General features: G+C 39.2%; 8 protein-coding genes and 2 long non-coding RNA genes across 34 annotated transcripts; 5 read left to right on the forward strand and 5 right to left on the reverse strand.

Annotated features, from left to right (window-relative positions):
- Positions 1–4,512: 4,512 nt before the first annotated feature.
- LOC112277602 (uncharacterized) lies at positions 4,513–14,621 on the forward strand. Of its 6 annotated transcripts, none has more exons than XR_016500863.1 (18): positions 4,513–5,112; positions 5,399–5,883; positions 6,082–6,420; positions 6,632–6,760; positions 6,949–7,032; positions 7,734–7,883; positions 8,135–8,209; positions 8,632–8,980; positions 9,430–10,111; positions 10,363–10,470; positions 10,597–10,696; positions 11,194–11,406; positions 11,815–12,102; positions 12,289–12,375; positions 12,775–12,843; positions 13,059–13,325; positions 13,450–14,218; positions 14,342–14,621. XR_016500863.1 is itself a non-coding variant. In XM_073531436.2 (18 exons), the coding sequence occupies exons 1-17, from the start codon at positions 4,662–4,664 to the stop codon at positions 14,213–14,215; spliced, it is 4,152 nt and encodes a 1,383-aa protein (XP_073387537.1). In that variant the 5' UTR covers positions 4,513–4,661; the 3' UTR covers positions 14,216–14,218; positions 14,342–14,621. The 6 variants fall into 6 exon arrangements, 2 of the variants coding, with proteins under 2 accessions (XP_073387537.1, XP_073387538.1); XR_016500864.1 differs by having other exon boundaries at positions 13,450–13,555; positions 13,940–14,621; XR_016500865.1 differs by having other exon boundaries at positions 13,453–14,218; positions 14,342–14,406.
- Positions 14,622–18,564: 3,943 nt separating this feature from the next.
- Positions 18,565–21,492, reverse strand: LOC112277258 (uncharacterized). 2 transcript variants are annotated; one of them, XM_024509386.3, is made up of 6 exons: positions 20,914–21,492; positions 20,260–20,468; positions 19,690–19,880; positions 19,373–19,421; positions 19,017–19,211; positions 18,565–18,918 (listed from the first exon to the last, which is right to left on the reverse strand). In XM_024509386.3, exons 2-6 carry the CDS (start codon positions 20,420–20,422, stop codon positions 18,896–18,898), a joined length of 621 nt encoding a protein of 206 aa, XP_024365154.1. In that variant the 5' UTR covers positions 20,423–20,468; positions 20,914–21,492; the 3' UTR covers positions 18,565–18,895. The 2 variants fall into 2 exon arrangements, with proteins under 2 accessions (XP_024365154.1, XP_024365153.1); XM_024509385.3 differs by having other exon boundaries at positions 20,613–21,488.
- Positions 19,211–19,800, forward strand: LOC149986285 (uncharacterized). Its single transcript, XR_016501053.1, has 2 exons — positions 19,211–19,380; positions 19,518–19,800. It is a non-coding gene; the product is annotated as an uncharacterized LOC149986285 (long non-coding RNA).
- A 1,565-nt stretch (positions 21,493–23,057) lies between the features above and the next one.
- Positions 23,058–27,864, forward strand: LOC112277158 (uncharacterized). Of its 4 annotated transcripts, none has more exons than XM_073531314.2 (2): positions 23,058–24,323; positions 25,442–27,864. In XM_073531314.2, exons 1-2 carry the CDS (start codon positions 23,598–23,600, stop codon positions 25,565–25,567), a joined length of 852 nt encoding a protein of 283 aa, XP_073387415.1. In that variant the 5' UTR covers positions 23,058–23,597; the 3' UTR covers positions 25,568–27,864. The 4 variants fall into 4 exon arrangements, with proteins under 4 accessions (XP_073387415.1, XP_024364968.1, XP_024364969.1 ...); XM_024509200.3 differs by having other exon boundaries at positions 25,475–27,864; XM_024509201.3 differs by lacking the exon at positions 25,442–27,864 and adding an exon at positions 24,496–24,872.
- Positions 26,178–31,675, reverse strand: LOC112277157 (uncharacterized). Of its 12 annotated transcripts, none has more exons than XM_024509193.3 (7): positions 31,475–31,675; positions 29,843–30,548; positions 29,208–29,610; positions 28,429–28,971; positions 27,635–28,279; positions 27,270–27,416; positions 26,178–27,037 (listed from the first exon to the last, which is right to left on the reverse strand). In XM_024509193.3, exons 2-7 carry the CDS (start codon positions 29,894–29,896, stop codon positions 26,388–26,390), a joined length of 2,442 nt encoding a protein of 813 aa, XP_024364961.1. In that variant the 5' UTR covers positions 29,897–30,548; positions 31,475–31,675; the 3' UTR covers positions 26,178–26,387. The 12 variants fall into 12 exon arrangements, with proteins under 12 accessions (XP_024364961.1, XP_024364966.1, XP_024364967.1 ...); XM_024509198.3 differs by having other exon boundaries at positions 29,208–29,294; positions 31,475–31,674; XM_024509199.3 differs by having other exon boundaries at positions 29,056–29,294; positions 31,475–31,674.
- Positions 31,676–31,935: 260 nt separating this feature from the next.
- Positions 31,936–36,257, forward strand: LOC112277290 (mediator of RNA polymerase II transcription subunit 25). Of its 2 annotated transcripts, none has more exons than XM_090247340.1 (10): positions 31,936–32,315; positions 32,923–32,950; positions 33,100–33,163; positions 33,270–33,400; positions 33,655–33,852; positions 34,107–34,172; positions 34,362–34,515; positions 34,908–34,976; positions 35,151–35,235; positions 35,629–36,257. In XM_090247340.1, exons 1-7 carry the CDS (start codon positions 32,218–32,220, stop codon positions 34,500–34,502), a joined length of 726 nt encoding a protein of 241 aa, XP_090103466.1. In that variant the 5' UTR covers positions 31,936–32,217; the 3' UTR covers positions 34,503–34,515; positions 34,908–34,976; positions 35,151–35,235; positions 35,629–36,257. The 2 variants fall into 2 exon arrangements, with proteins under 2 accessions (XP_090103466.1, XP_090103467.1); XM_090247341.1 differs by having other exon boundaries at positions 34,939–34,976.
- A 2,383-nt stretch (positions 36,258–38,640) lies between these two features.
- On the reverse strand, positions 38,641–42,241 carry LOC112277620 (eukaryotic translation initiation factor 3 subunit H). Its single transcript, XM_024510174.3, has 12 exons — positions 42,153–42,241; positions 41,923–42,002; positions 41,683–41,799; positions 41,057–41,166; positions 40,563–40,629; positions 40,330–40,463; positions 40,135–40,183; positions 39,965–40,036; positions 39,743–39,844; positions 39,406–39,473; positions 39,070–39,222; positions 38,641–38,884 (listed from the first exon to the last, which is right to left on the reverse strand). The coding sequence occupies exons 1-12, from the start codon at positions 42,169–42,171 to the stop codon at positions 38,827–38,829; spliced, it is 1,029 nt and encodes a 342-aa protein (XP_024365942.1). The 5' UTR covers positions 42,172–42,241; the 3' UTR covers positions 38,641–38,826.
- A 175-nt stretch (positions 42,242–42,416) lies between these two features.
- LOC141044948 (uncharacterized) lies at positions 42,417–45,191 on the forward strand. Its single transcript, XR_016500822.1, has 2 exons — positions 42,417–43,017; positions 43,454–45,191. It is a non-coding gene; the product is annotated as an uncharacterized LOC141044948 (long non-coding RNA).
- Positions 43,697–47,518, reverse strand: LOC112277421 (mitochondrial phosphate carrier protein 3, mitochondrial). 4 transcript variants are annotated; one of them, XM_024509675.3, is made up of 7 exons: positions 46,405–47,419; positions 45,878–46,239; positions 45,643–45,686; positions 45,295–45,509; positions 44,858–44,982; positions 44,626–44,717; positions 43,697–44,213 (listed from the first exon to the last, which is right to left on the reverse strand). In XM_024509675.3, exons 1-6 carry the CDS (start codon positions 46,792–46,794, stop codon positions 44,663–44,665), a joined length of 1,191 nt encoding a protein of 396 aa, XP_024365443.1. In that variant the 5' UTR covers positions 46,795–47,419; the 3' UTR covers positions 43,697–44,213; positions 44,626–44,662. The 4 variants fall into 4 exon arrangements, with proteins under 4 accessions (XP_024365443.1, XP_024365444.1, XP_024365445.1 ...); XM_024509676.3 differs by lacking the exon at positions 43,697–44,213 and having other exon boundaries at positions 44,399–44,717; positions 46,405–46,909; positions 47,105–47,518; XM_024509677.3 differs by lacking the exon at positions 43,697–44,213 and having other exon boundaries at positions 44,399–44,717; positions 46,405–46,902; positions 47,105–47,517.
- Positions 47,519–47,559: 41 nt separating this feature from the next.
- Positions 47,560–52,628, reverse strand: LOC112277420 (histidinol dehydrogenase, chloroplastic). Its single transcript, XM_024509672.3, has 14 exons — positions 52,316–52,628; positions 51,552–51,712; positions 51,306–51,358; positions 51,035–51,107; positions 50,759–50,863; positions 50,461–50,562; positions 50,095–50,166; positions 49,881–49,943; positions 49,538–49,579; positions 49,198–49,257; positions 48,895–49,005; positions 48,452–48,622; positions 48,205–48,295; positions 47,560–48,022 (listed from the first exon to the last, which is right to left on the reverse strand). The coding sequence occupies exons 1-14, from the start codon at positions 52,494–52,496 to the stop codon at positions 47,751–47,753; spliced, it is 1,557 nt and encodes a 518-aa protein (XP_024365440.1). The 5' UTR covers positions 52,497–52,628; the 3' UTR covers positions 47,560–47,750.
- Positions 52,629–68,017: the final 15,389 nt, after the last annotated feature.

Consider the following 68,017-nt stretch of genomic DNA (forward strand, 5'->3'; position numbering starts at 1 on the left):
AGTATAAAGCCTTGAGAGGAGATTAGAGCCTAAAGAAGAAATTTTTAACTAGTAGGAGGCTTATTGGGAGGAATGAAAGCAATGCATGGAATGAAGGGATGAAGGAGTTATAGGGCATTGAAGATAGTACATGTAAATCAAAGGCAGTAAGTGAGTCATTTTGTTGATAGTAATGGTTAGAGCCATATCTTGAATTTTTGGACAAATTTCTGGCTCAAAATTTCCATAAATATGTTTTATTAAGTTAAAAAGCTAAAAATCAAAGTTTCATAGTATTTAAGTAATTATTTTGTGAGATATGAAGAAAATAGCACTCAAGTGTATGTAAGCTAGGGTTTAAAGCTACTGTTAGGATTTTGGTGATATCTCACATTCTGTAACAAATTTGTACTTGAAATTTTTTGTGGTAGTTTTTGAAAGTATATCAATACTTTATGTTAAATTAAGAGTTGTTTGGATAGTCGGATTGTGAGATATGAGCTATTGAAGTTCAGAAAACATTTCTCATAAGGATATATAAGGTTTTAAGATACTTTATCATACATTTAGGTATTTTCTTGGCACTTGGGCTTTGTATATTGATGTAATTATCCAAAAATAAAAAATATTATATATATAAATTTGGTATTTTTATATCTTAGACTTGATTGAGTATTTAGTGGCAGCCAGAAGTCTAGCACTTTCTTCAAGCAAACTCTCTCTACCCCGACAATGGTGACTGGATTCAAGGTGCCTTCTAAATAATGACGCCATTCTTAAAATGAATCCATAATTGCAAGAAGCTCTTTGTCGTGGATCTCATAATTAAACTCCGCAATTGAAAGTTTTTAAGTATAGAAAATTGTTGGATGGAGTTTGTTATTTCTTCTTATTTGTGATAATATTGCATCTAAGACAAAATTTGATGCATTTTTTTCCATAAAAAATACCTTTTAGAAGTCAAAATGATATAAGATTGGTATTTTTTTTTTTTTTTTTTTAAACAATAAACAGTGCTTTGGCTTCTTTATTCTACTCAAGTTTGTTTTTATAAGTCATAAATATAAATGGCACAACAACTTGAAAAAATTCTTGATGAAGATCCGATAGTAATTGGTAAATTTCAAAAAGCATATCACATTGTTATAATAAGAGTCTAGTATGGGTAGATGAAAGATCCTTCTTTGCATTTAAGTTGGGTCCAATATATACAATGCCTTCTTAAATTCTCCTTTGAGTATTTACAAAACTATATTTGTAATAAATCAACAAACTTGAAGCTTGAAAATTCATATCCTAAGATCTAGCTATTCAAATAAGCTTAAAATTTAGGATTACAAAATTTACATTTTTGATCACTATCAAGCAAATTTTTAGCTACAAATTTGTTACCAATCGTCTGATATCACCAAAACTTTAGAAGGTATTTTTGAAAGTCAAAACCAAATCAAACTTGAAAATTTATATCCCAAGATCTAACTATTCAAATAAGCTCAAAATTTAGGAGTACAAAACTTATAGCTTTGATCATCATTACACAAATTTTTAGGTACAAATTTGTTACCGATCATCTGATATCACTAAAATTGTAGCAGGTACCTTTAAAAGTCAAAATCTTAGATACTTGAGAACAAATTTCACCATTTCTCCCAAGTTAGAGTCTCAATTGACATGAGATTTTAAACATAGGTTCTTTCTATTATAGTAACATGTACACAAAAAATGAGCTTCAAATTCGACTTGAAGCTCAAGTTCTAGCTTAAAAGCAAAATCTTCTATTTTTCTAATTTCTTCAAAACCCTAGTTTTAATTTGTTGGTTTTAACCAGCCATATCTCACTCATTCTAGACTCAATACTATCAATTCTTGGACATAAAATATTCAAATTAAAGTCTAGTTTCTAAACCAATTCCTTGATTTTTTGCTAGTATCTTAAAACTCCTAATATATATAGAAAAGAGAAAATAGGTATCAAATTAGTAGCTTAAGTTTACATAAGCATAATTCTCTCATCCAAACTTCAATTATTGCAAAAATCTTCAAAATTTTAATCTTGTTCTATCAAATTTCTTAGACATACTAATCTTTATCTCTTTCATACTTGTAAGAGTAAGATTTCTTGACTATGATTATGAGATTTATCTACTTGTTTCACTTAACTGCACAACTTCTTAGTATAGATTCTAGACTTCTTCTATAGATGTAGGAATAATGCTTCTATGGTTGGCATTGGTGATATATGAAATTTCCATCTTAAGAGTATTCACAAGCTTGTAAAGACCTATAATAGTTGTAAATCTATTTTTACTTTTGTCAAGTGTAACATCTATGATTTTTTCTTTTATTTCAAATAACTTAATAAATCCACAAGCCAAATTAGAAGAAAATAATTTACAAATTCTAATATCAAATAAAAACTTCTATAAAGAGATGTGATTTTTTATTTTTTAAAAAATATTAATGTTATAAAATTAAATTATTTTTTCAAAGGTGGATAGTCCACCACCTTCAAAATACAATAATAGAAGTAGGATAATGCATTCACTTCTAAAACAAGAAAAGAACAATGAATTAATACTCTTGTGAAACTAGTAAGGATATGAATTTCAAAGAAAGAAAACTCAATACAATCTTGTGTCACTTGAAAAGATTAGAAAAGTATTGACAAGAGTGAAAAAGGCTTCATTCTTGCCTCCATATATACTATCTAACTAAGAACTACATAATGATATTCTATAAAACCTCCAATACATGTTGACTTTGCAAGACACTTATCTTAACTTGCAAGGCAAGTTTTCTATATGTATGCTACATAGTTAGCTTGTTCCATAAGCTATCAACATGTATGATTCATGGTGAACTTGTTGACTAAGTTTCTAACTTATCAATCAATTACAAATACATATAAAATCAAAATCACATCTATAAAGCTTCTAAGAAGCATCTTTAAAAGATATTATAAAATTAATCTATTTTTAATTATTTCTACTTAATCATATAATTATTAAATCAAATACGTATGTTCATGACACTTGTTTTTTTATAAAATATTTATTATCTCCTTCTCAACTACCATTCTTTCTTAAAACAAAGAAAGAAAAAAATACATAAATATATATATATATATATATATATATATTATTAGTTAGTTGTATACAAAGAGGTCATATAAGGTGTAGTAATATCAATTGAGGATGTAGCATTAATGTTGTCATCCATGTTCCCCAGTTCAGCCAATGAAAAGACTTCTTTGTCTCTTTATCTTATATCCAAACTGTTTTATATAATGGATAAAGTACCCAAATCAGATGCAAGTCAATGGCATTTCATTGTACATTAATTGTCAAAAATATACGTATTCATAATCGGTGCCAAACGGCAGATGCTTGGAAGGGTTCTACTCTTCATGAGGGCGACCAGTCTGCATGGCTTGCCATAGGTCCCAAGCATGATGATTCAGCTGAAATTGAAGGACAATCTACTGGTTTTGCTGCAACTAACTTGCCACTCTCTGGTGTGCTTTTTGCTCACGAGCCCAGTGTGTACATTTTACAGTCTCGGAGCTTATTTCGTGGTTGATCAGTACTAGTGGTGACGTGCACACTGGAATTCATGCTGGGAATGGCTCAAAGGCACAGGTTTGTACCCCATATGCGAACCTGACGTTGGGATCTACATTCGTTTGCAAAATGATGATGTATCTGTCCAGAAGTCGTAGAGAAAATCATCAGATGGTGCTTCGTACATTCATGTCCTGAAGTGGGATACTCAGGTTGATGTGGGCTACTACATTGATGCCGCACAGGTATAATTGTAGGGTATATAATTAGTCGGTGATTGTAGTTTTGCAAGTTGGATCGATGTAGCACGGAACTGGTAAACGAGGTTTGGAACGACGGTTAGAAAGGTGAGCAACGACGGCAGGGGAAATGGCTCTTCACGTGGTTTGACATCAAGCGCAAACTGCAATTGGAGTGGTTCTTCGAAAATCTTGATCTGTAGTGGGCAAGTCGACCAAGACGTAGTTTTTTTGGTTGTTTTTCGTTCTTAGGCCATTTTGAAAGTTACCAGGGCATTGAATGAGATTTTTCGATCATGTGTAGTTGGAAGACTAAAAACATTTTGACTCCAGCTCTGAAACTGTTTAAGTATGCAAGTGGACACAAATCTTCAGGGCAGCGATAACACGTGTGTTGCGAGATTGTTGTTGGATTTGATTTGCGCAGAGATGTATGTGGTTAGGGGAGTACGGGTTGCATTCATATTTAGAAACAAGATAGACTCCATTTCGGGGTGACGAAATTAGTAGAGGTTGCATTTGTTGTAGAAACATACTTGCATCACAGCAACAGTGACCACGATCAGCAGCAGGACACCGTGTTCAGTCACAGTAGCAGATGTCCACATGTCTTCTTGAAGTTTTCAGAACTTAGGTCCTTCAAAATTTCTTGAAATTGACCCTTCAGAGAAAAACGTAAACGATGAAGCAGTTGATAGTTTCAACGTAAGTCGGGAGATTTGCCGCACGCTTAAGCCAATGTGCATGTCTGCCAAGTCGCAGTAGCTCTGAATGCTGCCAGTTACCTTGCTACTCTGACAGACGGTCTATGTAGCCATCTCTTTCTGACGCAGCAGCAGGGGAAGTACACATTGCAACCATATCGACTCAATCTAAGGAAAACATGGCTAAAAAGGATAAGAAGCCAGTACCTGACAAAGTTTTCAAAAGAGAGGGAGGGACTGAAAGAAGACAATCGGATGTAAGACCCCAAAGTACCACACCCACTTCAGGGTTGCGAAATTTGGACAGGAGGGGAAGCATGTCGCCCCCAAAATCGAGGCAGCGAGAGATCAGCTGGGTGGATTATGAGGACCTCATCAAAGCGAGGCAAGAAGAGAAGCAGGTAGTTTCAACATCGCCTCGATCCCGCACTCCCTCTCCTGTCAGCAGGGCATCGTCCAGAGGAAGATCTTCGATTCAAAGCCGATCCAAGAAGAAACGACTAGAATTAGACGATAGGGATGATATGCCTAGTAAAGGCAAGGTGCGATTCTCCGCCTCTCTGCCCGTGCGTCCAAAAGAATCTCTGCCATTTCCATTCCTCAGAAGAACCTCCCAAGTCTCTCTCCCAGGTGCGGTTTTTCATGGACTACGTCTCATCCCGTCTTCGATTTTTACTTTGGATCCGTGCAATGTATGTTATGCACCGATTTGAGTAGGTTGTCCTGTGAATACTCATGAGAAGATTATAAGTATGCTTAAGCTTCATTTAGTGTATCAGATTTTGTCAGTAAGGGCTTGTATTCATTTGAACGAGCAAGTGAGATATGGTAAACACTCTCAAGACCCGAAGATGGCAACTTATGTGTGGGATAGAGAGGAATATGTATCCACGATTTTGTGCTTTCGTGACGGCAGGTGACAGACGCCGGATCTCTTTGCGCGATTTTTCCTTGGAGCCTGGTAAAAATTATCAAGGGGAGTTGGATATTGAAGAGGGACGTTCTATTGTTTTTACGCCACGGGTCCCAGGAGATAAAGAGTGGCGAGATGCTTCCAGAGAACCGCCATCAATCATTCAGAAACTTGATGTGGAGGGCTTGGCCATGCACGAGCCTCCATTCCTCAAAGACATAAGGGGCGAATCTCGCAGATCAAGTCTTCGGGCTCTGAGCAAGTTTGGTAAACTTTTGCCCAGCCATCGCCGGAGCGCATTCGTTAGATCCGTTATGGCGTCTGCTAATATAGATGGGACCCAAGTTGTCCCTCGGTTGAGCAGCAAGTATATTACCGTGGCACCTAAGACACGGTTGAGCACAGTTATTGTGCCTGTCAATGCTAAGCAGTGGCTATTGGAGGTCATGTGCCAGAAAGATTTACAGCTCCGTGAGCTTTTTGACCAGGTAATGTGTGAAAAATTAAAAATATGAATTTAATCCAGCCGAAGTTAACCGACAGCAAGGTTTAATGCAAAAACATAGCCTGCACGGTTCCTATATATTTCTGGTCAACAGCATACTGCTGCTTTCAGTCTTCCTCTGCTCAAATCACTTTCTTGGGTGCATGATGGGGTTCGCATGGTTTCTCCACACCTATCGCAGATGGATTTGGTGCCACAGTTTGCTGGTGATCATGTACGGGAGGTGAGGGCAGAGTGGGATGCTCTAGAATCTTTACAAATGCTATTACCACCGGAGGCCGAAACATTAATCAAGGACAAAACTTTACTTGAAAGGGTGAAGGGCCTTTTGGTTCACTTCAATGAGCCCGTCCACAGCAAGTCTCCTGAGTTGGTCTTAATAGAAGAAGAAAACAGAATCACCAGGATGACAGAAACTGTTGAAGGTGACGAATCACATGAAGAACAGCCAGAGAAGGGAGAAGTGTCCAAACCGGAGAAAAGACAATCTCGCAGCCGGAGTCCTTCAAGGATGTTCCAGGTACTTCAATCTTGTAAGCTGTCTTGTCAACAGTGCAAGTGCTTACTGCTGATATCCACGTGAGGAATTATAGTTTCAGTTTTAGGTAAAAAAAAATGTTAATTGTGGTATGTTAATATTTAGGGTCAACTTTGTTTCTCCATGTGGTCATTGGTCGTCACTTCTAGTCGTGGTTGGATGATCTTTTTTCTTTAGGTCGCTCTGGTTCCAGGGATTTGAACGAGATCGCGAAGGCAGTTTATCACCCGTGTTTGGATTAAGTGTTAGTTTATGCCCATTGTGCGGGCAAAACAGAACCTTCACCAAAGATGGTCAACCTCCTCCCTCGAATACTCTAAAGGTTCGCGCACATCCGATATGTTTATCCTATAGCAATCCGACAGGTTATTGATATTTTGGCTGATCTCCTTGTCTAATCCCTCGTTATCTCAAATCTCTTATTGCAACATTGATCTTTATTAAATATTCTTCAATTATGATGATTTTCCTGATTTCAAATATGCTATGGATATGCAAGAGTTCATGCAGCTGCTGGGATCGGATGGCGAAACAAGAACTCACCTTTCTTTCAACGATAAGCGATGGTTCGTAGTGCTGTTTCCTGCCCTCCAGGTAAGACTTCCATCCAACTTAATCATAATGATTGAAGATTGTTGTCGGACTCTCATTCTACATTTGTCGCTACAGTATTCTGCCTTGAAATAAGCTTCATGAAAAGCTTTATCAAATTAAGTTGGATGTTGCAAAATACATGTTCTAAATTACAGACGTGATGATTTCTTTGGAAAGGACTTATCTAAAGCCTTACAGAAAATTCATACATGCTTTTCTGTTCTTATCTTTTTTCCCAACATGCTAGTGCTGCAGTCATATCTTTGCAATTTTTAGGGTTTGTTTCTACTTGTTCTTGTTATTCTTTCTTTTCTTTTCTTTTTTTCTTCTGTTTCCTCTCTTCTTCTCCGCCTGCTGCTGCTGCTCCTCCTCCTGGCTCCTCTCCCTCTTTATTTACTTATTTATTTACTTATTTATTTATTTATTTTCCCTCCCTCTTCTCCCTCTTTTTTCGATAGAAATTTTTGTTTTTTGAGGTGTGGCGCTTGCAAAATACCAGCTTTCGTTGAATGTAAGTAATTGGTTCTTGGTGTAACCTGTACGTAGCTTATCAAGACCCCAGTTTGGTTCAACTTCTTAGCATCAAAATGTTCATTCATGCGCTGTTTTATACCTAAAAACCTTGATTGCGGACGGTTTTTGTTTGACTTCGAACAAGGCATGTCTTCCTGAATCATTGTTGTGATTTGATGATGATGCAGCCAGCGAACAAAGATAAAATTGAACTTCTAGGAGAATGGCTCAGATATTCAATGCGTCAAAATAATTGCGAGCATTACGATGGCCGATTTGCTGATATATGCTCTGCCTTCATTTTGCATGCAATTGCATTTTTGGAAGTTGTACGCCAGGTATGCAAGAAAATTCCTGTCAGGCCATTGTTCAACCCTCAGTATTTGTTTGTTGCGCATTCTATAATTGTTTTTTGATTGCTTTCTTTGTAGCTATTACGATTTAGATTGGCATATGAAAATCAACAGTGCTCACTGAATCGATTGCAAAAACCTTTTAGTTTTAGAAATGTATGCAGATGTTAATGAGGGGCAATTGTACACAAAATCCACGAAAGGCCTGTGAACTGATACCCATGTCTTTGGTAAAGGTGCGCCTCCAATGTGAAGAGAGAGGAGATATGTTGCTACATGTGTGGCGGCAGATTTTGCGCGTTTTCACTCAGGTCTATCTCCCTTTCAGTCTTTGACCTATTACATATTTCTTGCTGCTTAGGTGAAGGTATGAGTAGGTTTGAGAGTTCAAGTGCTAATCTCACATGCATCGATAAGCCAATTCAATTAGTCACCTTTCGTTTGTTTGAGGTACTGGGTTTATGAGGTTAGTCATTCAATATTATAACGTAATAATGTTCTGAGTGGTTGCAACATATGTGGGTGTTCTAGCTTTCGTAGCAAGCCCACTTAGGTGGTAGACTGTCACAAATGTCGTTGCTATTGGATATATGATCTCAGAAACTACACACTTGTGAAGTTCTCTATAGTCCTTCATATCAATAAGTTCACAATATTTTTTTCATTTAAGTAATGGAACGTGAAGATACTCATACATACAGCCCTCTCACAAGCAGTTAAATCGCTTCCACAGGTTATAATTCGAGTTGAACCAAAGCTACTGGCAGCTCTTGAGGAAACTTCTCATCTGAAAGAAATCATTCAATCTGATAGAAAAAAAATAAATCAAATATCTGATGAGCTAGCATTGACCACCCATAATCTAGAGGTTACTCAGGCGCAGCTTAGGGAAAAGGAGGTCCAATGGACTCAGTTAAAACGATGCCGTTTCTGTGCTGGAGGAGACGACCAGGGTCGAGATTCTCGTGGTCGAAAAGGAAAACATGGATCCGGAATTGAAGGGAAGCATGGAGTTGGTGCTAGTGGAGAGTCTGCGGTGGGAGACGATGGAAGCTTTGGCTTTGAGAAATCTCATCAAAGGGGTAAATTATCTGCTGCTCGGCTAATGTGCCAATTCAACAGTTTTAATTTGCATTACGTACTACAAACTCAACTCCACTTGCCGTATTAATTTCCTTCTCTGTTTGATGTTGTGAACAATATGGCCTTGTCTGTTTGTTTTGATTTGACTCACTTTTTGAGATGCGTCATCTGTGTGACTGTCCGTCACTTTGAATGATGCATCCTAGTTGTTGAAGATTGTAGATTTATGCTTACATTAACAAGCACAATAATAGGCGAGGCTCTGAACTTTTGGTCTTACAAAAAAGTAAATATGCACAATGGAGAAGTCTTGGAATTTATTTCTTCAAAATACAGCGATCGACTTTAGAGTTTTATGATGCAGATGGGGTCGTAGCAATTACTAAGTCAACCATTTTGTGAAAACCCTCACTAGTTCATTTTAGTAATGCAATCAATTTAAATATAGGAGATGAGGACGCCGAAGGTAGCGGTCCTGGAGGAGGGGCAGAAACTGGGGATGCCAAACCTAGAGGAGAGCATGGTGGGACTGTTTCTGCCGGTCCTGGTGATCAAGGCAATGCTGGGGGCTCTATTGAAGGTGTAGGTAAACGAGAAGACCTGAATGCAAACAAACACGGTAAGATATCGGAAGGTTACCTTCACCCTGATGGACTGCGTGCGAATGTGGGAGTACAAACAGATCCAGAAAAGACAGGAAGGAGCCTCTTCTTCAACATTCTGAAAAGACCAGTGTCAGCTCCGGCAAAGATGGTGACGGCTATCATGGAAGAGTTTGCATTGGCAGGCGGGATGGTAAAGAGGGATCGAGCTGATGGAGAAGAAGAGCAAGATAAGAAGGAGCCTGAGGTGATAGGTTTGTCAGCTGCAGACATGGCTATGTTAGAAGCTACTGACGACATGGCTGAAGAAGTCGAGGTTCAGACCATTGACAAGAAAGCTCTTAAGAGTCTAGCAATGGACAGCATTAACGTACTAGAGCACGTTCCTGATGATCAATTGGAAGAAAAGATGACTCAGACGCTCTTTAACTTGCTTGGAAGATTTCGCAATTTGAAACTCAGTACTGGGCCTGATGAGGTGGATGACGAAGACGAAGGTGAAGGTGGAAGTGGGACGAAGAAGTCTAGGTAACAATTATTAGTCCCAGATCGTCTTTAGGAAGTATTGGCATTGGATTTCGCATTAATTTATGTCGAAAATTGTAATATGAAAATTGCTATGGTGGTTGACAGTTAAGAGTTTCATTAATGATATAGAAGAATAAAAACCACACATCATTCTAATATTTCTACGATCTTTATAAAGGCTTGTAGCGTTCCACAATCGTTGTACTTGCTGATGACCTTTTTTTTCCTTTTGTTTGTTTGATTTCCATCAGGTGGGGAAAGCTACAGCGTGGGTTTGAAGAAAAGAAAAAAAATACTAAAAATTTTGTAGCTGTTGTTCAAGAGCTGCTAGCACGGCAAAAGAAGCCACCAGCCAAAATGTGTGAAACTTATACATTTCAAACTAATCTTATTCCTCGTTAAATATCTTAATTTGTCATTCACATGCCTACTGCTTTTCAATCTCAGGATTCGTGTTCTCACTGATCGTTTTATCTTGTGTTTAGGACGAAGCCAAAGGACTTACCTAACATACCACTTGCGTTTTCCAAGATGATGAAAGTCAATCCACCTCCAAAAATTGTCAAGCTGTTCAATGAACATCAGGTCTGTTATCAAAACTTTTGTAATGACCATAGCTAGGGTGAAACGATTTAAGTCCGACTTTCTTATGAAGTCATTCATAGTTGGATTGCTGTTTCCGTGAGTGTTTGAGAAACGTGTCGATGGTGACTGTGCATCTACATCACGACATCATTATCACCTTTAATGTGTCTCATTCGACCTACGAAGTCCCCTTTAACTTTTTGACCTCATACTTTCCCAGTATCAACTTCCTATTTTTCAGTTGATGAAATCCCTCCATTTTATGAGAGTTAATTTTGTGTTGCCTATGCTGATGTGCTCTTTTCCCTAATAACTATTATCGAAGTACTAGCGACAAATAGCCTATGCGGAAGGTGATGTGTCATCTAAGTGTCTAATGAAATGCTGCATTTTGGACCAACAAAAGTCTCACATGCTGGAGATAAAGGATTCCTATAAATTTCCATTGCCTCATGACATACTTTACGGATTGGGTATTACGGCATCTTTGTTTGCAGGTGGTCAAGCTTGTGGATGCAGTTTATCAAAAGAAGATTGAAGCTGATGCTGTTGATGACCTTCAAGGAAATGAACGGCAGACAGCTTGCGAATTTCTATACGACTTCATGCTCAATTCTTACGGTCTTAAAGGACTAGCAGAATCAGCTGTGCACGGAGTCTTCAGGAGGATCAAGCAGATGATGGTCAAAGGCATAGACAAGTGCCACAAGGTGAAAACTTGATGATGTGCGCTTTCGTTCTCCTCTTCTGGTTTGACTCCAGGTCATGATTATCAATCCATGTATTATTTCTCTCTACCAACATGTTGTGAAGTGTAGTTTCTCCACATAGTTGAAATCATGGGTTCCTAACAAGTGCTATTCTAGCACTTTTGGATGTACGTAAAACTTCTCTATTCACGGTTTATATATTTTACATTGATTTGCGTGGGTTGCTAACAGGTTTTTAGGTCACATGAATGTCAGATTTGATTTTTTACTTCTCTGCTATTAGGGTGTTTTTAGGGGAGTGTTATCTTTTGATGCCAAAGCAATTGATGGTTTGAAGTTGGAACAAATTTAATATCCTTGGATCATTTTTTGTTCTCTATTACTCAATGATCGATGCGTGCCTTACAGTTGCGACTCTTCCAACAATTTTGTGGCTTTGATCCACTTCGAGGGTATGGGGAACCTGACTTTTATCTCTACCTCAGGTGCCTAGCCAGGGCACAAAGCAAAGTGGGTGTTCTTTTCCCAAGTGACAATGAACAAGACACTGTCATGAACACCAATCCTAATCAGGCGGATATTCTATTAGAAGAACCCGCACTGCTTGCACAATTTAAAGATGATAAGGATGTCGCATTAGATTTTATTGAGCAATTCTCGGCAGCTAATGGATCCGTTGAAAAAGTTTCAAATGAGGTAAACCACGTTCTTCAATGGTCAATTTCTAAGTTTCGTTTCGTTTCTTTTTTTCTTTTTCTCGGATGTTGTTACTGGCTGCCATTGTTTATTTCTTTATGTTCATAAGCACTCAGTAATTTTTAGTTGTTAATGATTGATGACAGTGAGTGTTGCCATAAAGCTTTAGTTGGGGTGCTACTGCAGGTGCAAAAGTTGGTGAAAGCACCCACTGTTAGAAAAGTTGACTTTGATTTGCTGATGGAGGCCATCATCGAAGTAGCACCACACAAAGTGGTTATCCTTTCCTTAGGCTAAATGTTTTAGTTCTTGAAAAAGAAATTTTTTCTAGCTTTCTGTAGATCAATAGTTCATAGAGTGTTGAGTAATGCTTAAGTAATGTTACTAGTTTAAATTCTGCACATCAATGGCTTTTGAGATTTGTGTAAGATAGTGTTATTTAAGTCTCTTATGTTGGAAGAGGAAAAAAAGGAAGGGGGGGGGGGGGGGGGGGGTGGGGGGTCATTTTGATTTATGCCATAGTTTTCTCTTGATGCTTTCTTTTAGATCACTTTTTGTTACCTTATATTAATCACGGGTCTGAGTAAGTCTACGTTGTGTAGCCTAGAGTTGAAAGGTATCTAGAAACGGCAAAGCGAGTTGTAATGTTGAAGGTTTTGATTTGGATTACAGGCTGATTTCAAGATGCCACCCAAAAAGAAAGCTGCTACAAAGGCTGCACCAGCGATAACCAAAGAAGAAGTGAGGGATTCGTAACGAATGCTTACGATTGCGTTTCTTCAATGTTTTGTCTTGTCTTCCTTTTATGATATAGTTTCTAATTCTTGATTATGGTCACGATTGATACCATATGATCTCCTTCAAACTGAAACTACTTAAGACCACCATCTTTTTAGGTTTAAGAATTTTAAAATGTTCTTAATAATCACGTTCAAATTTTTGTGAACTGCCAACAGAGCACCTCACTCGAGACACTTTTCAAAGCTGGTGATGCAAACCAAGATGGTGTTTTGACTTTCAACGAGTTTCGCGAGATTATTGAGTCCGCTGATTCATCGGTCTCGGAGAAACAGGCTTTGCGTATGTTCAGAGAGACATTGCAGGTCATGTCTGGTGAGGGAGACAGTATTTCTCCGGCTGCATTTGCAACTGTTGCTTATTCGAATGGCATACGAGCAACACCTGCTGTGATCTTTGAACTTCTCAAGAAAACCTGGTTACAAGTAAGTCTTTTCTACTACACCAATCGTTGGTCAATGGTCTCCATGTTCTGTTATTGGTCATTACCTCTACGTTTTGAACTTGTATTGCTAGTTTCTGATGGAAATATTGATTGTTTCTATGAAGAAGGTACACATGAGCCCTGAGCATTTAAATTGGTAATTTTACTCTTCACCTTGAAAATAAAATAGGACCCCCAAGGTCATCGCTTGAATATTATACAGCCCATCAGGTGAGGACCCCAAAACTTGTCGATATGTGCAGCTTCAGCTCGACACCCTTGCTTGACTGCGATGCTTGTACCTCAGGCCCAATGCTCAAATGAGCTAAGCAGTCGCCTTTTGCTAGAATGGGATTTCACGTAGATCATTGGATTTCTGGTTGTGTTTTAAAATGAGTCAGATCAAATATAAAGCTTAGATTGAACTAGTTTGAGGATATCCGATCAGGGATAACACCTAGCGATTGTTTTTCTGACTAATTTCATAATCTGTTGTGAGTTTGACCTTGATCGCATTGGAAATGGTCTAATCGACTGGCAAGCTTTAAAAGCAGTAGGAGTGCCAGCTGTATACGACTTTATTTGATCACTTTCTGTGTCAAACTCAATGTACAGATCCAAGATGATGTGAATGAGGAAAAGTTTGCCGATGATGTCAAAGAGAAGGATTATGAGGACATGCGAACAGAATTAGAAGCCATGCTGAAAGAGAAGGATCCGGGTGAAGTCTTCAAAACTGTGCAGATATTCTCAGACTTCGTGATCAGGTTCTGTGGCCCCATGCACGCGGCTGCAGCCACAGAAGAACCTGCGGCTACAGAAGAAGCTGCAGCCGCAGAAGAACGGGCCGATTCGGATGAAGTTAAGGAAGAGAGGGAAATCACCGATTGACAGGTGCAGGTCTCAGGCTTGATCAGTAGTTTCATTTGAGACCTATTATGAGAGTTCTTTGTCTTGCTCTCCCCGGTTTCTGATCTCATAGCGAGTTAATGATTTATTTCTGCCCTATTTCTTCAGGAACGTAATCGCACCTTCAAGAAATTAATCTCCCCAGATCTGCTTCACTCGTTCTGTTCAGATAACTGTCTTGCACCTATCAACACCTCATGTGTTACTGCGACGCGGTCAGAAAATAGACCACAGTTGAGCTTTATGAATAAGGAACTCTAGTTTAGTATTTGAAACACAATCTGGGTCCCAAAACAGCTCATACATCAGTTTTGTTTTATGTTCTTCACCGTTGCTGAATAATTTGTATACGAAGTACGAGTATACTATAGTGCGCAACTTAACTGAACATTGTGTCCTCCTGGCACAATATCTCACTCCTATCAGTCAAACACATATAACGTCGGAATACCTTAAACCAACAATTTAAGGTTTTTCACTTATCGCGGGGGGGGGGGGGGGGTTTATTTGGAAATATATATATATATATATATATATATATATATATAATAATGATGGAGAAATAAGGTTCTGATGTGCTCCAAAAGAAAAAACTGCAAAAGCCGTAGTGGTTTAATTGATATTAAATTCCAAAGGGTTTTACACCTTTGAGCCACTGAACCAACATATAGACTTAGCCAAAACCGTCCATAAAAACACACATTAAACCACCATCTCTCCATCACACTAAACCACCAACATTAATCAGATTGGAATTAATGGGATTGGAGTGGACTTGGAATCTTCCTACAAGAAGAATGGTTGTTTTTGGGTTTGTGCAAGGATTGCTTCTAACCACTTCTACAGGTTGGTTCAAGAGCGTGACACAATTAAAGGTATTTCAACTTTACAGGTGAGCAACAGGGCCAAAACAGCACCAAGTACCTAAAAACCAAAACTGTTCTGCTGGCACACGCATTCTACTCAATTCTTGTAAGCAAATCCCCATTTAAGGCCTCTGTACTCGTGACGGCCACGCAGAGACCCACAGCTGTTTCATGTAGTTTACTAGCCCTTGTAAAGCTTGATGTTGGTGAGATGTTTGAGCCCTTGTCAGCTATGTAACTTGCGCCCCTCCGCTCTGGGCACATTGATTAGTCTGCATCCTTACAGGGTTCACTTCGAAGGTAACAATTCGGGCTGCTGCTGCTGTTTTTTTTTTTTCTTCTTTCAAATCACGGACATGCAGCTGTGCAACGCTGTGGTATGGTGCGAAGATCAGCTCCAGTTTCAAATTTTTTGCCAAAAGACTGCGGTCGAATGGTGGCAGGCAACTTCTCTTCCCACGGCAAGAACTCGTTGGGCACTCCTGGCACTTCAGACTCCTTCCACCGCTGCACAACAAACACATTTCGGCCAATATGGAAATCCACTGCAACTTGCAGCAGAATGTGGACCATGCATGTGTCCAGGCCTGACTAACCATGAGACCTGGCTCTGTGCATGACCCAGCTCCGTTGCCACTTCACCTTAACATCAAGCTCTGAGTTTCTGGCAACAGTGACCCACATTCAAACTCAGCTTGACGTCCTTGGTTATTCGCATCTAGAATTGAAGTCACTTCACCATAGTGGCTCTCTGTAGATTTTTTGTTCTTATTCGAGGGAGGCCAGTGTCGCTTGTGTACCCTTCTCAAGGTTTGGTATCCCTCTTCACCTTCGCTTCTTGTTTGTCCGCCATCGTGGCCTCCTTATACGTTGGCAACCCTCATGGTCACCCTTTCCATAGGTGCATACCATATCTTAGTTAATAGTTATTAATCTCTGAATTGAGCATTTGGAAAAATAATTTCTTGAAATGAATTGGAGGTGTCAAATTTGGAGAAAATTTTGGGAGAAAAAAGTTTTGATAATAAAGTAGCTATTTGAAGTAAGCTATTGGGTAATACAACAAAGAATATGACCTAGTATGAAGAGAAGAAATATTAGCTAGATTTTAAATTAAAATAAAATAAAAATAAATAAAAAGAAGAACAAGAAGAAAGTATGAACTTGCATCATAGATGGGTAGAAAACATATAGGCTCCACCTCCTCCTCTTCTATTTAGTATATGAAAGAAATAGATGTTGATTAAAGTTGGCAAAAATTGTCTTGCTCCTATTTGATACCCTAGTAGATATTGTGATGTTTGGATTAGGAAAGTTAAAATTAAAACAATTCATAATATTGTGATTGATACATTACACCATCTTTAGAATAATTTTCTTTGATTCTTTATTTTGTTTACTGCCCACATATATTTATCAAGTTTTTAAGTTAGAATAAGTTTAAAATCTTTTAGTTTTTATTTTTATTTTTTTTATTTTTTATTGTCTTTGATTTATGAGCAATAAATATAGTTGAAAGGTCCAAAAAAAGATATGTTAAAATAACATAAATGATAACAAAGGATAATCCACCTCTATGCTACCATTGCCAAATTATGTAAATTATAGCATGAGAATGTACTAGACATTTGACTCTAAAAAAACTTTATTGAAAGCCATAAATTCTTCTTATTATCTATAAAACATAAGATATTTTGAAATGAACTTCTTGACAACCTTGATTCTTCTAAAAATCCTAAATCCAATCAATTCAAAGTCCTATCAAATCCAAATCTCATTTTCTACTAATCCTAAACAACTTTTTTAAAAAATCTAAGCAATTCTTAAAGTAATCCTAAACAAATCTTAATAAATTAAAATAAATATATATAAAATAATTTTAAAAATCTTTTAAATGACTCATTTTTTAAAAAAAAAAATCCTTAAAAAATCATGTCAACTCCTATTAAATTATTATAAAAATCTAAACAAATCATAAAATTCAAGCAACAACTTCAATAATCTATGATTCTTAATTGCATTATTGGATCAATTTTAAACTTTTATGATATAAGGTAGAATAGGTTTGATAAAAATCCAACTTATAAATTAGAAGAAAAAAATTATATGTAGTTTCAATATTGTATATTTTATTAATATTTCAATAATCTACTTCATCTAATATTTTAATCTTTAGATATTTTGAAAAAATATATGTAACCTCAAATTGTTTTTTTTCCAACATCTCCTTGTATATATATATATATATATACTAATATCTTTCAATTAATTGATAAAATCACATCATAATTAGAATTAAGTTCCTTGCTTGTACACAAGTGTGCTTACAAAGATTCAACCATAGAATAATTTTAGATTTTCATTATTTTAGCTTGAAATTGTACTAAAATTTATTGCCTATCAAATTTTAATATTTGCAAACCTTTTTTTTTTCTTTCTTTCTTTATAGAAGAACATTCCTATATCAAAAATTTAATATTCTTACACAAGGAAAAATTGTTCAAAACCTTTGCCTTCATCTTATTCTTTGATTTCCAAAAAAACCTATCTTTTTGTAGTAAATTCTTGTTTTTGTGCCACAAATTCTGATTTTGACTATATCTCATAAATGGTCCTTTCTAAGTATCAATCTAATCTTTCTATTATGAATATTTTTGCAAAAAAACACTCATAACTTTAACCTAAAGGTGATTGCATTGATTCTATATCTATTCTTCTTTATCTTATTCTATTTATAGCCCTATAAGGTAAGTAGAAGTATTTTTTATAAAAATAAAATAAAATAATAAATTTTAAAAACTATCTCTAATTTATTAACTATGGTTTTCTAAAATAATCTCTAATAATATTTCAATTAATTTCTTTGATATGTATATTGGTCTTCATTTACTCTTTCACCAAATCATTGTATTACAATATAACACCACCATTGGCTAATTTTAAAATGACAACCTTTAGATAAAAGAGGCTCTCAATTACTATGCAAAGCATTTCTAATACATGGCTTTCTTTTTTTTAATTAGTATCATTTATTAGAAGATAAACTCAATTTTTTGATTTAGAATAAAAGATTATTTTAAAAAATAGTCTTTATCATTTTATTTCTATTTGTAATATATTTGCTAATGCCAATTTGGTAGGCATATTTTTTTTAGTATTTAATTAAATAATTATTATTCACACCAATTATATTACAAAAAAATAAAAATAAAAATAAATCAAAGTTTGAAATCACATCATGTATTATGGATATGCTCTTTTAATCCATAAAAATGATAGCTAATTATTTTAAATTATAATAAGAAAGAATAAAAGAATATTTTAATTAAAACTTCATTCTTATTGTGACCAAAATGCAACTGAAAAATGTAAAGAAAAAACAATAAAAAATTAAGGTATAACAAAGAATTCATTCTTAATTTTGAAATTTAGAATTTAAAATTTTAAAATGGTAACAGTGCAAAATGAACAAGACAATTGCATCCAAAATTAAGCATAGAAAACAACAGAAGTTGATAAACCTCATACGAAAAACCACTCAAGGAACTCTAATATATCCAATATTAAAAAGCTCCCCAGTAAAAAAGCATCGCAAAGTTTTTCACTAAGCTTTTTGAAAAAGAAAATTAAGGGGGAAAAGCTCAAAAGTTTCAAAAAGTAGTCTTTCACAACAGAAGGCGCGAAAAAGTTAAGGATCCGTGGGTTCACGGACGTCCTGCTCCGGGACAACGCCGCCATCGCCGTGGACTACGCGCGGAGCTCCACCATACACAGAGCTTCGTCTGTAACGAGGATCTCAGGCTGATTCCGATGCCACATCTGCCGCGGATGTGTAAAGACAGATCAATCGATAGATATATTGAGAGATAAATAGCACGCAGAGCTTGCTTAGGTCGACGAAGCCGAGCATGACTTACGTTTAGCTGGTGAAGGATGTCGTTTTGGTTTCCTGCGGAGCGGTGCTGGGGGCCCTGGATCCTCCACACAGGCCGGACCCAGACGCAACACCTGTCGCAAAACGGCTTGGTGCTCTCGCTTGTCGCGCAGGTCGTGCTGCGGGATCCGCTCCAAGATGGACTTAAACACGACTCTCGGTTCCAACCCCTCCACGTCTGCATCCACAGCCAGGCTTGTTCCGTTCAGCATGACATTAGGGTTGAGCGAGAGAGACGCTGCATTTGCTCGCCTGGAGGTGAGGTGACAACTATTACTTCGCAGTCGGATTGACGGCAGTAGAATATTGAACAAGCTCAGGATGACGCGGGAACCGCACCTTCTAAAGTGAGAGTCTCGTATGGCTCACGTCCTCGCTCTTTCACTGCCTGCACACATGCATTCACTTCACAGAATGTGCGTAGTTACACTTGGCGCTGCAGGAAATTCGACGCGTAATTTGACCTGTTGATTGGATGATGCAGATGCTGCAGCACTAGCGATTCGTATCGTTCCGTGTCAACGAACTACACTTTCGCTGAGAGGCGCTTAAATGGAGAAGAGTGGGACTCTCAGTAGCGAGAATTGACGCTTATTCATTGGAATTTGATGAAAGGTTGTGGTAGAGGATGAAGGGATGGGCCAGAATTTTTGCACCTTTAGTGTAGGATGTCGAAACGGCAAGTCGGTGTTACGATGTGGGAAAACGAGCGTTTTCTTAATGGGCTTTCTTTCTGTTTCACCTAAGGTCATTCCTTTCAACGCATACGTTCCGATCGCAAAATTTTCCTTCAAGGGCGCAACTGGTGGCGTCAATCTCTTCGGCGCCGCTATGTGAACTGGCCATGCTGAAACCCATCCCCACCTTTTCACACATTTTTCACGGCGCAACTTATTTGAAATTTAGAGAGCTCCAATGACATTATCCTCTCAAATTAGCACGATTCGAGTGAGCATGGCTTGAGGTTGTGTGACCAGGGATCGAAAAAGAGTCTGGATTTTAAATATCATAATCCTAACTTTGAACCTTATCGTGTGCCTCAATTAGTGCCACTGAAGTTCGGTTATTACGAATGGTTCAAAGAATAATTTCAAGGGGGTACTGTTTCCGGGACTGAGTTGCGAACAAGAATAATGTGTATTTTCTACACCATTGCCCAATGTGAGGGTTCATATGTGAGTGATAATCTGCAATTGCTCAAAGTGATCTGTTGGAATGCATCGAACCTGGATCAAAGATAACAGGGTAATGCAGTCCTCGACCCCGGGGAAAAGTGAAAGGATGGCGAGGAGGCTCTGTGGTAGAATCCCAAACAAGATGTTGAGTTTCGCTATCCCGAAATGATGTCTGCGCTGCTTCTGAAACCCACTCTTTCGGTTCTACGGCCATGGCCAAGTGTGCGGTGCTACTGCTCACTCATTCGGTCTTGAATCAACTGTGGCACAGAACAGTACCAGTTGTGGATTCCCATTAACAACCACTAAACACCACGCTACCACCAAAATAACAAGTCAAAAGAAGACAGAATTTGATGAGACAACCACATGTATAAAACACCCAAACATAAAATTATACTCACCATCTCGAATTCTGAAAATTTTATAAAAGTGGAGAACGATATAAACGTCAGTATTCAATCCACTCTAAGATGATCTTGTATGGATGACGATGGTCTAATACCCTAAATGGATCATGCTATCTGAGGCCCATTGCATTAACAGTTGCTTTGCACACAATTGGTTTCCCTCATCATTTTCTTTTTTCTACTATGTTTCTTTTGCGGACAGTGTATTGGATAATCTCGCGAAAGGGCATCAATTTTGAAGGGTTTCACCACTCGGAAAACTTTTCAGGTCTAAATTACACGCAGCGTGGTTTACCACGTCTACGATTGACCTCATCATTCGTTTCCTAGCTTCGCCTCGGAATGAAACCAGGACTTCTGAAATTTGCTCCGCTCTCAGCACAAATCTCACCAACTTCAATCCCTCCACTACATAGCAATTTGCAACCCAGCGATGTCGTCCATTGCCGTATATTACAATAATGCAGCAGCCAATTTGTACAGGGATATCCTTAAGTCTCATGCATTACGTCCACACTTAATATGTGACCGTGCTCAGCAATCAGCCTGCTCATTCATCTGCTGCATTTATTGGAATGGACCGAGGTCATCAAAAGGATCACAGTTCAGCGATGTTGCACGCGCAACTCTTGGCAAACTGATCTTCTGTGTCTGGACGCAAAGCTTGACCAGCTCGGCGGTGGTCCGAATCAAAGGGTGGTTACGGTGGTTTCTCAGAATGCTATTTGAGGGTGTCATTCACCGAAATTAAGCGTGATTTTAGGGTTTGACAAAGGTGACACTTTTAGTCGGTGAGATATGCACTGTTCCAAATACCCACTTCCAATCTTACATGCTCTATGTATTTTAAGGTTGAGGAGGGAAAGGAGGGGCGATTTGCTTTCTTCCTTTTTCCGTTTCTTTTCTTTTAACCTAAACAGATGAGCTTGCTTTTAACTTATTTTTTTGTGTTTGTTTAAAACATAACTGAGCCAGGGTTGTGTTGCAAGGGGAGCTGATTGTGTTCTATTTGGGTGAATACTCTAGGAATTTAGACAGTCAACATAAGAATCTTTGAAATCCTCAAATGAATTAAGTTTATAGATACTGGAGATAACACACACACACACATATATATATATATATATATATATTAAACATATACAATATGTATATGTGTACATATGTTATACAGATATAACATATAACTTGTAACATAGTTATAACAGATATATATATATATATATATATATATGAAATTTAAATGTTATACTTATACACCATAAAGGCTTATTTAAAGAGTTGTTCATTTAAAAAAACACATTGTGAATTTATATAATCTTTCAAATGTGACTATAATCATAAAACTACGATGTCTATTTTAAGAATTTTAAAATGTTGACACTAGAAGGAAAGTAGTCAATTACAAGCAAACATCCCTTGAGAGCTAAATTCATATTAATTTCAGTGTCTTCTACATGGAGCATGTAGATTTTGTTAGGAGATGTATTTATCATGTTTGTCACCCCCTACTACCCAACTAATATCTGGAGACAAAAGCACAAAGAGATCACTTTATAAAAACTTCTTTAAATAGTGTTTCTTTGCCTTTTACATTCGCAGCACCCAATTCACAAATTAGTCTTCAGTCAAAAATTAACAAAAGAAATTGTCTTGTAATATAAAACTTCCACGTTTGTAACCAAGGACACAAAAGGACTTAACAATACACCGACTCCACCTCTGCCAAAACCATTTAGTTTGAACCAACACCCAAGGACAGTCTCAACAATGATTCAAAAGAATACCAATCAAAGTTGGATAAACCCTAATCTGTGTTCTCAAACAAAGAGTATGTCGCAACGTACGAAGGATAAATTTAAAAACTCTATCAAAGTATGGATTTTAGTTGGATGAGTATGATCTGACCAAGCAAGAGTATGTTGAGTTTTATGAAGGTGGGTGAAGGGTATCAGTCTCGGTGAAGGAAGGTCCACAGACTGAGAAAGAAAGAGTGATGGTAGTCTCTAGGCCTGGGGTTCAAGTTTAGAAATAGCCGAAGCAATTCATGGGGTCTTCCATGTGGTTTCTGACCTGGGTCTTACCGGAAATAGATGGAATAACCACACATACTTGTTTCATGTGGTTGCGTCACAGGGCTGTGGACCGCACTTCAAAAGGAACACGAGGATTTGTAGGGCTGCGTGCTCTACTTTTGGCAGATCCCGACTATTATGGTGCAACACATGTAGCGTTTCGAAAAAGTGGAAAGAGATCGCATCGATCTCCTGTCCTGAACACCATTCTTAGCTTGTGTTTCAGAAAGGCGTGTGCTGCAGCGAGGCAGCGAGAGTTACGGCGGGAGGCCTCAACCGTTAGCCTGGAACGTCGCCGCAGTCACTGGACGCGCTTGAGCTCGTTCATCACACCTCCCTAGCTCCTGCGTATCATCCGCCCCAGCCATCTCCCCCCCCCCCTACATTTCCTCGATGTGTTTCCTCGTGCGCTTCTGTGTTCTGTCGGGTTCTGGATCTCTCGACTAGTTTCTGAATCTTTATGTTGCACCTCGTTACTTCAGTGCGCTGTAATCTCGAACACACCTCAGTCTATCAAATTGTAGCGGAAGAGGGTCGTGACTTCTTCACGCATCAGTGTGCAGAGCCGATCTCAGTGCTTTTGTTCTCCTCTCTTGAATCAGTGTCTCTTCGACACTCTCACACACGAAGGCCAGTAGTTTTGCTACACTCAAGTTTGATTCGAAACACGCGCGCGCATCCTAGTTGCTACTATCAACTTCGGATCTGCTTGAATGAAATCTGGATTTGGCCTCGAGTATTATCGGATTTCCTTTTGTTAGCAGAAGTGGTATTAGGAGTGTCCACTCACCATCAGGATCTTCCAGAATCGTGAAGTTGTACGACTTTCACAAACGCAAATTCGTTGCATTGCTGCATTGTTTACTTTAAGCTTATGCATCATTAGAGTGATCAAAGGTGATCGATGGAGGAAGAGAGTGACTTAGGGAGCTGTAGTTCCTCAGTTGCGATACCGTACAAGTGGGAAGCAGTTCCTGGAAGGCCCATTATAGAGCCCTCGCCGGTAGTTGAACCATGGATGAGCCCGCTCCGCCCGCCTCCATGCATTCGAAGCTCTCCTAAACCACAGTCTTTCACTTTTGAAGGTTTTGAACCAGATCTACCTGCATTGCCTGAGACGCAACTTGCCGTGAAGGTTTTGAAGAAGTTGAGTAGACTACGACGGAAATCCGTCAATGCCACGTCGTGCTTCACGTCCGATGCTGCCCGAGTTATAGAGAATAGTGGCCAGTTGTTTCCCTTAGAAGATCTCGACAGTTCTTATGATTCCGATGTTGTGAGCGATCAATCCGGCACACCATGCTCTTTGGCCTCCAGTGAGTCTTCTTTCTTTGGCTCTAATAACAGTACACCATATGTTAATATCGCTACTCCCTCTTCTCCCTCCACGGTCAGTGCACGGCCATCCTCATGCCGCGTGGAAGACGCCGATTCTCAGGGCGAAGAGGATGGATCTGACAACGAGAAGACTCTTTGTGGACCCCACGAATCGGCTTGGCACCAGCCTCTCGACGAAGTCCCAGCATGCGAAATCCCTCATAAATGGCAATTGCGAAGATCTTACTCCACTCTTGTCCCTGCACTTCTGCGGAACTCCACATCCTCCCGCAGCTTCAAGCGCCTCTCCCTTGTACGCACACTCCGAAACTTGGCTTAGAAATTGGGTAGTTACTTGTACTTATACTACAATCCCTTACATCTGTGCGGCCAGTGTAGTTGACCCCCGCCATTGAATATTTCCCCGCTGCGGTTTTCAATCGGGAGGATTAATACATTAGTGCTGTTTACTTGAACGCATCCAGGGTAGACGAACCGATCCTCCAGTGAGAATGTCGCCCCGGTAGACTGAGAGTTGGAGCCGGATCAACACGTTAATGCTGTTAATTTTGTCTCATCGGCCATTGTGGTAGAATCTTCTCTTCACGCATGATCACTGTCGATACGAGGTGATAGTGACAGATAGTGGAGGTAGATCACTGACCAAATAGTGCTGTCATAAAACACCCAAACATCATGCGTCCTACAGTCATTTACAACTATCCCGTGTAGCTGCAGAGGCTAGACTGCCCGCCTCACGGGAGATGTCCATGTAAATTCAGTGCGGAGTATTTCCATCTGTGATGCCAACGTCTAAGACGATGTAACCGGCTCCTTTTTAACTTCACCACATTAGCTGAAATCTGTGTTCATTGCAATCTGTCGAACTATGTCGGGCAGGCATTTTTCGTGAGAGTCCTTGTGGTGTGCACATCACCTGGCTCGTTTCGGTGCTGCACTGCACTTGCACGGTGACTCCTTCAGACACATGTTTGTTGTGGATTCGCTATTACACTTGATGCATCGATGCTGATGTGTACATCTTGTACGAACCTAGTGTTTTCATTTCTGTTTGCAGTGTCTGAACAGCGTTGCGTGGTGTGACTTGAGTGTTGAAGTAGAGATTAAATTCTACGTGACGACGGAATTATAAATTCAATTTTCTGTGCTCTGATGTCTTCAAGTTGTTATGTAATAAATTTGGTATTCCGCTGAATTGCCTTGTTTATTTTTTAGAAGATGAAATGCTATCAAACATAATGTTTCTATTCAAATTAGACGGCTCTCATGCACATCTGTGTCTGACCGGGAAGAGATACGTATTTTAGCATCCAAAAATTGGTAACTAATATGAGCAAATTCATGCGAATAAAGTTATGAATTTCTTCATGACTCTTGAATCTGTGTTCATGCCATCAATTTTTCAATCAGAACGATTTGAAAAATAATATACCCTTTTTTCAGGAACGTAATAAAAAAGTAAACAACTTTAACTTAAAAAACATGAAGGAATTTTTATCAAGTGGTCAAAAGAACAAGAAAAAGAAGCTAGTATAAAGTATTCATGACTTAAACAAAATACAAAAAACTGAGTATTGAGCACAACAACAAAAATTGATTATTATATGTCAAAATTACACATGAAAAATATTTATGATAATTTGTTGTGTATAATAATGTAAGTGATTGAAGTTGAAAGGTGATTTTGAAGGTTCGAGTATAACTACTCTATTCAATGAAGATCTTTACATATACAGCTTTATCAATCCAAAACTCTTAAATGCCGTTCTCCGTAAGCATTCACAGAAAAAGACAAGTTTTACCATGTGGGAAATACTAGAGTTGTTCCCACATTCGAAATGATGTGAAAAAAGACAGTTGCTAGAGGTTCAGCAATGACTTCATTTGATTATCTGAAAGAGTAAATGAGACTACAATTTCATAGAGAGAAAATTCAAATCCTTCAGATCAAAAAGTTAAATAGGTTGGCAAGACAAAAAGTCCCTCAAGTCTAAATCATAAGGACTGGTGTAAAGAACCCAATCATGCCACTATTATGCTCATGTCACTATTATAATAATAAAAATAATCATAGTAGTATTAGTTTTTCTGAAGAAACAAAAATTCTCATGCCAGAGAATCTCATCAATTAATTAAGGCAGCAATATTAAAATGAAAATGCCCACAGGGTATTCATTATGGCATGAACATATCAAACTTTTAGAGCACTAACATACCGTACACTGAAACAGAAATGACCAGGTTGCTAACACAACTCTGCAGATATTGTGAACACCAAACCAAACGGACAAACTTGCTAAACTTCCTTCCTCTAGTCTTGTCTCCGACTGCAACAATATTGCAAACGTCAGGTCAATTAAACCTTTTCCTCGGCTCTGATAAAATTCTGGACTGGTGGAGGCATTGGAAGATGGGCTGAACGAGGGTGATCCTTAGTGACCCCAGAGCCATGAACAAGCCGGCTGTGAGAATATCGATGTCGAGGAGGCAGCTCAGAGGGCGTTCTACTCTTCAGTGCATTGGTACGACCTGCTGCAGACTTCTCGCCAGTCCGTTTGTCCCGGTGACGGGGGCTGGAAGCAGTGGATGAGGCAGGCGCACCGCTTCGCCGAAGGGATTTGCTTTGTGAAGAGGTCTTTCCTCGTTGGTGAGTGTGGTGACTAGGATTTGCCAAAGCAGCTCTGGCCACGCTATCCACTGAAGCATCTCGTGCAGATACGGCCTTCGTAGCTTGTTTGTTAAGGTACACTACATGCGGAGTAAGTCCAACGATCAATTTCCGTAATGGCTCCTCACCAAGGTTGCTGTGTAATGGATTTCCCAAAAGGTTGATTGCCTGGAGGGAATTGTAGTTGGCGGCTAGCTGCCCAATAGATTTAGCTGAGGCGATTTTGTTGAAACTCAAATCAATGAAGCTAAGTTTCAGTAGTCGATGTAGTCCCTCAATCTCGCTAATCTTGTTACCAGCCAAATAGATTTCCCTCAAAGAAGTACAGTTCGCCAAACCTGTGGAAGTTATGATAATCCTTTAGTACCAACAAAAGCAAATGCTTGCCAACCTGAAAATTATGACGAGTGATTGACATAAAATCAATTAATCATTCGTTACACGATAATTTGTGGAACCTAACTATACATCAAGATTTATTAGAATCAGAAATGCCAGTGGTTGCAGTACATAATATAAAATCTAATTGCAACATACTTCACATAATATTGAATGTTATGTGACACTCACCATGTCCAATTCGAATAATTCGATTATGTGATAGGTTCAGCACACGGAGTCGAGAGAGTTCACGGAGCCCTTCTATCACAACTATCTTATTTCGTGACAAATCCAATGTATGTAAGCTCTTTGGAAGACACCCGGGTAACATGCGTACTGCACCAGAGGAATCATATTAGTACATAACTCGAAAAAAGACTGATTACTTAGAATGCAGGCTACAGAGTCAAGGCCAAGATCAAATCAGCCACACGTAGTACTTTAATTTCAATCATACTATGTTACAGGGGAACACCTACAATATAACATAGACCAAAGCTAACTGTCAATTGCTACACAAATTTACATCCATGCAATGACCATTGCGTACACACCGATAGCGTTGGCAGAGAGGTTGAGAGTTTTCAAATTATTGTGCGCGCCAAGGGGTGGAGGTAACTTTAATCCCACTCCCGAGAAATGAGCCACTGTACAAAGTGGATTCACAGACCGAGCAATAAAGCTTGCCATTTCACTGTCAGCATCTATCAGTTGCTCTCCCTGATGGTTTCTACGGTCCACAAGAGCGATTCCATCTAGATGCATCTGATCAGGTCGAGCTCTAGCCCGGAAAAAGGAAGCGGCCGGTGCTGAAGGCTCTGTATCTGAGTAAGCTGTGGGCTCAACTTCTTCATCTGCTAAGAAGGGAGTTGGTTCTATACTCCTAATCCACTCCTCAACCCTTGACAAATTAGGCCGGTCTAGCTCAGACGCTCTCGCGTCTTGCTTAGTGTGGTCATTCTCATCGTGCCCAGCAACTAAATCCAAGTTCAAATCTTGAAAGTGACCAGATATGCAACCATCAGGGACTCCATCAACTCCAGCCGAATTATGTGACTTAACATTGTCAGCATCAAATTCCGCAATGTCATCTTTTTGTAAGAAAGATCCACTACGTATGCTCTCGGGGTTATGAACATCACTCCTGGGATAATATGCGTCAAATTCCAACCTTGAGGAACCATTGCAGTAATCGACATCTGAGGAATATCCAGTTGCACCAAAAATTAGTAATCTGTCAGATCTGCTAAGAGTAGAACTCGCAATCAAAGCATCTTTATCGCGATGGTTGTACGATGTGAAATTATTAAAACCTTTCATAAGGGTTAATGCTTCAGGACTACATTACCTTTGTCAGAAGACCTCTCATTCAAGAAAAGATCTTTGGCATCTCTTTGATCAATTTCTGAGTGGGGACCTTCAACTAGACCTTTTGGCAAGTGAATGGAGGAGTCCTGTCTGCTGATACCTTGATATGATGGGCTTCCTTGAGAATGATGTGCCAAATCTTGTTCAGTTGATTGACCTGTAAGTTGCTGAGATATAAGCCCCAGTTCGTACAGACCTCCTTCACTACGGGCTTTCTTGAGGAAGTGATCTGCATCTTCACCATGGCAGAGTTGATCATCCTCCAAGTCTTTTTCCAATGGGTTCAGACAGGAGTCATCATGGTAAACACCTGGATCACTGGCGTAATCTCCAACACCTTCCTCATCAAAGATATGCCCTGCTGCTGTGCCAGACTTGCAAGCCATGTTGGAGTGGAGCTCATAATATGTAGCAGATGCATCGCCCGCACTAGACCCTGAGTGCCGTTCATCTGGAAAAAGCTGACCACTACGTGATCCCTCGGAATGACGCCCAGTCCGGATACTGCGAGAATTTCGGTCTTCTGCAATGAACAGACAATTGAAGTCATCAAATCGCCAGAAACTATAATTGATTAAAGACCGAAAAACAACATGTACTCCATTACCTGAGAATTCACAGGAAACAACGTTACAAACGTTTGTCATGAAATCCTCCAGAACGCAAACTAAGAACGTTACTACTGTGCCGCCAACTAAGACTTTGAAATGACTCTGTGCGTACTCTCAAACTCTTCCTCCTCGTCACCCTCGTATGCACCTTCCACAAATGCTTCGGCAGCCTTCATACCGCCGGATATGTGGTTATCGTGGCTATGGGCCTCATCGTTTTTCATCTTATTTACGCCTGTTGTATCAAATTCAAATAATTCAGCGTGACTTGCTTGTGAGACTTCGACGCAAGGAGAGTCCCTGCATGACACGTCACCTTGTTTTACCCATTCTGTTATGGAAGAAACAGATACTAGCTTCTTAGACGTGTTGCCAGCAGGCATAGTCATAAGACTGCTATTGTCATTCGCAACACTATTAGTGCTGTCATCCTTTGCAATGAAGTCTTTCTGGGAACTCTGAGACAAACTGTCACCGTCTTTTGAAGAGAGTTGCTTCCGTGATGACCCCCACACACTTTCACTCTCTGCACATTCTGCAGAAGTGATACTCTGTCCCATGGCATAGAAATAAGTATTTCGATCAATACGTCAATTGTCACCAGCCAGTTCATGGGACATCACCATAGGAAGGAATTGCATTTGTTCACGGCCACAGTGGACAAGACTACGACCCATGGAAGATCACGTTCACTGAACATTCATGGGACCATCAACATAACAGTGCGTTGCTTAAGAACATATAGAATTAACCAACACGATAGAGCGAAAGAGAAACAAATACCTTCAGTTTAGTCTTGCAAACAAACATTGATGTCAAACAATGTATCTTGCCCATGATCTCTCTATGCTTTCCACAAAGCTCGCAGGAAATCGCGAAGTCGATCACTACCTTCCTCAAACCCCTTTCCTCCACACGTACCACTCCCCAAACAAAAAATATTTCCCACTGAAACCACCCTCGCTAAATTCCATCAAGATATGAAGGTATCTTGTAGCTGTCGTGTAAATTTTAGAGGTAACATGCTCATATTACTCAGTTAAAACAATTGTCTACTCCCTCTGATGTTGTACACGGTACCTTTTTGAGTTCGTTTGTTTTCTTTTAAATTTTATAGTTTAACTCTATCGCTTAAGTAGTTGAGGACCAGCACTAAAATCCAAATACGAGATTGATTACAATGTAGTAGAACCACAAGGATAAGAGGCCATATCCTGACCCCAACCCAGCTGTCTACATTGATTTCAATCAAGGGATCACGCCAAAAACAATATTAGCCGTAATCCAATGCCAACCCCTGCACCATGCGACAAGCCCTCCAGACCTGTGAGTGTCTAGCCTTCTGATGTCCAGCGAGGGCTGGGCAACTGCCAAGGCCCCACACCTGCCCACCGGTGCGAGACGGATAAATAATAAAAGCTGCCAGAGTGAACCCTCAGTATCACAAAAAAATTGATATAAGTCCTCCGAAACCTCTCTCAACCATGACCTGCAAAATGCATGACGAATAACAGAACAATAAGAACATGTCGAGTACCACAACACCACGGCAACACCACGGATAAGACGAAAGGTGAATATCGACGATGATCGACGTGCACAAACCGCACCAAATACCAACACGACAAAACCAGCCTATCAATGATTCGTGACTCTAGCAATTATATATAAAATTGATAACAATATCACTGCAAATTAGGTCAACTGTACTCGTTTCCGAGATTCGTACAAGACATAAGTTTGGTTCATACTACATATACCCTTCACCTTCATGCAATCCAAAATATAAAAAAATAAAAAGTGAGCACTAGATTCGTGACAAAGACGAAATAAGCCTCCCACAACTCGGTCTCTATCAAGGATGGAAACCAGCAAATAACAAGCAAGTTCACCGCTAATTCCCCGAATCAAACGCTCTGGTATTCCACCACGGCGAACGCAAAGAGAAAGGTTACCACCTACCAACTGCCACAACCCGGGCTCTTAGAGCATCAAATCAACCAACAATCCGCAGAACGCGAACTTTGACCAAATTCTTGGCAAGCCGAAAACAGTTAACAAACAAATCCACACAAGCCTCCGCACAAACCGCTCAACCACTCTCAATACCGTAGCAACTGAAGCTCACTGCAATCAATCAGATCTCAACCACACACCGACACCCCTGCCGTCGCAATTTCACACAAAACCACACTTCAACTTCACAAACTCGATCAATCACAAGCACAAGCTTCAGTCCGTTCCACGCGCCTCTAACCTACATACCACGTCTTCTCCGCGTCATGCGACACAGCAGCAACGACGCACACAAATCCAGCTATACAAGCAAAAAGCTTCGCGTGACTTTGATCTCCACACACACGCGCGCGGCACTAATGTTCAGTCCCGCAACCAAAGCACGACCAGGTGAATTACCTCGGGAATCTCACAACTAAAGCCGTTAAGTTAGATTCCGCACGTCAGACTGATTCCACGATTGTATTCTTGTAGATGAGAATGAATACAAGATTAATGCTGGGTGGTGCTAGGGCTGCGCGCAACCGGAGGGACCAAGCGACACCAATTCCACGCACCGCCGCTGCTGTGACCTTTCCTTTCGCGCTTCGAGATCGCCAGTGATCCTTCTCGCATATCCATTCAAATGCCACATATTCCTGCCGCGCGTTCCCTCCCGTCTGCGTCCCCTTCTGAAGCGGTCCCCACGCGGCAGAAGCTCACTGTCCCGCCACCAGCAGCCAGAATTTTCCGAATTAGATGAATGCCATCATTCGTTGTAGGACGAAAATGGGTTTAGCTGTTCCTCTGTCTGCTTCCATCCCCATGCAGACTCTCCGATGTCTGCCTGTGGTGCGGTTCTTGCAAAGATCAGGCAGTGGACTTGTTGATTTCGGGTTGTTATGAGCAGACTTTCGTGTTCCCAAAGTAGACTTTGCATTTCTTCGCTGTTCTTCTGCACTTTTGACGGTACGAAAGTGGCATTACTTATAATTAGTTGGCGGAGTCTACACGCATGGCTGTCTGCGAAACGGGCTGTTTTGAACCTAGTGGGATCGTTAGTGGCTCAAACTCTGCACAAACTTGCGTTGGCTTTGAATGTGCGATCATCGGTGGGTTGAGGGCGTGGAGCGGGGTTAAGGGGGTTTTGCGAGGGAGGTACGATGAGCCAACGGCAGCTGGTAGTGGCCGTGGAGGCCACAGGAGCGCTGGGTCCGTTCTGGTCCGTGCTGCTCACTGAGTATGTTGACAAAATCGTCAGGTTGTTCCTGTTCCTTAATCGCCTCCTTGTGGAATTATGCTGCATCGTAGTTGGAAGGAATTTTTCTGTTGTCGATGTTTTGTTCTGATTTTGAAATTGGTGTGCCTGTCCCTACATGCTTAAGTTTTTATATTGGAGAAGATTTCTAATGCATTCAAGTTTGTTCGATTAGCCGGAATTTATTACATATCCAATGGAGATTTTTGTGTAGATGTAGTTCCGTCAGTTTGTGTGGTTTACGCCATCTGCTTACATGAATTGATGACGATTCTCTCACTAAAGGCATTACTGATTTGCAAAATCATGAGTATACTTGCCGACCTGAAGGGATATTGAATAGAAGGCAGATAGCAATGTTGTCTGTAATTCATCAAGATTCTAGAAGTCTTCAAATTTCATAGTTGTAATTGATGGTCCTCACCGTAGCTTAGACTGATTCTTCTAAGTCCAAGCAACAAGTTCATTATTCTATTCGACTCTTAGTTTGATGTTTTCTACATGCAAGTAGCTAAATGTTGCTTATCATCAGGCTTTTTGAACCAAATGTATTTTTTTCTCTCAATTTTAATTTGACACGTGTTGGTATTGGATGGATATGTTGGTGTAGAGCATTTTTTGACGAGTCGAATAACCAGGTAAATTCACACATTTATTGTAATAACCTGTCACGTTTTAAAACAGCAATGCTGATTTTTGCACGGGGTAGTTTTTGTATGATTTCTGAATACAACTATCTCACACAGCTATCTCAGAAGTATTTAATCATTTTGTAAACAATGCGCAGAAAAATGGTTCTTCACCTGGAGAAGTGGCTTTGGTTGTCTTCAAGACTCATGGATCACATTCTGGTATTCATCGTGTTGTATGTTTTTTCACCTCTGTTTGCGATAGTTTTACCATTGTAATCAAATTGGGGTCTCATAACTGATAAACTTTCCATGTGTGGGTCGGTAGATTTTCTGCTCTGGCAAAGTGGGTGGACATCGAGTATGGATCTGTTCTTCAAATGGTTGTCGGCTTTAACTTTTGAGGGTGGTGGTTTTAGTGAAGCTGCTGTTGCCGAGGCTTTGGCTGAGGCCCTCATGGTAATAATCCTAATGTATTATGTACTCCCATCACCATGATTTCATGCTTCAATTTACTAAGATGCTCTTCTATGCAGGAATGGACAATTTCGTATGATTTGTATGAACTTAATCTGCAGGTTATTTGATTTTTCGTGGCCACGCAGGATGCTCAGATTGAGGATTTCTGATGTATTGGTTTTGTGAATGATTTCGGTTTAGTATGTTCTCAAACTAGAATAGTTTGTCGCTTCTTGGTTATGACTTCTGAGCAGATGTGTTGTCCAGGACCCAAACCTCCGACTGTTCCTCAACACAAGCATTGCCTCCTAATTGCAGCGTCGAATCCTCATCCCATTCCGACGCCTGTAATGCGACCACCAGTCATTCTCCTGCCAACCGGACAAGCAGAACTTCAGTCCGATAAATGGTGGCTTGCGGATGCTGAAACAGTTGCGAAGGCTTTTCCACCAGTAAGGACATGTTTCCTTTTCAGTTATTGTGGTTGTATTGTAGTTGGAGGTGATCTGTCATGATTTTGAGCACAGTGGTCAATTATGAATTGCGAAATTTCATTTTCATGAGGAGTCGTACTGTATTCTCACATGTTTTCTGTTGTACTGTTCGACTACCTATGGAACATTGAGCAGCAATGAGAGTAGTGTGGGATAATCTCAAAGCAGCGTTAGAGAAAGCATCTTATGTAAGATATCCTACATGTCTGTAGTGCCAGGTGTCACTTTCAGTTATCGCTCCGCGGCAGCTTCCTCTACTCCGTTCTATTTATAATGGAGTATGGTCTCTCTCCCTCTCCTTGTATTGGTTGTTTCGACCTATGTCATGGAGTTCCATTTCAGTGATACATGGCTAAGACGTCCTGACCTGCTGCTTTGCGTGATGCTACTGGTAATGCATATAGTTTGTTCTTATACTGAAATAAATTTCTGGCCCTCTCATTTTTAGCTTCAAGTGATGATGGCAGGCAAAGCGAAATCCGCGGGCTGCTGATACTGGACCTGATTTTTCTAAGCAACACTTAGTCTTAATATCTGAAGGATTTTCCGAGGGGAAATTAGCCTTTTGTCCGGCGGCTGCAGCGTCAAAATACTGCTGTGTCGTCTAGCATATCTGCGAAAGTGAGCCACCATTGACTACCACTACTTTCGCTCCGTCTAATGCAACGGCTAATGTTTGTAAGCATATGTTTCTAAACAGGGTTATCGAGCAACGTCCTCTTCTGAGAAGTATGTTGAGCTGCTTATATCATAATCTGAATGACATTCAAGTTCCTATCTTCTATTCGCTTTTGAGGAGTCATGATATGATCTTCTGTAGTTTAAAATATCGTTAAAATGCATATAATTTGGTCTGAGTTGTTACATATAGCTCTGATTATAGTCTGTTTTTCATGGATTTGATAGTGAAGTCTTTGATTTCCGCCATGCTTTTTAGTTTAGTGCTTCACACAAACATCCATTAATTAAATACCGCAGCCTTGTGATGAGTTTTTATGAATCTCAATGTACAGTTTAGCTGCTGATTGGCCGTCCACAATGCAGATTGTGCGCCTTGTTGAACAGAGGCACATGAATAGCAAGTATGTCTTCCTACTTCCAATTGGCAGTCTGTTCTCGATGTTTCACTGGTGTCATACTTGAATGTATCCGCAGAGAGTAGTAGATAGTAACTGACGGAGAGTTCGCATATTCCACGCAGCTAGTATTTGGTTCTTCAAGTGTCTAATAATTGTCTGTCCTTTGAATTCCGACAGAGAGTGTCAAGGAAAGGCAGAGCTTCTGGTGTTTCGGCTACATTCGTCTCATGGATTTCTTCTTCAATTGGCTGAGAAGAAACTTGTAAGCGACTTCGAATTCTCCTACATGTGTGTGTTAATGAGATTCAGATACTACTAGTAATTACATTCATCTGACCCATTTTTTTAGTAACAAATATCTTACTCCTGGGGTGGTCAAGGTCTACAATGAAGTTAAAATGCTGTCGTTTTAATTCCGTGGACTTACACTGGGCAAGGGTGCCGCGAGTTTTATCTTCTACAACGATGTTTCGTGCAAAGATGGAGTAAATATAGTGGCATTACGTAATATCGGATCACATAATAATACAAGTAATAAACAACCGTGTATAATACTTCAGCAAATTTCTGAACATACTACTTTCTGAATGTTTGATCTTGCACTCTCTTTCTTGCTGAAAAAGTTAAGCCTTCTAACGAAAAAATGGATATGCAGTGTGCTGTTATCCAGCTTCCTTCGCAAACTCTACTTCTGGCGAGCTTTGACAAGCCCGATCGCATGATTGGAATGCTGTTCCCAGGGGTACTCATTTAGATTTCTCCACCTTTTGTCTATTATGTTAAGCTGTGTGTAAGAAGACAGAAGAGATTTGTAATTGGTAAACGTTTTTTTTTTTTTTTTTTTTTTTTTTTTAAATTTTTAAATTGCTCTTAATGTATGATATGCGATCCGGTAGTAGCAGTAGAAGGAACAATATTGCGGGGGGCGCCTCAACACAATACTGCACCATGCCTGCTCTGAAAGTCAATTACATCACGGAGTTTTCTCGAGTTAAAACATGTCACATTTCTATTGTCGGAAAAGCGAAGTGTTGTGTTTTCTAAAAGTACATTTTGGATCTCGGACAGGACATGGTAGTGTTCAAACCGAGTAAGACACAGGGCTCTCAGCAGCCGAGAGGAGCAGTTTCACCAATAGCCGGCACGGGTCAGGCCATGGGTCAAACGTTGGCAGTCTAATTTCTCACAAGGCCAGCTTCAAGCTCAGATTGAGCACCATCTTCTCACTTCTTGGGAGATGGCTATTTTCTTTGTTTTTTTAGTTGATACACCTATATGATCAAATTAAGATCTCTTTTGTTGGATTCTGACCAAATGGTATTTTCTATCCCATGAGGCACTACTCCCAAAATCAATTCCTCATCCATAGTCTCATCGCAAAACCACCACGGCATTTCATAAAGTTGTCTACATTCCAATATGATTGCAATTTCACTCTTTTAATGTTGTTTTCTAGGTTGAGCAAGTTCAACTCCTATGGTTTTACTTGGATCTCTCATTTTTCTTGTCCTCTCCTTGTTGCTCTTCTCAACTTTAACTATTTAATTATGTTTGTGCTCCTACAATCTATCACCTATGCTTTAGTCTTTTTAAAGATGTTTTATAATAAACTACTAAAATAAGCTATGACAATAAATTTTGTCATCCAAAGATGGCTAGCAAGGACATAAACCACAATTAGATTCTAAGATGAAAATACACTCTAATATAATCAAAAGAAAGAAAGTACACAACTAAAAGATAGATATAGAATTGAAATTAGAATGACTATTACCAAATGCAAAAAAGTCTTGAAAATCTTAAATCAAAATAAAGTATAAAAAAGGCATTAAGAGTGACAAAGATCTCACTCTTGTCTTCATGTATACTATCTACTAAAGAAATATATAATAATGTCATATAGGCCATATGACACATGTCCAAATTGTAGTACATAGATCTAATTTATAGGACAAGTTTTTGATATATGCACTACATGGCTAATTTGTAATACAAGAGGTTAAATGTGCAACATGTGGCTTTGTTAGTCAAGTTATCAATCTACATATAAAAACCTAAAATTTAAAATAGGAGTAGAATGTAATTGAATAGGAACTAAAGACATCAAATTGTTCATTAAAGTTAGGATTATATGAAAAAAATCATGGTAGTTACAATAGTTAGAAGAAATAAAAAAATAAAAAAAAAGAAAAAAAAAAAGAAAAAAAGATGAGAAATAGAAATTTCATATAAGTGTAAAGAATGGCAACAAAACAAAATTGGTAAGCTAACATAATTTGGTGTATAATTGAAGACTGGAGGTCCCAATTGTCCCAAAATCATGTCCCATCATATGTTCCAAGTCAAAATAGTGATGAGATGGACTGCTGACCTGAATTGAGAATAAAGTGAAGCAAGGATTGTTGAAACTCACACATTATTGGGACAATTGGTTGAGACATAGCACACAGTAGTAGAGAATAAACTAGCAGTGGAGCAATGAACAAGGAAGTAGACAAGGAAGGATGAGGGGGTTAGTAAGGAAGATTGCGAGGCCTTTGTTGCTTGTAAGGTTGAAGAAACTATGTCTCAAGGAGCCTCCTAACAACGTGAGGAAAACTACATTGCAAGACTTGACTACCATGATTTTGGCTGTGCAGCCACCTCTAAGCAATGTCGTAGTAGTTCAGAGACAAGCATATGCTGAGTGAATTGATTTTGGTTGAAGTACTGACTACGATAGAGAATTCAATTAGGGAGAATCCAAACGGCTAGAATCTTTCTCTGGTAATGGACGTGTATCAATTGAAGAAAAAGGGAAGCGGCCTGCCTGCACGAAGCAAGAAGATGACACTGAAGATAACCAGGATCTTCTCTCTTATATAACTCAAAAAAGGGGTACTAAATTACCAGGGTGGGGGACGTTAGACACACAAGTGCTTATATGCAAGACCAAAAATGTCGCCAATACTAAAAGATGAATCATCAAAATTGATATTTCACACTATCCAATCACTTCTTCCAAACAATTTCTATGATTGATACAGTGTTCTAGACAAAAAAAAAAAAAAAAAAAAAAAAAATCATTCGATGAGACATAACATACAATTGTCGGCGATGTTGACTGAAAAAAAAAACACGAACTACCTTGTTTCTAAGATAAGATTTCACATCTTCCTCAAAAAAGTTCGCAATATACAGAAATTTGGAAATCGTATCACTCCACTCGCTGCAATGATTTCCAACTATCCACACAGAACAACCGTGAGACAAACAAGAAGATGGAAACGAAGATGTACGAATATAAGTAGCATGCCGAAGAAGTAGCATACTTCAGTCGTTCCAACAAGCAGTTAAAAGCTCAGCTTGAGGCGTGCTTGGCTCCAGCTAAGAAATAAGCTTGTCATTGCGTCAGCGACGCACATGGAAGAGCTCAGCGCCATCAACGTCGAGAATAAAGAGGTTCACATTCATGCTCACAACACTAACGGTGGTAGAAAAAACCTCAAACTATTTCTGTATGTCACTTTCACTAGTAAATAACAATCTGCTAACGCTAAATTTCTGGGAGATGCAACCGCTACACTAAACAAAAATCGTTACTATGGGAATAGCAAAGAAAAGAAAAGAAAAGAAAGAACAGAAAAAGGTAAAAAGAACAAAATCCTTCAAAATTTGTTCACGGCTATTATGCAGAATGTAAAGTTGACTAAGCGGCCATTTTTGCATTCAAATATGTTTGTCCACAAACCGCCTAACATTGCATTAGGCTCATTCTGATATCAAAAACCTCAACTCTACCTTTCCTTTCATTCATCTAAGTCAGACTGGAAGGGCGAAATGGTTTAACTGGGAAAAGAGACGGGTGCATGGCCTATTCATCATGGAACGCATCCATTAAATACAATTTACTGAAACTCTGTGCAGCAAACCTGCATGAAACACCCAAACACAACATAGTTAGTTTAGAGATGTCATTAAACGGTGGTTGAGGTATGCAAGGAATAAGTTCAGGACTTAAAACTAGATGCATACACTCAATGTAGTAAATAATAATCGGTTATGTGATGAAAATTACTTCGAATGACTGTATACGACCAAACAAATGGAATCTTACCCGTTCACTTGACTGCAGTAATTCGAAATCTGATTAGTTATCAGATAGCTGTCAAGCCGTGAAGGTTCCGGTAGAGTTTTAAAGATAGGATTGTTCGGTTCTTCCTCAGGAAGAGGCTCCTCTCCAGCAGCTCTTCGGGCAGCATTCTCAGTTCTGATAAACCAAATTCACAATGTCTCAACCAATCTAATTGCCAAATTCCTTTCATCATTTCAACATCTCTTATAGATTGAGAGCAGTTTATACGAACATCACAAATAACATTGACGTTGGCGTAAAACATGAAAAGTATATACTACTAGTACTACTAATAATGATAAATGCAATCCAGAATACCTTCTCTTTTGCAACCAGGTTTGTTGCTGAACTTGCTGCCTTGACAAGTTACGATAATAATATTGGAACTGCACACGTACAAGCATCAAAGTTGATTAATGGAGTTTCTTCACAATGCGATCTGACATCATGTATTCATGTGATGAGCAGTGCCATTAGCTACGCTAATTGCATGTCAACAGAATAAACACTCATTCATGCATCAGTAAACAATGTTCCAAGTTAAAATTCGGGTTCGGGGCCTAGTCATGTTTGGACGAAACCTAACAAAATACGATAGGAGTAGTTAGGATTGTTAGAGGCTCACAACAGGGCCACAACTAACAATACGACATACCTTCTGCTGCTCCATGGAAAGATCGTCCATACACTCGATCAAAAATTCCAGATTCTTTTCCATGAAAGGATTTGTGGATAGGACAAGCCTATCGAAGTCGCACTGTACAAGTCCACCCAATTCGCAAGTCGGTGAGTAAATAACGACAACGAGAATCCAAGGCAGCAATCATGAAGGCTCAAGAATCCACATCTGAACATTTTGTTGCGTAATTCGAAATACCTGAGTAGCTTGTACGTCGGGTTCCAGCTCAGTCATCATGGAACTCACAAGCGCAGAGTTGCAAATTTTCACCTGCGATTACCGCGGATAGAACATGAATAAAATGGAAATTAAATGCAATACCTGCAGCTGCAAACGCATGCGAAGGTCACATGTGTTTAAAGACTTACTGGAATTTCCTCAAAAATGTCTTTCCAGGTTAAATTCTTCTCCCTCAGCCTGCAATATCGTAAAACATGTCTAGTCAGAGGAGTTCATACATTATAACCAACAAAAGCAATTCAACCTCAACAGAGTACTTGTTCGAATGATATAATGCAATGACATGCAAGAATGTGGACAAAGCCTGCATCGGATAGACTCACTTCTCTCCAGAAAAGGTTTGGGTGCGATAGAGCTCCATGAAACCCTCCGCTAGCTTCAATGCTTTCAACGCCAACACTCCTTGGCTGGAACGAAGAGGATCATAAATGATGCAAACACATCTTTTGATGTTCTCCTGCGACGAAAGTCTTGTAAGAGGAATGGGAACCGAAATATTGGAAGTGTGACGGAAAAAAAAGGTCTTGTGAAAATAGGTCATCCGGCAGAATCTCACCTGGTAATTCATAAACGTCTCGATGAGCTCCACAGTTTGGAACGACCCCATGTATGTTGATTGATACCTGTGATCCAAAAAACGGGACGGGTTGAGCTCTACACAAAAGAAAAGGAACAAGAAAAGAGGTGCAATTTGAATTTCGCAGCAATTCTCCCATCGAACATAATAAACTCATCCCTGACTCTTTATCCATCGAAGAACCCTGTTCCCTGGACCTATGGTACGCAAATGAAAATAGGATACAGTAAAGACCAACGCACACATCCACCGATAGTTAATTTGCTTATAGACATCGAGAAATCAGTTCAACGCGACCGGACTTGGAAAAAGTAAGATTACAATCTCAGGCCATCTTCATACTGTAGGATCTACATACTTCAATCCGATGCAAGATTAAAATGTACAGGGAAGTTGAATCCATATTGCGCACAGCCAGCACAGCACACGACTCTCGATACTTCAAAAGCAAGGAGTGCCAAGATCAACTGTACCAGCCAACCGTGTTGTTGTCAACGTTGACTTCTCGAAGACAGCGCATCATCTCCAATTGATAATTCGCCCCGTCAGTATCCAATTCATCCTCATCTTCCCCACCTCGGCTCTACGCACACCCAAGGACGTGAACGAACCAAAGTAAGCTAAATTCCATTCGAAAAGAAACGATTCGTACATTTGAAACTGGTAAGGTGATGAATCAACACAAAGACTAGCTAAACCGCCAACAATAATTACGTCCCAGCAGGATTTCTTCAAGAATTAAAATCCTACCACTAGCACAAATCAAATCATTGGAATACCTTACAGCAATTGCTCAATATACATCCGTAACTCCTACAGTCTGTACTAAATTTATGCAACAACTGTCAATACGAAAAAGTAAAAAAAGGTCTCAGGACATTCTGCTTCATTACACAACAAAACCCTTAGTTCCGAAGCATCATCAATTACAGAACGAGGTGCGCTTGATCAAAGCGCGAAATCTTCAAGATCCCCTTGCATTGATGTGATTAAAACCTATAAATATTGCAATATGGACGTACTAAAATCATAGAAGCCGCTTCAGCAGAGATCCATCCAGCACTGAAACAAAAACCAGAAACATCAGCAAGGGACATACCGGAAATGGAAAGCAATTGGTGACTTCGAGGATGCTTCCGATGTCAAGTCCAAGCAGTTGACCTGTCACAAGCGCAGGCATGCACTCTTTGCAATGCTTCACGATTTTCAATGCAACCTGCACAGCAAGAACAGAATTACACGCAATTACTACCAAAAACTCAATCGAATGCCAAAATAAGCACAAGAGAAAAACTCGGCTCTTCCGCAACACACACATGAAGGGGTAGGAGCAGCATACCAAGCCCTCGATCTGGACCGTCCTCAAGGGCAAGGCCTCCGTCTCCGTCTGTGCTGCCTGGGCGAAGGACCGCATTGGAGCTGCCACAAAAATCCACCAATAAGCCCCAAAACCATGTACAACAACCCCAGCAGCGCGGAGTCACTGAGTGAAACCCTAAATCACTAAAACTCTGCCAAAACTGCACCAAACAATTTCAAAAGCTTCAGAGCTGTGGGAGGGGAACTTACGAGGATTTCCATCCGCCATGGCCAGAGCGAAGTGGAAACGCTAGAGAAATCGACGGACTGCTCGACGAGCTGCTCCAAGCGCAGCGACTTCGCGAAAGGCCAGTGCAGACTTCTGCTCTGTGCTTTGATTGCTTGACGTTAGGGCTCCTGATACCCGGTTCCTGGAAGGGTATCATATGTTTTGGTCGGGTATATATTGGGGGGTTAGGGTATAAATTTGAGGGTCCATATCGGAATCCTTCTTCTGGTTGTCACTTAGAGCATTGGTACCCATCAAATCTCAACGTTCAAAAGGTTTTATTGTTATTGGTAGTATTATTATTCTTGGAACATGACAGATTTATTTTAGAAGAATGTTAAATAGACCCAAGTTTTTATTAAATCAATCTATCTATGATAAAGAATATGGTAATCATGAACAAATGAATATATATTATTTTTTTTAAAGAAACAGGTTTCTTGGTTCTATATCTCAATGGTCTTTTTGACTTCTTAATGAATGAAATGGAGATTTTTTGTTTTATTGTTGATATTATTATTTTTGAAATTTAAAATTAAAATGGTAGTTAAGATGATTGCAATATGAACATGACTAAGTAACTATTGCTTCAATAGATGTGATAGTTTACTTGTTCATGAAAAATAAAATGTTATAACATGGAAATGAATCATACAACATAGTGTAAAAAACTTGAAATGGTAGTACTCTATTGCAAGGTATCATCAAAATCTTGAATCATAATTAAGACTTTATTTTTATTTTTTAAAAATATCTGTTTTTTTAACTGCAAGGTACTTTGGCAGTTGTAATCATGCCATTAAAAAAATATCTTGTCAAAATTTAAATACTCAGCAGATGAAATTGGTAAGTATTGTTTTCAATTTTATTGTTCCTTCATTGAAATCAAGATATGTGGTTGTAAAAACATTACATTGTGCATATTATTATCAATTGCCACATAATATTAAATTATTTCACTTATGTATGTGTGTGCATGTATATATATACACATATTTACATATTCACATTTCAATGTTTTAAATACTATTAAAGAATCCTTGGACTCAAACTCACGTCTCATAGAAATGGAGTTAATGTTGCATGTGTTTTTATTTTCTAAATGTAGTTGATTAAAATTTTGGAGTTTTTAATTTTTTTTTTTCATAATTTCATATTAAAAATGGAAAATATATATTATGTGTTTTAAAAACAGTCGTCAATATATACAAGAGAATTATTTGGCTTTATACTTATGAATATTGATCTATGATTTCATCTACTTCTTTCAATTATTAAACAGACTTTCATTATAGAGGACGAGGATTTATTTTTACAAACTTCTATAATAATCCAACTTGAAATTTTGAGCCAAAATTGTAATCTGTTTTCATTTATTTTGGCTACAAATTAGAATGAATGATATTGTAAAATCTTCATGGTATTTTGATGTGTTCAAACTCCTATGATGTATTGTACTTATTTAAGAAATTGACATCATTCTTCACAAGTATCAATTTTTCATTTCATATATTGAATTTAAAAAATAAGAAGACCTGAAATATATTTTTTTAATTGAAAGTTTTGAAATTATGATCCTTACATTTTAGGTTTATTATAAACTATAAATTACAAGTTCAAGTTCATGAATATCAACTTTACATGTCATTGTGAACAATTTGTTTTTTTTGATGAATTGTTTTTGAGGTTTGAGGATAATTTACACTGAAATCAAAAGATTTTTTAAACTATAAAAATTAACTGATATATTATAAGAATCAAAATAATAAACAAGTAGCAAATTTTGTTACAGAACAAGCTTGAAGTCCACAAAGTTGTGCCAAGATTGAAAAGTTGATTGCACTAATGAACAGTGATGTAAATGGAATTCTAATAAATTGTTAAACTCAAATAGTAGTTAAAGGGCAACCACCAAGTTAAATACAAAATTGTTTCTATCCACATGATTTCTTCGTTCCTGGAACTTTACTTTTTGTTATTTGAAAAGATAAGCTTCTTCAATATTCTTTACTTTTGATTGATTAACAGCAGTGTAAGTCAATCTGGATGTAAAAGAATAAGTTTACACATACACCCAACGTTTATATAAAGTACAATAAATATGTTGTTTACCATCACATTAGCTTTTCATCATGTTGTATTGACATAAAAACATGAAACAACACACAGATCAACCTGTTCAAAAATATTTAGCTGTTAAACTGGGTTTTAAGAGATTAGATGTTGGTGATCAGCATGAAACATATTTAGGGCTTGAATTTACTGTTGCTAAATGTGAATGTTGCATCAATGCTCAGTAACAATAAGCTCAGACAACTGATCGCCATCGTGTTTATCCGTAAACCCCACAAATTGTTTTTAGTTTCAAAAGTGGAAGCATTTCTTTAGCAAAAGATAAGGATAATTCATCTGCTAGTTCTACTCATCTAAATCTCATCTCTTGCAAACACTTACATTTGGAAATAAAAGGTTCCAAGAATCAAAACGGTTATTAGCCCCCACCACCTTTATCACCATGAGCTGGAGTAGCTCCACCTGCTGTTGGTCTGGAATGAAAATTTACAAACAAAAGCAACAGTTGGCGAAATTTTTAGCAGCAGCCCAACACATATTTAAATCATCAGATTTAGACATACAAGTTCAATACGCATAGGTCAGGGACAGGTCATGAAAGCCAGCAACTTACAATCCTACATAAACCTTGAACGAATCATAAAGGCCCCATTGTGCTCCAGTGAGAGTGCCAATCATGAAGATTCGTAGTGGTAAGCCTCGTGTAAACAAATTGAACATTCCAATATCGCTTATGGCCTGTACAATTGCAGTTACACAGACGACAGCAGAATGAGCAAGAGTGAATGAACATCTACTCATGTTGACTCCATCATAATAAAATATAAGAGCTGTGGGACATTGTCTGTTAGTCATTCAACCTTTCTCAGGCACTTCACATATCTACAACGTGAGAGTGACTTCAAAAAATGTAATATCTGCAACTTCAAAGTGTCCAAATTCTGAAACTCATCTTGCAACCAAAGTAATTACAAATGCGAGGTCTGTGGATAAAGACTACTGTTTGTGTAGTCTCTCAAATGAAAGTATTGGTTGGGAAATTTGAATAACCTGTCGAATACTTGCGCCCTTTTTGCAATTCAAATAAGACACTAAATTGTCAGCAGGGTGAGACACAACGGCGCAAAGCACTCCCGCAATGTAACCGGCCGCAAAACTGACTCCCAGTTGATAACCTTTCGAGCACTCTTTTTTGGGCACAGGCACCACATGAGCATACAAGGCATCCACTGTGGCCTCAAAACTTGTGAATTTCATCATTGTATCTGGGATATTTGGGAAATGTCAAGATATTCAATAACCTTAGGCTTTGTAGTAAAATCTGTATATTGGAGAGCAGGCGTTACATGTATTACATATTATATTGAACAAAAACAGTGTCAGAGAGAGGAGTCTAACATGGAATTTGACGCCCCCACAAGGGCACGATTCCAGCATATAATCTGTCCAAACGTCATTACTACAGCATCAATAACTGACATCACCAAAATAGCTTAATTGTTAATTCAAATTTCCTCAATGCACCATGCCGAATGACATTACCAATAGCAGTATCCGAATATGACAAATTTCGTTGGAGAGATGTTAATTAGTTGAGATACTACATACGACGTGAAAAATTAATGGCATATACCCTGTGAAACCTTCTGTTGCAAGAAACTTGGACATGCCGTCCGTGAGTCCTTTCGCATATCCTGGCTGAGTTTGAACTCGGACTTTAATGGCTTCGAAAGGGCACAGTGCAATATCCGCTACAAACTCGGCAGATGCAGATCCAGCCAAAAACACTAAGGACTTGTGGTCTGTAGCGAAGGGCTCTCCTGCCATTTCGGCGTACATATGCTTGAAGTACTCGTACAAGCCAAACTTGCATGCTCCTTGTAGACTGTAACCAATCAATGTAGGGCCCCAACCCTTGTACAACCCCTTCAGACCTTGATCCGCCATTATCAATTTAAATCCTGAGCCAATAAACTCGTATTTTCCTGGATCAATCTGGGTGCACACAGGAGAATAATTGATAAGACTGGCAAAAATGGAGTTACAATCTGGATAAAATTTTCACAATAATTTTGTCATTCATTTATTAGACGTTAGCTACAGATAACAAAGAATAGGAATAAGCAAACTGTTGCAAAAAAATGTCAGGAATATATGCACCTGCATATTGCATTTCACGATATCTAGAGGTGTGACTCCGGTATGCGTAATACCACAACTCAAAACGCCCCCAAATGCGCAATAGGCATAAAATTCTCCCGTATGCAAGGGAATTTGACGCGTTTCGCTGATTCCAGGGATCATGAACTTGCCCAATCCATCCCGTCCAGTGCTTCTACCTGTGCTACCCACCCTCTCGTCGAAGCAGGTTCCACTTCTGAACTGCCTGAAAACATCGTCATGGACTTGAGCCAACCCCAAAGTACTCCGTCTTCTACTCCCACATGGTGATGAGGTGCTCACTCCAGCAATTCCAACCAATGCAGATAATGCTCCTCGGCTCCTGTACAAATAGTCCGGCAACAGCCCTTGATTTTCTGAGGCAGTCATTTCCAAGCAATGATGCTTCAATTCACAAGGGCTGCAACGCGTATGCTTTAGGGTTGGGCCAATCCCATCTGCTTGCAAGCATAACGGGAGCTCTGGCGGTTGATAGTTCTGCACACTTCACGGAACGACACTACAAATTCCACATTCGGCAGTACATAAAAGTAACTCGCAATGCCACATAGTAAACGTGACTATTCAGAAAAAAGCTAAACAATGACTGTCGAGCAAGTCAGATCTGCTTAATCCACTTCACGAGTCGACGACGTACAAAACAAACAGCTTCAGATAATTCGGTTACGTGTTGCATTACCGATTATAATCTGCTGAACAGATTTGGGGTGAGAAAGTGTGTCCTTGCGATCGCCACACAACAATCCGAACGAAATCACGATTCAGCCCTCAGAATCGGCATCTCCAATCAAGTCTGTTACACTTGCGCTAACGAAGACGTCCTCCAGGGAACAACTTGATACAAAACTGGTCCAAATATGTACTTCAGCATGCACGCTCAAAGAAACGCACTTTTCAGCAGTTAAATGTGTAGATTCTCCGGTAGGGTGGTCACGTTAGTCACCGAATAAAACAAGACACAGCAGTATAAGGGTAATCGGAAATCAGCATTGTTACGAGTATTGGCTTATACGAGTAGAAAAAGAGCTGACGTGTACGATCTAGGTAACACAAAATTAATTGTATTGCATAACCTGAAATCAGACTTCAACACGCAGATGAAAAAAAAAAAAAAATTACACGGATACCAAAATATAAGAGAAGTCAACAGGCGGTACAAAAACAAAATTTCTTTGGTTTTACCATCAACATAATGTTCCCTTCAAAGACTATGCGAGTCACCCGAAGGTGATCACATTCACATATCTAAGAGTACATAAAGGGAGCATCCTCAACTTTGACGATATTTCCAGCTAAAGAATTTGCAAACTTCTTCAATAGATGCGTTATTGACCTGAAGCACTAATATCACGCAGTCGCAATGTCACTGCTCTCTTATGCGCGTCAAGACCCTCTACTTCAGCCATTTTGGCGACGTAAGGCCCCAGCTTTTGCAAGCCGTCTGCGGTCAAGGACTGCACGGTCATGTACTTGACGAAGGAATCGAGGGACACGCCCCCGTACATCCGAGAGTAACCATATGTTGGCAGCACATGGTTGGTTCCACTGGCGTAGTCACCCACGCTCTCTGGTGTCCACCTTCCCATAAATATAGAACCTGTTCCGTAAGAGTGTAAGGATGAGAATTAACTGAGCCAACACTTCGAATGATTTTCAAATAGGGCGTACGATGCTTCGTATAAGAAGCATACCACTACCATAGAAATTTCTGCACCAGGCTTTCATGGTAAGTCTCAAAATTCAAAAAACTGCAAATACATCGAAATTCGTCTGCTTTACCTGCATTATCGAGAGAGTCTAACCACTGCTCCGCATCCTCCACGTTGACGATCAGGTGCTCAGGAGCATACATGTTTGAAAAATCACATGCCTGCAGGAAGATCAGAATTTTTGTCTGTAACTGAAACAGTGTCATACGCAAAACAAGCTGGCATTTTGAATATAATACATGCTTTCCTGTAAACCAGAAAAGACGTAAGACCAAATCTTGCTATTATTTTATCATCCAAAAGTGGAAGCGCAATACCTCTGGCATGTCCTTCGCAACAACAATGTAGCTGTGAGAAAGAGCTGATGTAGCGATTGTGTCCCTAGGTAGCTCTCTGCATTGTCTCTCCACCTCCTGCTGTATAGCAGCAATGTCTACTTCATCACCTACTGCTACAAGGACCACCTGACTATCTGGCCCGTGTTCTGCCTGCAAAATATAATAGTGAATAATGTTGCACCACATCATACCAGGATAGCGAGAATAAAAATAATATTAACAAATTCAAAAGAATCGAAAATGTTGATAAACATACTAAACAAACGAACGGAGTTTGAACATAAAAAAAAAGAGCTACGATTCAAGGAGAATACCATCACTAAAAAGGTCATAACCTGAAAACACCAAATCGGGTTTCAAACTGGTGTTCTGTCGTGAACACCTTCGCATGCCACAGGAACTAGAGGTCAAAAAGTTGTTACCTGAGAAAGCAGATCTGCAGCCACGTGAACGGGGGAAGCAAGCTTGTCGGCAATTACTAGAACCTCTGATGGACCGGCAGGCATATCGATGGACACCATTGCTTCACTATTCTGTGAAATATAGAAGCATTGGCAAGTATAAGTCGATACCCTCTCATACATTAACATACTAGTACAAACAGGTTTACCTCAACAACTATAAGATCTGCACTGAAGAAATGAGCAGATGCGATAAATTTCACATTCGATAGGCAGAGGGAACAACACGAAATGGAAAAGAGCTAATGAGTGTGTGAGACATGCCTGAAGCAACATTTTTGCAGCCGTAACATACTGATTTCCAGGTCCAAAAACTTTATCCACCTGCTCAAGCATTTTGATATTTCGTCAAAACTAAGCGGATAACGATTGAAAACCTTAACAGACACGGCTTGATTTTCCAAATTATCCTACACATTAAAAAGATAAAAAAACAAAAGATGCCAAAATAAAAGATCATTTATGAACAATAACAGAAGGGTCTAAGCGAAACCAAATTTGAACTAATTGAGAGATATAACTTTCACTTTGATACTAGAGATCCATAAGACTCATCCCATCTTGCATAAGGAAAATCCGAGCATACGGGCTAATATCAAAATACCTTTGGACATGTTTCAGTACCCCAAGCCATTGCTGAAACAGCCTGCATGGTAACCTCTGAGATGTCAGATACGACTCTACTAAGACTAATTTTGCAAGGCATCAAATTAAGTGCTTCATGCGCATGCATTCACTAATGGGAGCAAAATTATTGATGCTTGAAAATTGAGAATTCACAGAAAAGTTAACCATTTCGAATTCCACACAAATACACATAAATGAGCTGTTGTTATCAAGCAGGACAAACAGATAGAAGAACGACTTATGCTGAATCGAGAGTTGGAGTATTACATGCAGATAGTTTGATAGTCAAAAGGTAACACGTTAAAGTACAAATTACAAACCTGAGCTCCACCAGCTTTCAAAATGTGGGTCACACCCGACTTCTTTGCACAGTACAATACTTCCTGATAGCAGATGCTCCTGTTAGATCACTTTTAAAATTTTATCCTGCAAACTAGAAAAGCCTACAGAAAAAAAAGCATGTCCCAGCACAGCCTCCATCTGGTTATGGCGCAAAGCGTGCACTTGTCAAGCCTCCAGGGATATAAAGCTTACAGGGCAGATAGAGCCATCTTTCCTTGGTGGTGTTGCAACAACCACTGTCTTGCACCCGGCAATCTGTGCAGGCTGAACACCAACAAAAAAATGTTAGATGCGCACACTCTCTGAGCTAATACAGAAACTAATTGAAAACAATGTTTTCATTAGTTTTTGAGGTGTAAGTGAAAACACATGATTACATACTTCTCAAAAGACGAAAGATGATCAAAAGCAACACTCGCAGGACCATTCATCCAAAACTTCCTCTCCTCTGAGTCCACAGAAAAATCGAGCTAATCTCCAAAGTAATCAAGGTCCTCATATGTTTCGTGAATCGTTGAGTGCAACAACGGATTTGAAATCTCGGCTGACAAAACTTACAACAGCCAGCATAAGAGTAGTCGATGGAAGGACTGCAGTGCCTCCTGGAACATAAAGACCGACATTGTTGATGGCTCTAGGCACTCTTTTGCAGCTCACGCCCTATCAACAGAAGGCAAGAGAAATTCTTTAGTGCCATATTCCACAAACGGAATGCATGCGTCTACAACTCGTCCTAAAGAAAACGAACTCAATTTTTCTATATGATCAGAAAATCGGAACGTAGGAACACCAGCAAACGTTCATTGTTCACTAACCGCAAGCACAAGATAAGTAGAAGGCTTTTGATAGCACCCACCGGCATAGTTTCCACTTGAAGTTGTTGGTTCTTCTGCTGCGCAGCATGGAAACACTTGATGTTCTCATAAGCTACGTCGAAAGCTGCTTTTACTTCAGGATCAAGCTGCGTGCATTACGCACCTTCGAGTCAGAAGAACATAGGTATAAACTAAAGCCTCAAAAAAAAAGAGGGGCATCCCAAATTATGCAATTTTTATGTGATTGTTAGTTCCAATATCCTAAAAGACATGAATCAGAGGAATTAACTGAAGAAGTGCTTAAAACCTTAGCTTACCACCGGGTCAGGCAAGTCCTCAATTTTATCGATTACACTTTTAAGATCTACTCGGTCAAACTTGCTTGTATACCTGCAATCATAATCCCCAAACCTTATCACAGGAATCCATCTGTTTTCAACAAATCTTCTTAGAACTAAACACCAGCGATTTGTTTCCCCATGTTTCAATAGCAACATTACTACTACCAGGATCAGGGACCTCTAAGCTTCTAAGGCAGTCTCTGTGCATTTCCAAAACTTGATAATGCCCTAAGAAGTAACAACTTACTCCTTAACAGCCGCGTCTCCACGACTCCGGATATTCTCTACAATAGGGCCAACCTGAGGACATACAGCAAAAAGGAAATCTCATTTACTTGGATCTCAGTAACTACTTGTGGGGATAATGCAGTAATTAGCAAGTGAGATGAGTAACATAGGATTTATGCTAGAGGTTTAGGTGCGCCACTGAAGAGACACAGCCAAGTTCGATACAAACAATAATATCAATCAAAATCTGAAGTGGGCTACCCACTGTTTCAAAGATTGAAGTGAAGTCAATGCGAGGACGGGCTCGAAGACCTCGAACTTCGTCGGCACTAAGTTCAGAGAGTTTATGCACTTTGATTCCTGAGGCCTTAGTCGCCTCTTCTGTAGCTGCAACCTGCGCCATAACAATGCTTGATGTTTTGGCTTCTGCACATGAAATAGACACTCGAGTGAGTGTCGAGACTAAAGACCAATCTCACAACAATTAGGATTGGTACGCGAAACAGATTGTACTATATTTATGAACGTAGAAGTTATTCTGCAATTTCGCCAATTCACTGATATTAACTCCTGTGAGGTCTGTCAGGGCTCAGAACGTTCTAGAGCACCCTTAGAGTGATTGAATCTCATTTCCACCGAATAACGGTTCATTCGTAGCAAAATTCTGTAATCCCTGTCTTGTGTGTAATCTTCCTCCTTGAAAGTTGCACTTTCTATGCAAAGACTAGACACTGCCACTCTTCTCGAATGTGAATCTCTCAGCAACTACCTAAAGCGCCTTGCTAGTCCTAGTCATACCCTGCAAGTGACAAATGACTACGGACGCGAAATTCAACTCGATTTTCAAGAAAATTGGCACATGCAAGCCCAATCCATTAACCTCATTACATTACAACCTAAAAATGGATTTCGAAGCCACGAGATCCGGCCACTAATCAGCGAAGACGGTAGAGATTCCACTCTACAGAAGCCAAAAAAAAACACCTTAAAGTGTCAAGGCCCTGAAATCCAGAAGACTAGAAATCTTACCACGAGAATCTACGACCGCAACTCTTTTCACGTCAGCCGCGAACGAGCTCAACCCCAGGAACCCCGATGCTTTAAACCCTTCGGCAGAGACTTTCCCAACCACAGAGCGCTCACATTTCTTCGTGCCAAATGTAATCGCAACGGTAGGCGAAGCGAGGACGGATGACGCTCTGATCACCATAGTCGCAAACACAGAGCGAATCGTGTTCCCTGCCCCTCCCTGCGTACCACCAGCTCGCAAACCCGACTATTCCTCGTAAGAATGGCACCCCGAGAGATTGTAACGAGGAGGAAGACAGAAATTGGAAGGACCACAATGCAATTACGAGCATTGCGGGGCAAGTGTGTGGGTATTGAGAAAAGAAGGTGGAGCCTCCACCACAGGACACAGGGTTTTGGACCCACCCTCTCCAAGACCCCCTCTCCCTTCCCTTCTGCCACTCTTCGAGATACTCTCTAAGACCCGCCCTCCCCTCCCTCGTCACTACGTGGAAACCTCCTTATGCAATCGACTGGCTCCGCCATCGTGGGCCTTCGGATCGCAGCTGCCGCTGAGATGCAATGTCCACCGCCGATCAGATTTCTGGGAACGGAGATAAGGAACGTACGGGAACCACGGCGTGGGAACCAGTTTGGAGGGCGGGAGGTTGGGAACTCAGAAGCAATTCCTCATTGGCCCCCACACTGATCCACATTGACATACATGGATGCTGAAATTTGTTCACGGGCTGCCTCTCAATTCCACTTTTCAACCATCACTCTTGCTTTGTTGAGAGCATTAAATGTAGCCAGCACTCTCTACAATATTTATTGTAGTTTACAATAAATATCACAGCCATAGTATTTGGAATGTAGTAGAGAGGAACTGTTTATTTTCTCCCCTTCTCCTCTTATATACGTGACACAACTAGATCAATAGACTTGTGTGTGAAGCTTTTTCTCCTTAGAAACTCTCTTGTTTGTGTATGTATTACTTACTACTACTCTTAAATCTTTCTAAACATTCTCAACACGTTATTAGCATGACTCTCTTCTATGCACTATCACAATTTTTTTTGCTCTAGTCTTGACTCTTCAAACCGGTTGCTACTCCTGCTCCTTGTCTGACTCATGATCTTGCTACACTTCTTGCTGGTTCCTTGCACACTAGATGCTTGCTTAGAGCACTTGCTATACTTTGTGCCATGCTTACTAGGAAGACTTGCTATAGCCCAGCCTCCATGCTACGCTCCACACTTGCTTTCAAACAACCATCGCTGCTTACTGTCAATCCTGCCACTAATACCCCTTGCCGCCGTTGCTGACCACTAACTGCTGCCAAATAGCCACCAACCCCGTCGCTCACAGCTGCTACCGCTGACTGCCAATTGTTGTCAACCCTCCCGTTGCCGCCTTGTCATCGCCATCTTGTAGCTACTTTGCTACTACAATCTACAACCTTGTTAAAATAAACAAATAAATAAATAAAAATAATTAATTAATATTTTTGATTTCAAGTTCAAATTTATCATTTTATTTGACTTTATATTTTAAAGTACATTTTATTCAACTTTTTTACTTGATATTGTATTTTCTTTACAGATTTATTTATAATGAGTGCTTCAACATCTTCAATTGCTTCTATTATGGTTCCAATTATTACCAATATATCCTAACATTTTCAAGCTCTTTTATTTCTACTATTGACTGTGAATAGAAAAAATTATTTATTATGGGCAAAAATGACAAAAGCAAATTTATTTGCAGAACAACTCTTGGATGCCATTATATTTGAAGAATCTTCTTCAATAAGTATTTCCATTCCTCTTGCTATCCATTGAAAAGCACTTCTTTTCCTTCGTCATCATCTTGTATCTACATTACAACATCAATATTTGGAAATGAAAGATCCTATAGAACTTTGGAAGAATCTTAAATCTAGGTTTGATCATCAAAAGACCATTTTCCTTCCATATGCACGTCATAATTGGACACATTTATGTGTTTTGGATTTTTCAAATTTAAATACTTTCAATAATAAAATATATAGTATTATCTCATAATTACAATTATGTGGACAAAGCATCTTTAAAGAAGAAATGATTGAAAAAACTCTCTCTACATTTCTTCCTGTATCTACTATGCTTGCACAACAATACATGAACAAGAAATTTCAGAGTCATTTTGATCTCATGTCCTATCTACTTCTTGTGGAGAAGCAAAATGAGCTACTCTTAGGCAATGCGGAAGCTTGTCTTATTGGAACCATAGTTTTAGAATCTCATGCACTTAAGATTTCAAAGTCTAAGTAGAAATTATATAAACATGGAAAACGTGCTCATAAACATCAGAGTAGTCATAGTCATGACCATTTCTACCTATATGAAAAGAATAAACGTTCTACTATTAATTATAGTAGAAAAAAAAATCAGAGATGTATTCTTGCCATAAGTGTAGAATGATTGGATATTTAGCACATGCATGCCATATTTTAGAATATTTTATTAAAATGTTCCAAAAAAATAAGAAACTACGAGTTGAAGCTTGTGAAGTTCATACCAAGGATGCCTCAATGGATTCAATTGGTGTTGATAACTTAGAAGCTTATATGAATGACAAAACCTCTAATGATGAATCAAATGATGCATTTATTGATTCTGTAACAACACATATTATCCTAGGGGATAGATGATTTTTGATTGAAAAATCTTCAACTTGGCAAACTAAAAATATAATGACTATGGCTGGAGCAAATGCATTTTGTTTCCAAGAGGGCACAACGATGGTAAAATTACCTTGGAATTCCATCATAAAATGTAAACATGCGATGTTTGCACCTTCAGCACCTTGGAGTCTGATCAGCTACCGAGATGTGCGTATCAATGGTTATCACCTCTCGACTACCATTTTAAATAGAAAAGAGGTTTTAGTTCTTGCGAAGAACCATACAGTTGTTGAAAAAGCTTTTGCTACAGAAAATGGTTTATACTAAATTACGATTCAGCCTCCTATTATATTTAATTTTTCATCATCTATCATACAGAGTCGTACTTCTCTTTGGCATAGACAATTGGGACATCCAAGATCTACATTATTTAGAAAGATTATTCCATGTATAACTAGGCACAATTTAAAACTTGCGGATGTAGATTCTATAGAATTATGTCGTGTATGCATAGTAGGTAAGATGATTACTCAGCTTTTAATTTGGAAACTCCCACAAGAATTACCACTAATGCTTAAAAGATTGCGTGGTGATATTTGTGGTCCTATTAACCCAATATTAGGACCATTTCATTATTTTTTGATCCTTGTTGATGCATCAAGTAAACAATCACATGTTTTATTAATATAAACTCAAAACATGGTGTTTGTCAATCTTATATCTATGATTATTCATTTTTGGGGATATTTTCCTGATTATCCTATAAAAAATTGCATATGGATAATGCAAAAGAATTTGCATCAAAGTCTTTTGAAGACTATTGTACTGCAACATGAATTGAGTTGATATATTGCGTTCCATATGAACATGCTCAAAATGGACTTGTAGAGTTATTTATAAAGCATATACAACTCATTACCCAGCCACTTCTCCTTCATGCAAATTTACCTACATCTATGTGGGATCATGCACTTTTACATGTTGCAATATTAATACGCTTCCATCCTTCTTTTCTTGAATTTATTTCACCACATGAGCTTATTTTGGGTCGTATTTTAAATATATCTCACTTACAAGTATTTGGTTGCTGTACTTGGATTCCAGTACCAGTACCTCAATGGCATACCATTGGAGCTTATTGACAAGTAGACATATATGTTGGTTTTGATTCACCAAGTATTATTCGAATTATTGATCTATCCACTGGCACATTATTACGTGCTTATTTGTAAAATTGTCGTTTTGAAGAGAATGTATTTCCATCTCTTCAAGGGGGAGTATCCAATCAACAAAGAAATAAAATAATTGTATTTGAAGTACAAAAAATATTTACAATGAATTCCAATCCTAGGACATCTTTGGGTGAAACTGAAGTTGCTAAGATTTTGTATCTAAAACGGATTGCAGATGAAACACCTGATGGCTTCAATGATGCACTTAGAATTACAAGAGTTCCTATTAATGAGGCTCAAAATGCACTTCCTTAGATTGCAGTGCCATTGACTACAATACCTCAAGTTATAATAACAACAACTAAAAGAACTCGTGGACCAAATAAGCAACCACATAAAAAAAAAATTATAATATTATCTAATCCTAGTATTATTTCTCAAGAAATTGCCACTCATCCTATAGGACCACCAATTTATGATGATATATCCATGCATAATGTACCTTCAATTCATGTGAAAAATAATTTTGGAATTGGAAGGAATAAGAACAAGTTGAGTAAAAAACTATCTATTTTGTATTGTGCTACAGATGATATTTGGGACAGACCATCTATTATGGTAGATGAATCATTTGCATATATGATTATAGAAGCCCTTTCTTGTGAGGAAGATGATCTTAAACCTCAAACCATCAAAGAAGCGATGTGTTGCTCTAATTGGTCAAAATAGAAAACTTCTATTGAGAAAGAATATGCCTCTTTGTGTAAGAAGAAAGTCTTTGGTCCAATTGTAGACACTCTTACATCTTGCCCTGTAGAATATAAGATGATATTAAAATATAAGTGAGATACTCAAGGTCAAATAATTTACTATAAAGCTCGTCTTGTTGCTCAAGGATTTATTCAATAATTTGGTATTGATTATGAATCCACATATTTTCTAGTCATGGATTCAATTACATTTTGATATATTATTAAAATGACAGTTCATGCCTCCCTTGAGATGCATCTGATGGATGTGGTAACTGTATATCTATATGGTTCTCTTGATGCAAATATTTATATGAAAGTTCAATCTGACTTAGAAACAGGAACTCCAAATAGACTTGCTTGAGGATAATATCGTAGTATTAAATTATATAAGGCCTTGAATGGTTTAAAATAATCCGGATGCATGTGGTATCAACATCTTTGAGATTATTTAATTATACATAAATTTGTAAGTGATCCACTAATCTCTTGTTTGTTTATCAAACAAGATAAAACTGGTTTTGTGATCATCGCTGTATATATTGATGATCTTAACTTAGTGGGCACTAAATCTGCATGTGTTGCAGCTATTAATCTACTTATACATGAATTTGAGATGAAAATGGTAGGAAAAATAACTTTCTGCTGTCACGGACACAAAATACAGACTTGAAATCTAACAAGAAGTTCAAGAAGAAGTGGCAGAACTAGATTAAACAGATGAGTACAAGAACAACACCAGAAAGATGAGCTAGAACTCCAAGAGATGTGTTGTGGAGACTGAAGAACTCTTCAGCCTCGATCCTTGTATATACTCCTACTTAGGAAGCTTCTCGAGCTACTTCTATTAACTAGGAAGCTTCTAGAAGGTTCCAGAGGCTTCCTTTCTAGAAGGTTCTAGAAACTTCTCGAGCTACTTCTATTAACTAGGAAGCTTCTAGAAAGTTCCAGGGCATTCTTTTCTAGAAGCTTCTAGAAACTTCTCTTCTAGAAGGTTCCAAAGACTTCCTTTCTAGAAGCTTCTAGAAACTTCTCTATAAAAGGTTCCAGAGGCTTCTCTTCTAGAAGGTTCCAGAGGCTTGTTTTCTAAAAGGTTCTAGAAACTTCTCCCTAGAAAGTTCTAAGGAATATGTCCCTAACATCATCCCCTCCTTTAGCTTCGAGGTCTCTGAGAAGCAACGTTGTTGATCAGTACCAACGCAAGAAAATGAAGATCTGTCGCATAACTTCTGCTATGAACTCCAACTATTGTTCACGAGGCAAGTAGTTCATCGACCCTTGAAGCCAATGGTAGTGGCCGACGCCTTCGACTTCTGACCAAGTATGAACTTCCGTGTCCTCATTGTGAAATTGTCCTGCAAACACACCTTCTGGTTGACCATCGTAAGCAGGCTCGATCTCAAATACGATCACCAGTGATCGGTTACTCAGTATCCTCCGTCGTCGTCGTGGTACATGTAGTTCTTCATCTCGGGGTCGCCTTCGTGAGCTACTCGGTTGCGATACTCTGACTAGCATAGTATCTATCTCTTGGCTATCTATATCAAAAGACCAAACTACAATCTATCTTGGAGAAAATAACTATATCAACTATGAATTTTGTTGGTTCTCTCCCCTTTTCTTATATTATTGGGAGAACAAGCTTCAGAAAGAAGCTATCATCGAATTGATTTAGGTTTATCGGGATGTCGTTGATGAAACTCCTGTACCTTTTGTGGCGCATTCGCAAGATTTTCAGCTGGCTCCCACGTTCGCTCATTAATGTCATAGCCGCACCAATGAACAAGATATTCTAACTTTCTCTACCTTCGCCGTGAATCCAATACCTTTTCAACCTCGTATTCTTCGTGGTTCTCGATTTCAATACTAGGTGGCGGACATTGCACTCTTCCAAGAAAAGTTGACTCTCGATAAGGTTCCAACAGAGAAACATGAAAGACTAGATGTACCTTCATAGAAGCCGATAACTCCAGCCGGTATGCCACTGGATTAATTTTCTTCTAGATGATAAATGGTCCCAATCTTCGATAGTCCAACTTATCACATGGTCGCTTGGTCTTGATATTTCGTCGAAGAAGCCAGGCTTTGTCTCCAACTTTGAAAGTAGGTGCAAGATTCCGAAATCTATCTGCAGACGTCTTATAGGATTCTTGAGTGGATTGTAATTGAAGCTTCAACATAGTTTGAAGCTCTGATAGTTGCTTCGCAAATCCTTCAGCTGTTGGATTGTTATTTGTTGACGTACTCAATAAATCAAGCTTCGGATGATATCCATAGTTGGAAAAGAATGGTGTTTGTTGAGTCGACGCATGGAGGGTGTTGTTATATGCAAACTCGGCTAGCGGTAGATATGTAGTCCAATCGTCTTGCTGATAGTTGATGCTGCATCGTAAGTACTGCTCCAAGACTTGATTCACCCATTCCGTTTGGCCATCAGTTTGAGAATGAAAAGCTGAAGAAAGCTTGATATCCACCTTCAATATCCCAAAGAGAGATCTCCAAAACTTTGACACGAACTGGGTACCTGGATCTGATATGATATCATCTGGTAGTCCATAATATCGATACACATTATCGAGAAAGAGTCTTGCTGTGACTTCACTGGATGGAGCTTCTTATCTTCACTCATTTGTGAAAGCACAGCTCCCAAAGCAAAATCTGAAGCATCAGTTTCTAAATAGAAGGCCTTTGTAAAGTCTGGATGTACCAAAATTGGAGCTGTAATAAATGCTGTCTTCAAATCTTGAAACGCCTTCTCCGCCAAAGGTCCCCATTCCAACTTATCTTTGCATGTTAATCGAGTGAGAGGAGCAGCAACTTGAGAATAATTCTTGATGAAGATCCGATAGAAGTTAGCAAAACTAAGAAAGCATTGTACGTCTCTAACCGTCTTCGGAAACTCCCAAGACATGATTGCTTCTACTTTCTTGGGGTCCATCTTCAAACCTTCTGTAGTCGCAATGAACTCCAAAAATTCCATCTCTGTCTGGTGAAATAAACATTTTTCTAATTTGGCATATAGTCCTCGCTTGCGTAGTTTCTCCAAGACCAAACGAACATGCTCCTCATGCTCTTCCTCGTTTTTAGAGAATATTAGAATATCGTCCAAGTAGATGACAACAAAATCATCGAGGTGTTCTCAAAAGATGTCATTCATCATATGTTGGAAAAGCGCTGGAGCATTGGTAAGACCAAAAGGCATGACATTATATTCGAAATGACCATACCTTGTACGGAATGCTGTCTTCCACTCATCTCCTTCCTTGATTCGTACGAGATTATAAGCTCCCCTTAGATCAATTTTTATAAAGATCTTCGCACGTCCAAGTTGTTCTAAGAGACTAGAAATCAAGGATAATGGGTAACGATTTTTCTTTGTTACCTTGTTGAGGCCTCGATAGTCCACACGCATCCGTAATGATCCATCTTTCTTCTTCACAAATAAGATGGGTGCTCCAGTTGATGATTTTGAATGACAAATGAAGTTCTTGGCTAGATTCTCGTCGATGTACTTTCGTAACTCTGCCAACTCCATTTGCGATAGATTGTAGATTGGGCCAAAAGGTGGTTGTGCTCCTTCTTGCAAGTCTATGGCACAATCATATGGTCGGTGTTCCGGTAGTATGTCGGCGTTCTTCTTTTGAAACACGTCTTCAAAATCTTTACATTGCTCCGGCATACTTGCTGTTGAGATCTTCTCCTCGGTAGTTGGAGCCGCATAAATGACAAATGGAGTGCCTTCCTTAGATGATCTTATAAATGCTCTTGCTCCAATGAATAAAGATTTCTTTTTTCGAGGTTTTTTACTAGGTTTTTTCTTGGGTGGTTTTGTGGGAAAAGTCATCTTCCGCAACCTCCAATCTATCAATGGATTATGTTTTTCCAACCAAGAAAGACCAAAAATAATAGGATTTGATGGGGTTCTAATAATATTAAAAATAATATGACTACTATGGTCTTTAAACGTTACTTCTATAGGTTTTGATTCATAGGTGATGCTACCAGACAATAAAGGTCGCCCATCTATTACCTCAACATGAACAAGTTTTGATTTTTGTACTAAAGGGATCTTATGACGCTTTGCAAATTCTTCGTCTAAAAAACAAGCAGATGCTCCTGAGTCCAGTAGTGCTAAGGTTCTCAGTTTTTGAGGGCCGATAAACAGAGGGATTGTAAAACAAAGTGCAGGTTGGGCAGAAAGAAAGGAACCTGATTGTTGTTGGGATATTTCATTGTCCAGCCGCACAGTTCCTACTGTGGCTGGGCATCCTCGTTTTCCTGAACAAATACTCCCCTAGTCTTGACTATGCCTCGATTTTACTTTTTGGGGCAGTTTCCAACTTTGTGGCCTTCTCCACCGCAATACAAGCGTAAATTTTCCTCCATACGTCACTTTTTTTCTTCTATAGTAAGAGATTTGATACGTACCGCATCAATTTGTATGTCTTCCACCTCTGAATGCGAATTCACACTGCTTGCCGACATAGTTGGAGCATGGCGAATTGTATGTTGTCTTGAGCGTTGGTCTTGGCGACGTTGGAATAGACGATTATCGCACTTCACAGCTTGGCTAATGGCTTCATTGAGCGTTCGTGGATCAGGAAGAGTTAACAGCAAATCCTTCACATCATCTCTTAAACCCCAATAGAATTGACTCATCAACGCTTCTTCATTCCAATTGATGTCACATACTAATTGCCTGAAATCCGAAGCATAGACTGATGTAGAACGCATCCCTTGTCGTAGCGACCGGATCTTTGTTGTAGCCCATCGAACCTTATCGTGTTCACCAAATGCTTCCGCAAATGCTTCCAAAAAGGTTTCGAAGTTGTTTAATATGGATGATCGTTTCTCAAACAAAAGAGCAAACCATGATAGAGCTTGTCCCGTAAGTAAGGTTCCAACAAGCCCAACACGTGACTCCTCCGTTGGATATCGTTCGGGCTGTAAAGCTGTTATCAACCTGATTTGATTGACGAATCCTCGAAACTTGGAACGTGTTCCATCAAACTTATCTGGAAGGCTAACTCGAGGCTCCTTATGTTGTAGAACTAGTGGTTCTTGTCGAACCTGAGGTAAAGTTGTTTCTCCAAGTGCCGAAATTTGAAGCTGGTGTAGTTTAGATTGTGCTATCCCAGATACTCCATCATTATGAAGCCTTGCCACCACTCCTTCAATCTCTGCAGTTCTTTGTGATAACATAGCGAGGGCATTCATAATAGCATCTAACTTAGACTCCGAACTTTCTGTCATACTAATGTTTTGACCTCCGGCCATTCTAAAAGAAGGACAAAAATGACCCTATAAGAGGCAATATTGGTTTATAGGAGGGTAATCCACAACCTATAAAACGCCTTAAGAATTTCAAGAAGAGGGGTAATCCACTCTCTCCAAGAAGAATAAGACTCCAATATTGTAACAGAAGAAGTATCAGTTTAGAGGAGGGTAATCCGCAACCCCTAAAAAATGCTAGTATACCTTCAAGTAGAGGGGTAATCCACACTCTACTAAGAAAGAACTAGCTCTGATATCTCAAGTTAGTGTAGTCTCGACAAACTGTCACGGACACAAAATACAAACTTGAAATCTAACAAGAAGTTCAAGAAGAAGTGGCAGAACTAGATTAAACAGATGAGTACAAGAACAACACCAGAAAGATGAGCTAGAACTCCAAGAGATGTGTTGTCGAGACTGAAGAACTCTTCAGCCTCGATCCCTGTATATACTCCTACTTAGGAAGCTTCTCGAGCTACTTCTATTAACTAGGAAGCTTCTAGAAGGTTCCAGAGGCTTCCTTTCTAGAAGGTTCTAGAAACTTCTCGAGCTACTTCTATTAACTAGGAAGCTTCTAGAAAGTTCCAGGGGATTCCTTTCTAGAAGCTTCTAGAAACTTCTCTTCTAGAAGGTTCCAAAGACTTCCTTTCTAGAAGCTTCTAGAAACTTCTCTCTAAAAGGTTCCAGAGGCTTCTCTTCTAGAAGGTTCCAGAGGCTTGTTTTCTAAAAGGTTCTAGAAACTTCTCCCTAGAAAGTTCTAAGGAATATGTCCCTAACATCTGCATTGATCTTTAGATTATGCATCTCACACATGGTAGCATTTTTTTCTACCAACTAACGTATATTAGAAAAATCTTGTAGAGATTGAATATGATTGATGCTTATTAATTGTCTACACCAATGGTTGGATGTAGTCGTGATGGACATGATCCATACCATCCATGCGAGGAGGAGGAGGAAATATTAAGAGATCAATATCCATACCTCGCAGCAGTTGAAGTACTTTTATATTTAGCTACATCTATAAGACGAGATATTACATTTACAATTAGTATTCTTATAAGACATTATGCACATCTAATACTACAACATTGAAATGACATCAAATATTTATTACATTATTTAAAAGGTACTGAAGACTTAAGATTATACTACACCCAATCTATAAATGCAAAATTGGTTGGATATTGTGATGCGAGATATAAATATGATATTACAACATCTAAATCTCAAACATGATATGTATTTTTAAGACATGGAGTTGCAATATCATAGAAATCAGTGAAACAAACAATAACTGCAACTTCATCCAACTATACAAAAATTATTGCCTTACATGAAGCATCTCAAGAATGTATTTGGTTGTAATAAATTGATAAATTCATTCAAACAACCTATGGATTTTCATATGATGATTCTCCAACTATCTTGCATGAAGACAATAGTGTTCATATTGCAGAGATAGAAGTTGGTTTCATTAAAGGCGATAAAATAAAACATATTGATCTAATGTCACGGACACAGAATAAAGACTTGATATCTACCAAAAAGTTCAAGAAGAATTGGCAAGAACTAGATTAATCAAATGAATACAAGAACAACACCAGAGAGGTGAGCTAGAGCTCCAAGAGATGTGTTGTCGAGACTGAAGAACTCTTCAGCCTTGATTCCAATATATACTCCTATTTAGGAAGCTTCTCAAGAAACTTCTACCAACTAGAAAGCTTCTAGAAGGATCCAGAGACTTGCTTCTAGAAGGTTCTAGAAACTTATCTCTAGAAGGTTCTAGAAACTTATCTCTAGAAGGTTCTAAGGACTATGTCCCTAACATCTTCTACCAACTAAGAAGCTTCTAGAAGGTTCCAGAGACTTGCTTCTAGAAGGTTCCAGAGACTTGCTTCTAGAAGGTTCCAGAGACTTGCTTCTAGAAGGTTCTAGAAGCTTGTCTCTAGAAGGTTCTAGAAACTTGTCTCTACAAGGTTTTAAGGACTATGTCCCTAACATCACCCCCTCCTTTAGCTTCGAGGTCTTTGAGAAGCAATGTTGTTGTCAATCAGTACCAACGCAAGAAAATGAAGATCTGTCGCATAACGTCTGCTATCAACTCCAACTGTTGTTCACGAGGTAAATGGTTCATCGGCCCTTGAAGCCAACGGTAGTGGCCCACTCCTTCAACTTCTGACCAAGCATGAACTTCCGTGTCTTCATTGTGAAATTGTCCTGCAAATATGCCTTCTGGTTGACCATCGTAAGCAGGCTCGGACTCAAATACAATCACCAGTGATCGGTTACTTGGTATCCTCCGTCGTCGTCGTGGTGCAGGTGGTTCTTCATCTCGGGGTCGCCTTCGTGAACTAGTTGGTTGAGATAATCTGACTGGCATAGTATCTATCTCTTGGCTATCCATATCAGAAGACCAAACTATGGCTACTGAAAAAATTCTATTTTATCTTGGAGAAAATAACTACATCAACTACGAATTTTGGTGGTGCTCTCTCCCTTTCTTATATTCTTGGGTGAGCAAGCTTCAGAAAGAAGCTATTGTCAAACCGGCTTAGGTTTATGAGGATGTTGTTGATAAAACTCCTGTACCTCTTGCGGCGCATTGGTGAGATTTTCAGCTGGCTCCCACGTTCGCTCATTAATGTCGTAGCCACACCAATGAACAAGATACTCCAACTTGCCCCACCTTCGCCGACAATCCAGCACCTTTTCAACCTCGTATTCCTTGTGGTTCTCGATCTCAATACTAGGTGGTGGACATTGCACTCTTCCAGGAAAATATGACTCTCGATAAGGCTCCAACAAAGAAACATGAAAGACTGGATGTACCTTCATAGAAGACGGTAATTCCAGACGGTACGCCACTGGATTGATTTGCTTTTGGATGAAAAATGGTCCCAATCTTTGATAGTCCAACTTATCACATGGTCGCTTGGTCTTGATATTCCGTCAAAGAAGCCATGCTTTATCTCTAATTTTGAAAGTAGGTGCTTGATTCCGAAATCTATCTGCAGACGCCTTGTAGGATTCTTGAGCGGATTGTAATTGAAGCTTCAACGTATTTTGAAGCTCTGATAGTTGTTTCGCAAATCTTTCAGCTCCTGGATTGTTACTTGTTGATGGATTCAATAAATCAAGCTTTGGATGATACCCATAGTTGGAAAAGTATGGTGTGTATTGAGTCAACGCATGGAGGGTGTTGTTATATGCAAACTCGGCTAGTGGTAGATATGTAGTCCAATCGTCTTGCTGATAGTTGATGCTGCATCGTAAGTATTGTTCCAAGACTTGGTTCACCCGTTCCATTTGACCGTCAGTTTGAAGATGAAAAGCCGAAGAAAGCTTGATATCCACCTTCAATATCTCAAAGAGAGATCTCCAAAACTTTGATACAAACTAGGTTCCTCGATCTGATACGATATCATCTGGTAGTCCATAATATCGATACACATTATCGAGAAAGAGCCTTGCTGTGACTTCGCTGGACGATGTCTTCTTACAAGGGACAAAGTGTGCCATTTTTGTAAGCCGATCTACCACGACAAAGATGCTGTCAAATAAGTTTGATGATGGCAGGTCCATGATGAAGTCCATGGAAATTGAAGACCATGGTCGACGTGGAATCGGCAATAGCTGTAGGAGTCCATAAGGGCGATGCCGAGGATTCTTGGATCTTGAACAAATATCGCAGGAGAGGACAAAATCTTTCATATCCTTCCACATTTGGGGCCACCAAAAATCTCGAGAAATAAGCTCCAAGGTCTTGTTGAATCCAAAATGTTCCGCAGCTAGAAAATCGTGGCGAGATTGAAGAACTCGGAGTCGTGCTGGTCCTTTTGGGATATATAACCGCTCTTCAAAGTATAAAAGATCTCCCTCCACCTTGAACTTGTCGTTATTGGCACGCTGCTTAATATCAATGGCTACTGAATCTTCAATGGTTACGGCACGTACCTGATTCAGGAAGTCAGCATCAATTGGCATAATAGTAGCGCAAAGCTGAAATTACTCTAGCTTCAACAATATCGTACATTGTTGATCAAACGCTGCTTCTCCAGCCTTTGGTACAAGATACGATCTCCTCGATAAGGCATCAGATAGTCCTTGCTGCTTTCCAGGTCGATAAGTGATAATAAAATCGAACCTAGATAGCAACATACTCCATCGAGCTTGACGTCGATTTAGAACTTGAGCTAACATGAAATACTCCAAATTCTTGTGATCTGTGTATATGGTCACTGGATGTGCAGCTCCTTCAAGAAAGTGATGCCATTCTTGGAAAGAATCCACTATAGCAAGAAGTTCCTTATCGTGGATCTCATAATTGATTTCAAGAGCAAAGAACTTTCGAGAATAGAATGCAACCGGATGGAGCTTCTTATCTTCTCCCATTTGTGAAAGTACAGCTCCCAAAGAAAAATCCAAAGCATCAGTTTCTAAATAGAAGGCCTTTGTAAAGTTTGGATGTACTAAGATTGGAGATGTAGTAAATGCGGTTTTCAGGTTTTGAAACGCCTTCTCTACTACAGGTCCCCATTCTAGCTTATCCTTGCATGTCAACCGAGTGAGAGGAGCAGCAACTAGAGAATAATTCTTGATGAAGATTCGATAGAAGTTGGCAAAACCAAGAAAGCATTGTATGTCTCTAACCGTCTTCGGAACCTCCCAGGACACGATTACTTCCACCTTCTTGGGATCCATCTTCAAGCCTTCCGTAGTCGCAACGAACCCCAGAAACTCCATCTCTATTTGGTGAAATAAACACTTCTCCAATTTGGCATATAGTCCTGGCTTGTGTAGTTTCTCCAAGACCAAACGAACTTGTTTTTCATGCACTTCCTCTTTTTTGGAGAATATCAAAATATCATCCAAATAGATGACAACAAAATCGTCAAGGTACTCTTGGAAAATGTCATTCATCATATGTTGAAAGACCACTGGAGCATTGGTAAGACCAAAGGACATGACATTATATTCAAAATGGCCATACCTTGTACAGAACGCTGTCTTCGAGTCATCTCCTTCCTTGATTCGTACGAGGTTGTAAGCTCCCCTTAGATCAATTTTTGTAAAGATCCTTGCACGTCCAAGTTGTTCTAAGAGTCGAGAAATCAAGGGTAATGGGTAACTATCCTTTTTTGTTATCTTGTTGAGGCCTCGATAGTCCATGCACATCCGCAACGAGCCATCTTTCTTCTTCACAAATAAGATGGGTGCTCCAGCTGACGATTTTGAATGACGGATGAAGTTCTTGGCTAGATTCTCGTCAATGTACTTCCGCAACTCCGCCAACTCCGTCTGCGATAGATTGTAGATTGGGCCAAAAGGCGGTTGTGCTCCTTCCTGTAAGTCTATGGCGCAATCATATGGTCTGTGTTCCGATAGCATGTCGGCATTTTTCTTTTGAAACACGTCTTTAAAATCCTTATATTGCTCCAGTATACTTGCTGTCGAGATCTTCTCCCCGGTAGTTGGAGCTGCATAAATGACAAACGGTGTGTCTCCCTTAGACAATCTTATAAACGCTCTTGCTCCAATAAATAAGGATTTCTCTATTCGGGGTTTTCTACTAGGCTTGCTCTTGGGTGGTTTTGTGACAAAGGTCATCTTCCTCAACTTCCAATCTATAGATGGATTATGCTTTTCCAACCAGGAAAGACCAAGAATAATAGGATTTGATGGGGTTCTAATAATATTGAAAATAATATGACTACTATGGTCCTTAAACGTCACTTCTATAGGTTCTGATTCATGGGTGACACTACCAGACAATAAAGGTCGTCCATCTATGACCTCAACGTGAACAGGTTGGGATTTTTGTACTAAAGGGATCTTATGACGCTTTGCAAATTCTTCGTCT

This window comes from Physcomitrium patens, chromosome 25, assembly GCF_059467195.1.
Source record: "Physcomitrium patens ecotype Gransden chromosome 25, ASM5946719v1, whole genome shotgun sequence".
Taxonomy (NCBI): domain Eukaryota; kingdom Viridiplantae; phylum Streptophyta; class Bryopsida; order Funariales; family Funariaceae; genus Physcomitrium; species Physcomitrium patens.

Coding starts and splice junctions, on each gene's coding strand:
- LOC112277157 (XM_024509191.3), bottom strand. CDS start 29,896: ATGGGCAAGATACATTGTTTGACATCAATGTTTGTTTGCAAGACTAAA. Junction 29,611..29,842: donor TTTGCAAGACTAAACTGAAG/GTATTTGTTTCT, acceptor GCCATGGGACAG/AGTATCACTTCTGCAGAATG. Junction 27,417..27,634: donor CCTCTCTGCCAACGCTATCG/GTGTGTACGCAA, acceptor CCTCTGGTGCAG/TACGCATGTTACCCGGGTGT.
- LOC112277420 (XM_024509672.3), bottom strand. CDS start 52,496: ATGGTGATCAGAGCGTCATCCGTCCTCGCTTCGCCTACCGTTGCGATT. Junction 51,108..51,305: donor GGAGACGCGGCTGTTAAGGA/GTAAGTTGTTAC, acceptor TTATGATTGCAG/GTATACAAGCAAGTTTGACC. Junction 50,864..51,034: donor AGGACTTGCCTGACCCGGTG/GTAAGCTAAGGT, acceptor TAATGCACGCAG/CTTGATCCTGAAGTAAAAGC.
- LOC112277290 (XM_090247340.1), top strand. CDS start 32,218: ATGAGCCAACGGCAGCTGGTAGTGGCCGTGGAGGCCACAGGAGCGCTG. Junction 32,316..32,922: donor TATGTTGACAAAATCGTCAG/GTTGTTCCTGTT, acceptor ATGTTGGTGTAG/AGCATTTTTTGACGAGTCGA. Junction 33,853..34,106: donor TTGCGAAGGCTTTTCCACCA/GTAAGGACATGT, acceptor ACATGTCTGTAG/TGCCAGGTGTCACTTTCAGT.
- LOC112277158 (XM_073531314.2), top strand. CDS start 23,598: ATGGAGGAAGAGAGTGACTTAGGGAGCTGTAGTTCCTCAGTTGCGATA. Junction 24,324..25,441: donor GCTTCAAGCGCCTCTCCCTT/GTACGCACACTC, acceptor TTTTTCAATCAG/AACGATTTGAAAAATAATAT.
- LOC112277602 (XM_073531436.2), top strand. CDS start 4,662: ATGGCTAAAAAGGATAAGAAGCCAGTACCTGACAAAGTTTTCAAAAGA. Junction 10,112..10,362: donor AGTGGGACGAAGAAGTCTAG/GTAACAATTATT, acceptor GATTTCCATCAG/GTGGGGAAAGCTACAGCGTG. Junction 12,376..12,774: donor TCGAAGTAGCACCACACAAA/GTGGTTATCCTT, acceptor TTTGGATTACAG/GCTGATTTCAAGATGCCACC.
- LOC112277620 (XM_024510174.3), bottom strand. Junction 39,845..39,964: donor CCGACGTACAAGCTACTCAG/GTATTTCGAATT, acceptor GGACTTGTACAG/TGCGACTTCGATAGGCTTGT. Junction 39,223..39,405: donor ACCTGGTTGCAAAAGAGAAG/GTATTCTGGATT, acceptor TTGGTTTATCAG/AACTGAGAATGCTGCCCGAA.
- LOC112277258 (XM_024509386.3), bottom strand. CDS start 20,422: ATGGCCGTAGAACCGAAAGAGTGGGTTTCAGAAGCAGCGCAGACATCA. Junction 19,881..20,259: donor CCCTGTTATCTTTGATCCAG/GTTCGATGCATT, acceptor GATGGGTTTCAG/CATGGCCAGTTCACATAGCG. Junction 18,919..19,016: donor ACATCCTTCACCAGCTAAAC/GTAAGTCATGCT, acceptor CATCCGCGGCAG/ATGTGGCATCGGAATCAGCC.
- LOC112277421 (XM_024509675.3), bottom strand. CDS start 46,794: ATGACTGCCTCAGAAAATCAAGGGCTGTTGCCGGACTATTTGTACAGG. Junction 46,240..46,404: donor TCGTGAAATGCAATATGCAG/GTGCATATATTC, acceptor GTGTGCACCCAG/ATTGATCCAGGAAAATACGA. Junction 44,718..44,857: donor TTCAAGGTTTATGTAGGATT/GTAAGTTGCTGG, acceptor TTTTCATTCCAG/ACCAACAGCAGGTGGAGCTA.